This window comes from Sphaerodactylus townsendi, unplaced genomic scaffold, assembly GCF_021028975.2.
Source record: "Sphaerodactylus townsendi isolate TG3544 unplaced genomic scaffold, MPM_Stown_v2.3 scaffold_24, whole genome shotgun sequence".
Taxonomy (NCBI): domain Eukaryota; kingdom Metazoa; phylum Chordata; class Lepidosauria; order Squamata; family Sphaerodactylidae; genus Sphaerodactylus; species Sphaerodactylus townsendi.
In genome coordinates, this window is record NW_025950407.1 from 232367 (window position 1) to 302163 (window position 69797).

At 62.0% G+C, this 69797-nt stretch overlaps 2 protein-coding genes across 3 annotated transcripts; one reads left to right on the top strand and one right to left on the bottom strand.

The window, feature by feature from the left end:
* The first annotated feature begins 24015 nt into the window (after positions 1 to 24015).
* Positions 24016 to 27235, top strand: DPM3 (dolichyl-phosphate mannosyltransferase subunit 3, regulatory). Of its 2 annotated transcripts, none has more exons than XM_048482855.1 (2): positions 24016 to 24090; positions 26448 to 27230. In XM_048482855.1, the coding sequence occupies exon 2, from the start codon at positions 26458 to 26460 to the stop codon at positions 26950 to 26952; it is 495 nt and encodes a 164-aa protein (XP_048338812.1). In that variant the 5' UTR covers positions 24016 to 24090; positions 26448 to 26457; the 3' UTR covers positions 26953 to 27230. The 2 variants fall into 2 exon arrangements, with proteins under 2 accessions (XP_048338812.1, XP_048338813.1); XM_048482856.1 differs by lacking the exon at positions 24016 to 24090 and adding an exon at positions 24150 to 24173 and having other exon boundaries at positions 26448 to 27235.
* Positions 27236 to 36840: 9605 nt separating this feature from the next.
* Positions 36841 to 49664, bottom strand: SLC50A1 (solute carrier family 50 member 1). The gene is made up of 6 exons (XM_048482852.1): positions 49521 to 49664; positions 48371 to 48448; positions 46387 to 46510; positions 40119 to 40280; positions 38328 to 38447; positions 36841 to 37578 (listed from the first exon to the last, which is right to left on the bottom strand). Exons 1-6 carry the CDS (start codon positions 49592 to 49594, stop codon positions 37477 to 37479), a joined length of 660 nt encoding a protein of 219 aa, XP_048338809.1. The 5' UTR covers positions 49595 to 49664; the 3' UTR covers positions 36841 to 37476.
* Positions 49665 to 69797: the final 20133 nt, after the last annotated feature.

Here is a 69797-nt window from a genome sequence, read left to right on the forward strand (position 1 = left end):
CCCCCCCCCCCCACCCCCCCCCCCCCCCACCCCCCCCCCCCCCCACCCCCCCCCCCCCCCACCCCCCCCCCCCCCCACCCCCCCCCCCCCCCACCCCCCCCCCCCCCCACCCCCCCCCCCCCCCACCCCCCCCCCCCCCCACCCCCCCCCCCCCCCACCCCCCCCCCCCCCCACCCCCCCCCCCCCCCACCCCCCCCCCCCCCCACCCCCCCCCCCCCCCACCCCCCCCCCCCCCCACCCCCCCCCCCCCCCACCCCCCCCCCCCCCCACCCCCCCCCCCCCCCACCCCCCCCCCCCCCCACCCCCCCCCCCCCCCACCCCCCCCCCCCCCCACCCCCCCCCCCCCCCACCCCCCCCCCCCCCCACCCCCCCCCCCCCCCACCCCCCCCCCCCCCCACCCCCCCCCCCCCCCACCCCCCCCCCCCCCCACCCCCCCCCCCCCCCACCCCCCCCCCCCCCCACCCCCCCCCCCCCCCACCCCCCCCCCCCCCCACCCCCCCCCCCCCCCACCCCCCCCCCCCCCCACCCCCCCCCCCCCCCACCCCCCCCCCCCCCCACCCCCCCCCCCCCCCACCCCCCCCCCCCCCCACCCCCCCCCCCCCCCACCCCCCCCCCCCCCCACCCCCCCCCCCCCCCACCCCCCCCCCCCCCCACCCCCCCCCCCCCCCACCCCCCCCCCCCCCCACCCCCCCCCCCCCCCACCCCCCCCCCCCCCCACCCCCCCCCCCCCCCACCCCCCCCCCCCCCCACCCCCCCCCCCCCCCACCCCCCCCCCCCCCCACCCCCCCCCCCCCCCACCCCCCCCCCCCCCCACCCCCCCCCCCCCCCACCCCCCCCCCCCCCCACCCCCCCCCCCCCCCACCCCCCCCCCCCCCCACCCCCCCCCCCCCCCACCCCCCCCCCCCCCCACCCCCCCCCCCCCCCACCCCCCCCCCCCCCCACCCCCCCCCCCCCCCACCCCCCCCCCCCCCCACCCCCCCCCCCCCCCACCCCCCCCCCCCCCCACCCCCCCCCCCCCCCACCCCCCCCCCCCCCCACCCCCCCCCCCCCCCACCCCCCCCCCCCCCCACCCCCCCCCCCCCCCACCCCCCCCCCCCCCCACCCCCCCCCCCCCCCACCCCCCCCCCCCCCCACCCCCCCCCCCCCCCACCCCCCCCCCCCCCCACCCCCCCCCCCCCCCACCCCCCCCCCCCCCCACCCCCCCCCCCCCCCACCCCCCCCCCCCCCCACCCCCCCCCCCCCCCACCCCCCCCCCCCCCCACCCCCCCCCCCCCCCACCCCCCCCCCCCCCCACCCCCCCCCCCCCCCACCCCCCCCCCCCCCCACCCCCCCCCCCCCCCACCCCCCCCCCCCCCCACCCCCCCCCCCCCCCACCCCCCCCCCCCCCCACCCCCCCCCCCCCCCACCCCCCCCCCCCCCCACCCCCCCCCCCCCCCACCCCCCCCCCCCCCCACCCCCCCCCCCCCCCACCCCCCCCCCCCCCCACCCCCCCCCCCCCCCACCCCCCCCCCCCCCCACCCCCCCCCCCCCCCACCCCCCCCCCCCCCCACCCCCCCCCCCCCCCACCCCCCCCCCCCCCCACCCCCCCCCCCCCCCACCCCCCCCCCCCCCCACCCCCCCCCCCCCCCACCCCCCCCCCCCCCCACCCCCCCCCCCCCCCACCCCCCCCCCCCCCCACCCCCCCCCCCCCCCACCCCCCCCCCCCCCCACCCCCCCCCCCCCCCACCCCCCCCCCCCCCCACCCCCCCCCCCCCCCACCCCCCCCCCCCCCCACCCCCCCCCCCCCCCACCCCCCCCCCCCCCCACCCCCCCCCCCCCCCACCCCCCCCCCCCCCCACCCCCCCCCCCCCCCACCCCCCCCCCCCCCCACCCCCCCCCCCCCCCACCCCCCCCCCCCCCCACCCCCCCCCCCCCCCACCCCCCCCCCCCCCCACCCCCCCCCCCCCCCACCCCCCCCCCCCCCCACCCCCCCCCCCCCCCACCCCCCCCCCCCCCCACCCCCCCCCCCCCCCACCCCCCCCCCCCCCCACCCCCCCCCCCCCCCACCCCCCCCCCCCCCCACCCCCCCCCCCCCCCACCCCCCCCCCCCCCCACCCCCCCCCCCCCCCACCCCCCCCCCCCCCCACCCCCCCCCCCCCCCACCCCCCCCCCCCCCCACCCCCCCCCCCCCCCACCCCCCCCCCCCCCCACCCCCCCCCCCCCCCACCCCCCCCCCCCCCCACCCCCCCCCCCCCCCACCCCCCCCCCCCCCCACCCCCCCCCCCCCCCACCCCCCCCCCCCCCCACCCCCCCCCCCCCCCACCCCCCCCCCCCCCCACCCCCCCCCCCCCCCACCCCCCCCCCCCCCCACCCCCCCCCCCCCCCACCCCCCCCCCCCCCCACCCCCCCCCCCCCCCACCCCCCCCCCCCCCCACCCCCCCCCCCCCCCACCCCCCCCCCCCCCCACCCCCCCCCCCCCCCACCCCCCCCCCCCCCCACCCCCCCCCCCCCCCACCCCCCCCCCCCCCCACCCCCCCCCCCCCCCACCCCCCCCCCCCCCCACCCCCCCCCCCCCCCACCCCCCCCCCCCCCCACCCCCCCCCCCCCCCACCCCCCCCCCCCCCCACCCCCCCCCCCCCCCACCCCCCCCCCCCCCCACCCCCCCCCCCCCCCACCCCCCCCCCCCCCCACCCCCCCCCCCCCCCACCCCCCCCCCCCCCCACCCCCCCCCCCCCCCACCCCCCCCCCCCCCCACCCCCCCCCCCCCCCACCCCCCCCCCCCCCCACCCCCCCCCCCCCCCACCCCCCCCCCCCCCCACCCCCCCCCCCCCCCACCCCCCCCCCCCCCCACCCCCCCCCCCCCCCACCCCCCCCCCCCCCCACCCCCCCCCCCCCCCACCCCCCCCCCCCCCCACCCCCCCCCCCCCCCACCCCCCCCCCCCCCCACCCCCCCCCCCCCCCACCCCCCCCCCCCCCCACCCCCCCCCCCCCCCACCCCCCCCCCCCCCCACCCCCCCCCCCCCCCACCCCCCCCCCCCCCCACCCCCCCCCCCCCCCACCCCCCCCCCCCCCCACCCCCCCCCCCCCCCACCCCCCCCCCCCCCCACCCCCCCCCCCCCCCACCCCCCCCCCCCCCCACCCCCCCCCCCCCCCACCCCCCCCCCCCCCCACCCCCCCCCCCCCCCACCCCCCCCCCCCCCCACCCCCCCCCCCCCCCACCCCCCCCCCCCCCCACCCCCCCCCCCCCCCACCCCCCCCCCCCCCCACCCCCCCCCCCCCCCACCCCCCCCCCCCCCCACCCCCCCCCCCCCCCACCCCCCCCCCCCCCCACCCCCCCCCCCCCCCACCCCCCCCCCCCCCCACCCCCCCCCCCCCCCACCCCCCCCCCCCCCCACCCCCCCCCCCCCCCACCCCCCCCCCCCCCCACCCCCCCCCCCCCCCACCCCCCCCCCCCCCCACCCCCCCCCCCCCCCACCCCCCCCCCCCCCCACCCCCCCCCCCCCCCACCCCCCCCCCCCCCCACCCCCCCCCCCCCCCACCCCCCCCCCCCCCCACCCCCCCCCCCCCCCACCCCCCCCCCCCCCCACCCCCCCCCCCCCCCACCCCCCCCCCCCCCCACCCCCCCCCCCCCCCACCCCCCCCCCCCCCCACCCCCCCCCCCCCCCACCCCCCCCCCCCCCCACCCCCCCCCCCCCCCACCCCCCCCCCCCCCCACCCCCCCCCCCCCCCACCCCCCCCCCCCCCCACCCCCCCCCCCCCCCACCCCCCCCCCCCCCCACCCCCCCCCCCCCCCACCCCCCCCCCCCCCCACCCCCCCCCCCCCCCACCCCCCCCCCCCCCCACCCCCCCCCCCCCCCACCCCCCCCCCCCCCCACCCCCCCCCCCCCCCACCCCCCCCCCCCCCCACCCCCCCCCCCCCCCACCCCCCCCCCCCCCCACCCCCCCCCCCCCCCACCCCCCCCCCCCCCCACCCCCCCCCCCCCCCACCCCCCCCCCCCCCCACCCCCCCCCCCCCCCACCCCCCCCCCCCCCCACCCCCCCCCCCCCCCACCCCCCCCCCCCCCCACCCCCCCCCCCCCCCACCCCCCCCCCCCCCCACCCCCCCCCCCCCCCACCCCCCCCCCCCCCCACCCCCCCCCCCCCCCACCCCCCCCCCCCCCCACCCCCCCCCCCCCCCACCCCCCCCCCCCCCCACCCCCCCCCCCCCCCACCCCCCCCCCCCCCCACCCCCCCCCCCCCCCACCCCCCCCCCCCCCCACCCCCCCCCCCCCCCACCCCCCCCCCCCCCCACCCCCCCCCCCCCCCACCCCCCCCCCCCCCCACCCCCCCCCCCCCCCACCCCCCCCCCCCCCCACCCCCCCCCCCCCCCACCCCCCCCCCCCCCCACCCCCCCCCCCCCCCACCCCCCCCCCCCCCCACCCCCCCCCCCCCCCACCCCCCCCCCCCCCCACCCCCCCCCCCCCCCACCCCCCCCCCCCCCCACCCCCCCCCCCCCCCACCCCCCCCCCCCCCCACCCCCCCCCCCCCCCACCCCCCCCCCCCCCCACCCCCCCCCCCCCCCACCCCCCCCCCCCCCCACCCCCCCCCCCCCCCACCCCCCCCCCCCCCCACCCCCCCCCCCCCCCACCCCCCCCCCCCCCCACCCCCCCCCCCCCCCACCCCCCCCCCCCCCCACCCCCCCCCCCCCCCACCCCCCCCCCCCCCCACCCCCCCCCCCCCCCACCCCCCCCCCCCCCCACCCCCCCCCCCCCCCACCCCCCCCCCCCCCCACCCCCCCCCCCCCCCACCCCCCCCCCCCCCCACCCCCCCCCCCCCCCACCCCCCCCCCCCCCCACCCCCCCCCCCCCCCACCCCCCCCCCCCCCCACCCCCCCCCCCCCCCACCCCCCCCCCCCCCCACCCCCCCCCCCCCCCACCCCCCCCCCCCCCCACCCCCCCCCCCCCCCACCCCCCCCCCCCCCCACCCCCCCCCCCCCCCACCCCCCCCCCCCCCCACCCCCCCCCCCCCCCACCCCCCCCCCCCCCCACCCCCCCCCCCCCCCACCCCCCCCCCCCCCCACCCCCCCCCCCCCCCACCCCCCCCCCCCCCCACCCCCCCCCCCCCCCACCCCCCCCCCCCCCCACCCCCCCCCCCCCCCACCCCCCCCCCCCCCCACCCCCCCCCCCCCCCACCCCCCCCCCCCCCCACCCCCCCCCCCCCCCACCCCCCCCCCCCCCCACCCCCCCCCCCCCCCACCCCCCCCCCCCCCCACCCCCCCCCCCCCCCACCCCCCCCCCCCCCCACCCCCCCCCCCCCCCACCCCCCCCCCCCCCCACCCCCCCCCCCCCCCACCCCCCCCCCCCCCCACCCCCCCCCCCCCCCACCCCCCCCCCCCCCCACCCCCCCCCCCCCCCACCCCCCCCCCCCCCCACCCCCCCCCCCCCCCACCCCCCCCCCCCCCCACCCCCCCCCCCCCCCACCCCCCCCCCCCCCCACCCCCCCCCCCCCCCACCCCCCCCCCCCCCCACCCCCCCCCCCCCCCACCCCCCCCCCCCCCCACCCCCCCCCCCCCCCACCCCCCCCCCCCCCCACCCCCCCCCCCCCCCACCCCCCCCCCCCCCCACCCCCCCCCCCCCCCACCCCCCCCCCCCCCCACCCCCCCCCCCCCCCACCCCCCCCCCCCCCCACCCCCCCCCCCCCCCACCCCCCCCCCCCCCCACCCCCCCCCCCCCCCACCCCCCCCCCCCCCCACCCCCCCCCCCCCCCACCCCCCCCCCCCCCCACCCCCCCCCCCCCCCACCCCCCCCCCCCCCCACCCCCCCCCCCCCCCACCCCCCCCCCCCCCCACCCCCCCCCCCCCCCACCCCCCCCCCCCCCCACCCCCCCCCCCCCCCACCCCCCCCCCCCCCCACCCCCCCCCCCCCCCACCCCCCCCCCCCCCCACCCCCCCCCCCCCCCACCCCCCCCCCCCCCCACCCCCCCCCCCCCCCACCCCCCCCCCCCCCCACCCCCCCCCCCCCCCACCCCCCCCCCCCCCCACCCCCCCCCCCCCCCACCCCCCCCCCCCCCCACCCCCCCCCCCCCCCACCCCCCCCCCCCCCCACCCCCCCCCCCCCCCACCCCCCCCCCCCCCCACCCCCCCCCCCCCCCACCCCCCCCCCCCCCCACCCCCCCCCCCCCCCACCCCCCCCCCCCCCCACCCCCCCCCCCCCCCACCCCCCCCCCCCCCCACCCCCCCCCCCCCCCACCCCCCCCCCCCCCCACCCCCCCCCCCCCCCACCCCCCCCCCCCCCCACCCCCCCCCCCCCCCACCCCCCCCCCCCCCCACCCCCCCCCCCCCCCACCCCCCCCCCCCCCCACCCCCCCCCCCCCCCACCCCCCCCCCCCCCCACCCCCCCCCCCCCCCACCCCCCCCCCCCCCCACCCCCCCCCCCCCCCACCCCCCCCCCCCCCCACCCCCCCCCCCCCCCACCCCCCCCCCCCCCCACCCCCCCCCCCCCCCACCCCCCCCCCCCCCCACCCCCCCCCCCCCCCACCCCCCCCCCCCCCCACCCCCCCCCCCCCCCACCCCCCCCCCCCCCCACCCCCCCCCCCCCCCACCCCCCCCCCCCCCCACCCCCCCCCCCCCCCACCCCCCCCCCCCCCCACCCCCCCCCCCCCCCACCCCCCCCCCCCCCCACCCCCCCCCCCCCCCACCCCCCCCCCCCCCCACCCCCCCCCCCCCCCACCCCCCCCCCCCCCCACCCCCCCCCCCCCCCACCCCCCCCCCCCCCCACCCCCCCCCCCCCCCACCCCCCCCCCCCCCCACCCCCCCCCCCCCCCACCCCCCCCCCCCCCCACCCCCCCCCCCCCCCACCCCCCCCCCCCCCCACCCCCCCCCCCCCCCACCCCCCCCCCCCCCCACCCCCCCCCCCCCCCACCCCCCCCCCCCCCCACCCCCCCCCCCCCCCACCCCCCCCCCCCCCCACCCCCCCCCCCCCCCACCCCCCCCCCCCCCCACCCCCCCCCCCCCCCACCCCCCCCCCCCCCCACCCCCCCCCCCCCCCACCCCCCCCCCCCCCCACCCCCCCCCCCCCCCACCCCCCCCCCCCCCCACCCCCCCCCCCCCCCACCCCCCCCCCCCCCCACCCCCCCCCCCCCCCACCCCCCCCCCCCCCCACCCCCCCCCCCCCCCACCCCCCCCCCCCCCCACCCCCCCCCCCCCCCACCCCCCCCCCCCCCCACCCCCCCCCCCCCCCACCCCCCCCCCCCCCCACCCCCCCCCCCCCCCACCCCCCCCCCCCCCCACCCCCCCCCCCCCCCACCCCCCCCCCCCCCCACCCCCCCCCCCCCCCACCCCCCCCCCCCCCCACCCCCCCCCCCCCCCACCCCCCCCCCCCCCCACCCCCCCCCCCCCCCACCCCCCCCCCCCCCCACCCCCCCCCCCCCCCACCCCCCCCCCCCCCCACCCCCCCCCCCCCCCACCCCCCCCCCCCCCCACCCCCCCCCCCCCCCACCCCCCCCCCCCCCCACCCCCCCCCCCCCCCACCCCCCCCCCCCCCCACCCCCCCCCCCCCCCACCCCCCCCCCCCCCCACCCCCCCCCCCCCCCACCCCCCCCCCCCCCCACCCCCCCCCCCCCCCACCCCCCCCCCCCCCCACCCCCCCCCCCCCCCACCCCCCCCCCCCCCCACCCCCCCCCCCCCCCACCCCCCCCCCCCCCCACCCCCCCCCCCCCCCACCCCCCCCCCCCCCCACCCCCCCCCCCCCCCACCCCCCCCCCCCCCCACCCCCCCCCCCCCCCACCCCCCCCCCCCCCCACCCCCCCCCCCCCCCACCCCCCCCCCCCCCCACCCCCCCCCCCCCCCACCCCCCCCCCCCCCCACCCCCCCCCCCCCCCACCCCCCCCCCCCCCCACCCCCCCCCCCCCCCACCCCCCCCCCCCCCCACCCCCCCCCCCCCCCACCCCCCCCCCCCCCCACCCCCCCCCCCCCCCACCCCCCCCCCCCCCCACCCCCCCCCCCCCCCACCCCCCCCCCCCCCCACCCCCCCCCCCCCCCACCCCCCCCCCCCCCCACCCCCCCCCCCCCCCACCCCCCCCCCCCCCCACCCCCCCCCCCCCCCACCCCCCCCCCCCCCCACCCCCCCCCCCCCCCACCCCCCCCCCCCCCCACCCCCCCCCCCCCCCACCCCCCCCCCCCCCCACCCCCCCCCCCCCCCACCCCCCCCCCCCCCCACCCCCCCCCCCCCCCACCCCCCCCCCCCCCCACCCCCCCCCCCCCCCACCCCCCCCCCCCCCCACCCCCCCCCCCCCCCACCCCCCCCCCCCCCCACCCCCCCCCCCCCCCACCCCCCCCCCCCCCCACCCCCCCCCCCCCCCACCCCCCCCCCCCCCCACCCCCCCCCCCCCCCACCCCCCCCCCCCCCCACCCCCCCCCCCCCCCACCCCCCCCCCCCCCCACCCCCCCCCCCCCCCACCCCCCCCCCCCCCCACCCCCCCCCCCCCCCACCCCCCCCCCCCCCCACCCCCCCCCCCCCCCACCCCCCCCCCCCCCCACCCCCCCCCCCCCCCACCCCCCCCCCCCCCCACCCCCCCCCCCCCCCACCCCCCCCCCCCCCCACCCCCCCCCCCCCCCACCCCCCCCCCCCCCCACCCCCCCCCCCCCCCACCCCCCCCCCCCCCCACCCCCCCCCCCCCCCACCCCCCCCCCCCCCCACCCCCCCCCCCCCCCACCCCCCCCCCCCCCCACCCCCCCCCCCCCCCACCCCCCCCCCCCCCCACCCCCCCCCCCCCCCACCCCCCCCCCCCCCCACCCCCCCCCCCCCCCACCCCCCCCCCCCCCCACCCCCCCCCCCCCCCACCCCCCCCCCCCCCCACCCCCCCCCCCCCCCACCCCCCCCCCCCCCCACCCCCCCCCCCCCCCACCCCCCCCCCCCCCCACCCCCCCCCCCCCCCACCCCCCCCCCCCCCCACCCCCCCCCCCCCCCACCCCCCCCCCCCCCCACCCCCCCCCCCCCCCACCCCCCCCCCCCCCCACCCCCCCCCCCCCCCACCCCCCCCCCCCCCCACCCCCCCCCCCCCCCACCCCCCCCCCCCCCCACCCCCCCCCCCCCCCACCCCCCCCCCCCCCCACCCCCCCCCCCCCCCACCCCCCCCCCCCCCCACCCCCCCCCCCCCCCACCCCCCCCCCCCCCCACCCCCCCCCCCCCCCACCCCCCCCCCCCCCCACCCCCCCCCCCCCCCACCCCCCCCCCCCCCCACCCCCCCCCCCCCCCACCCCCCCCCCCCCCCACCCCCCCCCCCCCCCACCCCCCCCCCCCCCCACCCCCCCCCCCCCCCACCCCCCCCCCCCCCCACCCCCCCCCCCCCCCACCCCCCCCCCCCCCCACCCCCCCCCCCCCCCACCCCCCCCCCCCCCCACCCCCCCCCCCCCCCACCCCCCCCCCCCCCCACCCCCCCCCCCCCCCACCCCCCCCCCCCCCCACCCCCCCCCCCCCCCACCCCCCCCCCCCCCCACCCCCCCCCCCCCCCACCCCCCCCCCCCCCCACCCCCCCCCCCCCCCACCCCCCCCCCCCCCCACCCCCCCCCCCCCCCACCCCCCCCCCCCCCCACCCCCCCCCCCCCCCACCCCCCCCCCCCCCCACCCCCCCCCCCCCCCACCCCCCCCCCCCCCCACCCCCCCCCCCCCCCACCCCCCCCCCCCCCCACCCCCCCCCCCCCCCACCCCCCCCCCCCCCCACCCCCCCCCCCCCCCACCCCCCCCCCCCCCCACCCCCCCCCCCCCCCACCCCCCCCCCCCCCCACCCCCCCCCCCCCCCACCCCCCCCCCCCCCCACCCCCCCCCCCCCCCACCCCCCCCCCCCCCCACCCCCCCCCCCCCCCACCCCCCCCCCCCCCCACCCCCCCCCCCCCCCACCCCCCCCCCCCCCCACCCCCCCCCCCCCCCACCCCCCCCCCCCCCCACCCCCCCCCCCCCCCACCCCCCCCCCCCCCCACCCCCCCCCCCCCCCACCCCCCCCCCCCCCCACCCCCCCCCCCCCCCACCCCCCCCCCCCCCCACCCCCCCCCCCCCCCACCCCCCCCCCCCCCCACCCCCCCCCCCCCCCACCCCCCCCCCCCCCCACCCCCCCCCCCCCCCACCCCCCCCCCCCCCCACCCCCCCCCCCCCCCACCCCCCCCCCCCCCCACCCCCCCCCCCCCCCACCCCCCCCCCCCCCCACCCCCCCCCCCCCCCACCCCCCCCCCCCCCCACCCCCCCCCCCCCCCACCCCCCCCCCCCCCCACCCCCCCCCCCCCCCACCCCCCCCCCCCCCCACCCCCCCCCCCCCCCACCCCCCCCCCCCCCCACCCCCCCCCCCCCCCACCCCCCCCCCCCCCCACCCCCCCCCCCCCCCACCCCCCCCCCCCCCCACCCCCCCCCCCCCCCACCCCCCCCCCCCCCCACCCCCCCCCCCCCCCACCCCCCCCCCCCCCCACCCCCCCCCCCCCCCACCCCCCCCCCCCCCCACCCCCCCCCCCCCCCACCCCCCCCCCCCCCCACCCCCCCCCCCCCCCACCCCCCCCCCCCCCCACCCCCCCCCCCCCCCACCCCCCCCCCCCCCCACCCCCCCCCCCCCCCACCCCCCCCCCCCCCCACCCCCCCCCCCCCCCACCCCCCCCCCCCCCCACCCCCCCCCCCCCCCACCCCCCCCCCCCCCCACCCCCCCCCCCCCCCACCCCCCCCCCCCCCCACCCCCCCCCCCCCCCACCCCCCCCCCCCCCCACCCCCCCCCCCCCCCACCCCCCCCCCCCCCCACCCCCCCCCCCCCCCACCCCCCCCCCCCCCCACCCCCCCCCCCCCCCACCCCCCCCCCCCCCCACCCCCCCCCCCCCCCACCCCCCCCCCCCCCCACCCCCCCCCCCCCCCACCCCCCCCCCCCCCCACCCCCCCCCCCCCCCACCCCCCCCCCCCCCCACCCCCCCCCCCCCCCACCCCCCCCCCCCCCCACCCCCCCCCCCCCCCACCCCCCCCCCCCCCCACCCCCCCCCCCCCCCACCCCCCCCCCCCCCCACCCCCCCCCCCCCCCACCCCCCCCCCCCCCCACCCCCCCCCCCCCCCACCCCCCCCCCCCCCCACCCCCCCCCCCCCCCACCCCCCCCCCCCCCCACCCCCCCCCCCCCCCACCCCCCCCCCCCCCCACCCCCCCCCCCCCCCACCCCCCCCCCCCCCCACCCCCCCCCCCCCCCACCCCCCCCCCCCCCCACCCCCCCCCCCCCCCACCCCCCCCCCCCCCCACCCCCCCCCCCCCCCACCCCCCCCCCCCCCCACCCCCCCCCCCCCCCACCCCCCCCCCCCCCCACCCCCCCCCCCCCCCACCCCCCCCCCCCCCCACCCCCCCCCCCCCCCACCCCCCCCCCCCCCCACCCCCCCCCCCCCCCACCCCCCCCCCCCCCCACCCCCCCCCCCCCCCACCCCCCCCCCCCCCCACCCCCCCCCCCCCCCACCCCCCCCCCCCCCCACCCCCCCCCCCCCCCACCCCCCCCCCCCCCCACCCCCCCCCCCCCCCACCCCCCCCCCCCCCCACCCCCCCCCCCCCCCACCCCCCCCCCCCCCCACCCCCCCCCCCCCCCACCCCCCCCCCCCCCCACCCCCCCCCCCCCCCACCCCCCCCCCCCCCCACCCCCCCCCCCCCCCACCCCCCCCCCCCCCCACCCCCCCCCCCCCCCACCCCCCCCCCCCCCCACCCCCCCCCCCCCCCACCCCCCCCCCCCCCCACCCCCCCCCCCCCCCACCCCCCCCCCCCCCCACCCCCCCCCCCCCCCACCCCCCCCCCCCCCCACCCCCCCCCCCCCCCACCCCCCCCCCCCCCCACCCCCCCCCCCCCCCACCCCCCCCCCCCCCCACCCCCCCCCCCCCCCACCCCCCCCCCCCCCCACCCCCCCCCCCCCCCACCCCCCCCCCCCCCCACCCCCCCCCCCCCCCACCCCCCCCCCCCCCCACCCCCCCCCCCCCCCACCCCCCCCCCCCCCCACCCCCCCCCCCCCCCACCCCCCCCCCCCCCCACCCCCCCCCCCCCCCACCCCCCCCCCCCCCCACCCCCCCCCCCCCCCACCCCCCCCCCCCCCCACCCCCCCCCCCCCCCACCCCCCCCCCCCCCCACCCCCCCCCCCCCCCACCCCCCCCCCCCCCCACCCCCCCCCCCCCCCACCCCCCCCCCCCCCCACCCCCCCCCCCCCCCACCCCCCCCCCCCCCCACCCCCCCCCCCCCCCACCCCCCCCCCCCCCCACCCCCCCCCCCCCCCACCCCCCCCCCCCCCCACCCCCCCCCCCCCCCACCCCCCCCCCCCCCCACCCCCCCCCCCCCCCACCCCCCCCCCCCCCCACCCCCCCCCCCCCCCACCCCCCCCCCCCCCCACCCCCCCCCCCCCCCACCCCCCCCCCCCCCCACCCCCCCCCCCCCCCACCCCCCCCCCCCCCCACCCCCCCCCCCCCCCACCCCCCCCCCCCCCCACCCCCCCCCCCCCCCACCCCCCCCCCCCCCCACCCCCCCCCCCCCCCACCCCCCCCCCCCCCCACCCCCCCCCCCCCCCACCCCCCCCCCCCCCCACCCCCCCCCCCCCCCACCCCCCCCCCCCCCCACCCCCCCCCCCCCCCACCCCCCCCCCCCCCCACCCCCCCCCCCCCCCACCCCCCCCCCCCCCCACCCCCCCCCCCCCCCACCCCCCCCCCCCCCCACCCCCCCCCCCCCCCACCCCCCCCCCCCCCCACCCCCCCCCCCCCCCACCCCCCCCCCCCCCCACCCCCCCCCCCCCCCACCCCCCCCCCCCCCCACCCCCCCCCCCCCCCACCCCCCCCCCCCCCCACCCCCCCCCCCCCCCACCCCCCCCCCCCCCCACCCCCCCCCCCCCCCACCCCCCCCCCCCCCCACCCCCCCCCCCCCCCACCCCCCCCCCCCCCCACCCCCCCCCCCCCCCACCCCCCCCCCCCCCCACCCCCCCCCCCCCCCACCCCCCCCCCCCCCCACCCCCCCCCCCCCCCACCCCCCCCCCCCCCCACCCCCCCCCCCCCCCACCCCCCCCCCCCCCCACCCCCCCCCCCCCCCACCCCCCCCCCCCCCCACCCCCCCCCCCCCCCACCCCCCCCCCCCCCCACCCCCCCCCCCCCCCACCCCCCCCCCCCCCCACCCCCCCCCCCCCCCACCCCCCCCCCCCCCCACCCCCCCCCCCCCCCACCCCCCCCCCCCCCCACCCCCCCCCCCCCCCACCCCCCCCCCCCCCCACCCCCCCCCCCCCCCACCCCCCCCCCCCCCCACCCCCCCCCCCCCCCACCCCCCCCCCCCCCCACCCCCCCCCCCCCCCACCCCCCCCCCCCCCCACCCCCCCCCCCCCCCACCCCCCCCCCCCCCCACCCCCCCCCCCCCCCACCCCCCCCCCCCCCCACCCCCCCCCCCCCCCACCCCCCCCCCCCCCCACCCCCCCCCCCCCCCACCCCCCCCCCCCCCCACCCCCCCCCCCCCCCACCCCCCCCCCCCCCCACCCCCCCCCCCCCCCACCCCCCCCCCCCCCCACCCCCCCCCCCCCCCACCCCCCCCCCCCCCCACCCCCCCCCCCCCCCACCCCCCCCCCCCCCCACCCCCCCCCCCCCCCACCCCCCCCCCCCCCCACCCCCCCCCCCCCCCACCCCCCCCCCCCCCCACCCCCCCCCCCCCCCACCCCCCCCCCCCCCCACCCCCCCCCCCCCCCACCCCCCCCCCCCCCCACCCCCCCCCCCCCCCACCCCCCCCCCCCCCCACCCCCCCCCCCCCCCACCCCCCCCCCCCCCCACCCCCCCCCCCCCCCACCCCCCCCCCCCCCCACCCCCCCCCCCCCCCACCCCCCCCCCCCCCCACCCCCCCCCCCCCCCACCCCCCCCCCCCCCCACCCCCCCCCCCCCCCACCCCCCCCCCCCCCCACCCCCCCCCCCCCCCACCCCCCCCCCCCCCCACCCCCCCCCCCCCCCACCCCCCCCCCCCCCCACCCCCCCCCCCCCCCACCCCCCCCCCCCCCCACCCCCCCCCCCCCCCACCCCCCCCCCCCCCCACCCCCCCCCCCCCCCACCCCCCCCCCCCCCCACCCCCCCCCCCCCCCACCCCCCCCCCCCCCCACCCCCCCCCCCCCCCACCCCCCCCCCCCCCCACCCCCCCCCCCCCCCACCCCCCCCCCCCCCCACCCCCCCCCCCCCCCACCCCCCCCCCCCCCCACCCCCCCCCCCCCCCACCCCCCCCCCCCCCCACCCCCCCCCCCCCCCACCCCCCCCCCCCCCCACCCCCCCCCCCCCCCACCCCCCCCCCCCCCCACCCCCCCCCCCCCCCACCCCCCCCCCCCCCCACCCCCCCCCCCCCCCACCCCCCCCCCCCCCCACCCCCCCCCCCCCCCACCCCCCCCCCCCCCCACCCCCCCCCCCCCCCACCCCCCCCCCCCCCCACCCCCCCCCCCCCCCACCCCCCCCCCCCCCCACCCCCCCCCCCCCCCACCCCCCCCCCCCCCCACCCCCCCCCCCCCCCACCCCCCCCCCCCCCCACCCCCCCCCCCCCCCACCCCCCCCCCCCCCCACCCCCCCCCCCCCCCACCCCCCCCCCCCCCCACCCCCCCCCCCCCCCACCCCCCCCCCCCCCCACCCCCCCCCCCCCCCACCCCCCCCCCCCCCCACCCCCCCCCCCCCCCACCCCCCCCCCCCCCCACCCCCCCCCCCCCCCACCCCCCCCCCCCCCCACCCCCCCCCCCCCCCACCCCCCCCCCCCCCCACCCCCCCCCCCCCCCACCCCCCCCCCCCCCCACCCCCCCCCCCCCCCACCCCCCCCCCCCCCCACCCCCCCCCCCCCCCACCCCCCCCCCCCCCCACCCCCCCCCCCCCCCACCCCCCCCCCCCCCCACCCCCCCCCCCCCCCACCCCCCCCCCCCCCCACCCCCCCCCCCCCCCACCCCCCCCCCCCCCCACCCCCCCCCCCCCCCACCCCCCCCCCCCCCCACCCCCCCCCCCCCCCACCCCCCCCCCCCCCCACCCCCCCCCCCCCCCACCCCCCCCCCCCCCCACCCCCCCCCCCCCCCACCCCCCCCCCCCCCCACCCCCCCCCCCCCCCACCCCCCCCCCCCCCCACCCCCCCCCCCCCCCACCCCCCCCCCCCCCCACCCCCCCCCCCCCCCACCCCCCCCCCCCCCCACCCCCCCCCCCCCCCACCCCCCCCCCCCCCCACCCCCCCCCCCCCCCACCCCCCCCCCCCCCCACCCCCCCCCCCCCCCACCCCCCCCCCCCCCCACCCCCCCCCCCCCCCACCCCCCCCCCCCCCCACCCCCCCCCCCCCCCACCCCCCCCCCCCCCCACCCCCCCCCCCCCCCACCCCCCCCCCCCCCCACCCCCCCCCCCCCCCACCCCCCCCCCCCCCCACCCCCCCCCCCCCCCACCCCCCCCCCCCCCCACCCCCCCCCCCCCCCACCCCCCCCCCCCCCCACCCCCCCCCCCCCCCACCCCCCCCCCCCCCCACCCCCCCCCCCCCCCACCCCCCCCCCCCCCCACCCCCCCCCCCCCCCACCCCCCCCCCCCCCCACCCCCCCCCCCCCCCACCCCCCCCCCCCCCCACCCCCCCCCCCCCCCACCCCCCCCCCCCCCCACCCCCCCCCCCCCCCACCCCCCCCCCCCCCCACCCCCCCCCCCCCCCACCCCCCCCCCCCCCCACCCCCCCCCCCCCCCACCCCCCCCCCCCCCCACCCCCCCCCCCCCCCACCCCCCCCCCCCCCCACCCCCCCCCCCCCCCACCCCCCCCCCCCCCCACCCCCCCCCCCCCCCACCCCCCCCCCCCCCCACCCCCCCCCCCCCCCACCCCCCCCCCCCCCCACCCCCCCCCCCCCCCACCCCCCCCCCCCCCCACCCCCCCCCCCCCCCACCCCCCCCCCCCCCCACCCCCCCCCCCCCCCACCCCCCCCCCCCCCCACCCCCCCCCCCCCCCACCCCCCCCCCCCCCCACCCCCCCCCCCCCCCACCCCCCCCCCCCCCCACCCCCCCCCCCCCCCACCCCCCCCCCCCCCCACCCCCCCCCCCCCCCACCCCCCCCCCCCCCCACCCCCCCCCCCCCCCACCCCCCCCCCCCCCCACCCCCCCCCCCCCCCACCCCCCCCCCCCCCCACCCCCCCCCCCCCCCACCCCCCCCCCCCCCCACCCCCCCCCCCCCCCACCCCCCCCCCCCCCCACCCCCCCCCCCCCCCACCCCCCCCCCCCCCCACCCCCCCCCCCCCCCACCCCCCCCCCCCCCCACCCCCCCCCCCCCCCACCCCCCCCCCCCCCCACCCCCCCCCCCCCCCACCCCCCCCCCCCCCCACCCCCCCCCCCCCCCACCCCCCCCCCCCCCCACCCCCCCCCCCCCCCACCCCCCCCCCCCCCCACCCCCCCCCCCCCCCACCCCCCCCCCCCCCCACCCCCCCCCCCCCCCACCCCCCCCCCCCCCCACCCCCCCCCCCCCCCACCCCCCCCCCCCCCCACCCCCCCCCCCCCCCACCCCCCCCCCCCCCCACCCCCCCCCCCCCCCACCCCCCCCCCCCCCCACCCCCCCCCCCCCCCACCCCCCCCCCCCCCCACCCCCCCCCCCCCCCACCCCCCCCCCCCCCCACCCCCCCCCCCCCCCACCCCCCCCCCCCCCCACCCCCCCCCCCCCCCACCCCCCCCCCCCCCCACCCCCCCCCCCCCCCACCCCCCCCCCCCCCCACCCCCCCCCCCCCCCACCCCCCCCCCCCCCCACCCCCCCCCCCCCCCACCCCCCCCCCCCCCCACCCCCCCCCCCCCCCACCCCCCCCCCCCCCCACCCCCCCCCCCCCCCACCCCCCCCCCCCCCCACCCCCCCCCCCCCCCACCCCCCCCCCCCCCCACCCCCCCCCCCCCCCACCCCCCCCCCCCCCCACCCCCCCCCCCCCCCACCCCCCCCCCCCCCCACCCCCCCCCCCCCCCACCCCCCCCCCCCCCCACCCCCCCCCCCCCCCACCCCCCCCCCCCCCCACCCCCCCCCCCCCCCACCCCCCCCCCCCCCCACCCCCCCCCCCCCCCACCCCCCCCCCCCCCCACCCCCCCCCCCCCCCACCCCCCCCCCCCCCCACCCCCCCCCCCCCCCACCCCCCCCCCCCCCCACCCCCCCCCCCCCCCACCCCCCCCCCCCCCCACCCCCCCCCCCCCCCACCCCCCCCCCCCCCCACCCCCCCCCCCCCCCACCCCCCCCCCCCCCCACCCCCCCCCCCCCCCACCCCCCCCCCCCCCCACCCCCCCCCCCCCCCACCCCCCCCCCCCCCCACCCCCCCCCCCCCCCACCCCCCCCCCCCCCCACCCCCCCCCCCCCCCACCCCCCCCCCCCCCCACCCCCCCCCCCCCCCACCCCCCCCCCCCCCCACCCCCCCCCCCCCCCACCCCCCCCCCCCCCCACCCCCCCCCCCCCCCACCCCCCCCCCCCCCCACCCCCCCCCCCCCCCACCCCCCCCCCCCCCCACCCCCCCCCCCCCCCACCCCCCCCCCCCCCCACCCCCCCCCCCCCCCACCCCCCCCCCCCCCCACCCCCCCCCCCCCCCACCCCCCCCCCCCCCCACCCCCCCCCCCCCCCACCCCCCCCCCCCCCCACCCCCCCCCCCCCCCACCCCCCCCCCCCCCCACCCCCCCCCCCCCCCACCCCCCCCCCCCCCCACCCCCCCCCCCCCCCACCCCCCCCCCCCCCCACCCCCCCCCCCCCCCACCCCCCCCCCCCCCCACCCCCCCCCCCCCCCACCCCCCCCCCCCCCCACCCCCCCCCCCCCCCACCCCCCCCCCCCCCCACCCCCCCCCCCCCCCACCCCCCCCCCCCCCCACCCCCCCCCCCCCCCACCCCCCCCCCCCCCCACCCCCCCCCCCCCCCACCCCCCCCCCCCCCCACCCCCCCCCCCCCCCACCCCCCCCCCCCCCCACCCCCCCCCCCCCCCACCCCCCCCCCCCCCCACCCCCCCCCCCCCCCACCCCCCCCCCCCCCCACCCCCCCCCCCCCCCACCCCCCCCCCCCCCCACCCCCCCCCCCCCCCACCCCCCCCCCCCCCCACCCCCCCCCCCCCCCACCCCCCCCCCCCCCCACCCCCCCCCCCCCCCACCCCCCCCCCCCCCCACCCCCCCCCCCCCCCACCCCCCCCCCCCCCCACCCCCCCCCCCCCCCACCCCCCCCCCCCCCCACCCCCCCCCCCCCCCACCCCCCCCCCCCCCCACCCCCCCCCCCCCCCACCCCCCCCCCCCCCCACCCCCCCCCCCCCCCACCCCCCCCCCCCCCCACCCCCCCCCCCCCCCACCCCCCCCCCCCCCCACCCCCCCCCCCCCCCACCCCCCCCCCCCCCCACCCCCCCCCCCCCCCACCCCCCCCCCCCCCCACCCCCCCCCCCCCCCACCCCCCCCCCCCCCCACCCCCCCCCCCCCCCACCCCCCCCCCCCCCCACCCCCCCCCCCCCCCACCCCCCCCCCCCCCCACCCCCCCCCCCCCCCACCCCCCCCCCCCCCCACCCCCCCCCCCCCCCACCCCCCCCCCCCCCCACCCCCCCCCCCCCCCACCCCCCCCCCCCCCCACCCCCCCCCCCCCCCACCCCCCCCCCCCCCCACCCCCCCCCCCCCCCACCCCCCCCCCCCCCCACCCCCCCCCCCCCCCACCCCCCCCCCCCCCCACCCCCCCCCCCCCCCACCCCCCCCCCCCCCCACCCCCCCCCCCCCCCACCCCCCCCCCCCCCCACCCCCCCCCCCCCCCACCCCCCCCCCCCCCCACCCCCCCCCCCCCCCACCCCCCCCCCCCCCCACCCCCCCCCCCCCCCACCCCCCCCCCCCCCCACCCCCCCCCCCCCCCACCCCCCCCCCCCCCCACCCCCCCCCCCCCCCACCCCCCCCCCCCCCCACCCCCCCCCCCCCCCACCCCCCCCCCCCCCCACCCCCCCCCCCCCCCACCCCCCCCCCCCCCCACCCCCCCCCCCCCCCACCCCCCCCCCCCCCCACCCCCCCCCCCCCCCACCCCCCCCCCCCCCCACCCCCCCCCCCCCCCACCCCCCCCCCCCCCCACCCCCCCCCCCCCCCACCCCCCCCCCCCCCCACCCCCCCCCCCCCCCACCCCCCCCCCCCCCCACCCCCCCCCCCCCCCACCCCCCCCCCCCCCCACCCCCCCCCCCCCCCACCCCCCCCCCCCCCCACCCCCCCCCCCCCCCACCCCCCCCCCCCCCCACCCCCCCCCCCCCCCACCCCCCCCCCCCCCCACCCCCCCCCCCCCCCACCCCCCCCCCCCCCCACCCCCCCCCCCCCCCACCCCCCCCCCCCCCCACCCCCCCCCCCCCCCACCCCCCCCCCCCCCCACCCCCCCCCCCCCCCACCCCCCCCCCCCCCCACCCCCCCCCCCCCCCACCCCCCCCCCCCCCCACCCCCCCCCCCCCCCACCCCCCCCCCCCCCCACCCCCCCCCCCCCCCACCCCCCCCCCCCCCCACCCCCCCCCCCCCCCACCCCCCCCCCCCCCCACCCCCCCCCCCCCCCACCCCCCCCCCCCCCCACCCCCCCCCCCCCCCACCCCCCCCCCCCCCCACCCCCCCCCCCCCCCACCCCCCCCCCCCCCCACCCCCCCCCCCCCCCACCCCCCCCCCCCCCCACCCCCCCCCCCCCCCACCCCCCCCCCCCCCCACCCCCCCCCCCCCCCACCCCCCCCCCCCCCCACCCCCCCCCCCCCCCACCCCCCCCCCCCCCCACCCCCCCCCCCCCCCACCCCCCCCCCCCCCCACCCCCCCCCCCCCCCACCCCCCCCCCCCCCCACCCCCCCCCCCCCCCACCCCCCCCCCCCCCCACCCCCCCCCCCCCCCACCCCCCCCCCCCCCCACCCCCCCCCCCCCCCACCCCCCCCCCCCCCCACCCCCCCCCCCCCCCACCCCCCCCCCCCCCCACCCCCCCCCCCCCCCACCCCCCCCCCCCCCCACCCCCCCCCCCCCCCACCCCCCCCCCCCCCCACCCCCCCCCCCCCCCACCCCCCCCCCCCCCCACCCCCCCCCCCCCCCACCCCCCCCCCCCCCCACCCCCCCCCCCCCCCACCCCCCCCCCCCCCCACCCCCCCCCCCCCCCACCCCCCCCCCCCCCCACCCCCCCCCCCCCCCACCCCCCCCCCCCCCCACCCCCCCCCCCCCCCACCCCCCCCCCCCCCCACCCCCCCCCCCCCCCACCCCCCCCCCCCCCCACCCCCCCCCCCCCCCACCCCCCCCCCCCCCCACCCCCCCCCCCCCCCACCCCCCCCCCCCCCCACCCCCCCCCCCCCCCACCCCCCCCCCCCCCCACCCCCCCCCCCCCCCACCCCCCCCCCCCCCCACCCCCCCCCCCCCCCACCCCCCCCCCCCCCCACCCCCCCCCCCCCCCACCCCCCCCCCCCCCCACCCCCCCCCCCCCCCACCCCCCCCCCCCCCCACCCCCCCCCCCCCCCACCCCCCCCCCCCCCCACCCCCCCCCCCCCCCACCCCCCCCCCCCCCCACCCCCCCCCCCCCCCACCCCCCCCCCCCCCCACCCCCCCCCCCCCCCACCCCCCCCCCCCCCCACCCCCCCCCCCCCCCACCCCCCCCCCCCCCCACCCCCCCCCCCCCCCACCCCCCCCCCCCCCCACCCCCCCCCCCCCCCACCCCCCCCCCCCCCCACCCCCCCCCCCCCCCACCCCCCCCCCCCCCCACCCCCCCCCCCCCCCACCCCCCCCCCCCCCCACCCCCCCCCCCCCCCACCCCCCCCCCCCCCCACCCCCCCCCCCCCCCACCCCCCCCCCCCCCCACCCCCCCCCCCCCCCACCCCCCCCCCCCCCCACCCCCCCCCCCCCCCACCCCCCCCCCCCCCCACCCCCCCCCCCCCCCACCCCCCCCCCCCCCCACCCCCCCCCCCCCCCACCCCCCCCCCCCCCCACCCCCCCCCCCCCCCACCCCCCCCCCCCCCCACCCCCCCCCCCCCCCACCCCCCCCCCCCCCCACCCCCCCCCCCCCCCACCCCCCCCCCCCCCCACCCCCCCCCCCCCCCACCCCCCCCCCCCCCCACCCCCCCCCCCCCCCACCCCCCCCCCCCCCCACCCCCCCCCCCCCCCACCCCCCCCCCCCCCCACCCCCCCCCCCCCCCACCCCCCCCCCCCCCCACCCCCCCCCCCCCCCACCCCCCCCCCCCCCCACCCCCCCCCCCCCCCACCCCCCCCCCCCCCCACCCCCCCCCCCCCCCACCCCCCCCCCCCCCCACCCCCCCCCCCCCCCACCCCCCCCCCCCCCCACCCCCCCCCCCCCCCACCCCCCCCCCCCCCCACCCCCCCCCCCCCCCACCCCCCCCCCCCCCCACCCCCCCCCCCCCCCACCCCCCCCCCCCCCCACCCCCCCCCCCCCCCACCCCCCCCCCCCCCCACCCCCCCCCCCCCCCACCCCCCCCCCCCCCCACCCCCCCCCCCCCCCACCCCCCCCCCCCCCCACCCCCCCCCCCCCCCACCCCTCCTCCCACCCCATCCCCCCCCCCCCCCCCCCCCCCCCCACCCCACCCCCCCCCCCCCCCACACCCCCCCCCTCACCACCCCCCCCCCCCCCCACCCCCCCCCCCCCCCACCCCCCCCCCCCCCCAAGCGGGAGGCTGCCGCACTGCCTTGCGCCCCAGAAGGCAGTGCGGCAGCCTTCCAAAAATCGGGGATATTTCGAACAGTCCGCTGGGATGCGGGATAAATTATTTATATGGACTGTCCCGCCAAAAGCGGGACATCTGGTCAGCCTAATTTATACCCCACCTTTCTCCCCTGTAAGGAGACTCAAGGTGGCTTACAAGCTCCTTTCCCTTCCTCTCCCCACAACAGACGCCTTGTGAGGCAGGTGGGGCTGAGAGAGTTCTGAGAGAACTGTGACTAGTCCAGCGTCACCCAACAGGAATGTAGGAGTGCAGAAACACATCTGGTTCACCAGATAAGCCTCTGCCACTCAGGTGGAGGAATGGGGAATCAAACCCGGTTCTCCAGATCAGAATCCACCAGCTCTTAACCACGCTGGAACACTGGTCAGGGATGCTTTTGGCAAATTCTGCATCGAGGAGGGGGGTGGACTAGAGGACCTGTAAGGCCCCTTGCCCCTCTTACCGTTCTATGAATAAGTGAGCCGATTCATTCACTAAAGGGCGAGACTCCACAGACGTGGGGCAGACAAAGTCCTGGCCAAACTATCTGAAGGGACTGTACATTTCCACAGGGAACTGGCGTTAGAAAGCAACCAGCTTTCGACCGCCCTGGCTGAGGTGTCAAAGCAGCAACCCTATTTCCGCTTCTCAGCCTCCCACAATTCCTATTCTGGCACCCCCTCGCCAGATTCCCGCTGCTCCCTGTGAAATGTTGGCTCAGACGGACGCGAAGGGAAGCAGATGTTTCCTGCCAAGGCTGTGTTATTGTTCCGAAGGACCGCAAACAGAAAATCTCCTCTGCCGTCCATTAGTGGAATCAAAGCCTGTTTGGGGGCAGGAGTGGGAATCCCGCAAACTGCAACATACCCCTTCTTGGCAGTTATCTCCCTAACAAGTGTCTGTCACCCACACGATGCCCAGTGGGGCACAAACTTTGAACTGCAAGGCGCCCACTGCCCGCTGTTGTGTCTCAGGGAGGTGACTGTATCTCCCTGGCTGGCAGAAAGCCCGTGCCCTATCTCACCAGCTGGCTGGCAGAGCAGTGAGAACCCCTCGGCGGTAGGTTCCCATCACCAGTTGTGTTTTCCAGTTTGCAGCCAAGCTTTACAAAGGAAGGCGGAGACCAGTCCATGGGAAACAGAGGGCAGAAACCAGTGCCAGTAGTTTGCAGTTCAGCTAAGACCCAGGCGATTTCTCCGGGCTCCCAGTCCAGACTAGCATTTCCTGCATCAGGGCAGGCCGAGGCCTATAAACTCAGGTTGCCAACTCCAGGTGGGAAAATTCCTGGAGAGTTTGGGGAGGAGCCTTGGGAGGGTCAGGATTGGGGTGAGAACAAACCTCAGTGGGTTACTAGAAGAAGAAGAAGAAGAAGAAGAAGAAGAAGAAGAAGAAGAAGAAGAAGAAGAAGAAGAAGAAGAAGAAGAAGAAAAGAGTGGATTTATAACCCCCTTTCTCTCCTATAAGAGACTCAAAGGGGCTTACAATCTCCTTTCACTTCCCCCCTCACAACAAATACCCTGTGAGGTGGGTGGGGCTGAGGGAGCTCCGAAGAACTGTGACTAGCCCAAGGTCACCCAGCTGGCATGTGTTGGAGTGCACAGGCTAATCTGAAGTCCCCAGATAAGCCTCCACAGCTCAAGTGGCAGAGGGCGGAATCAAACCTGGTCCCTCCAGATTAGAGTGCACCTGCTCTTAGCCACTACGCAACTGCTGCTCCCTAGACAACAGACATCGGTTCCCTTGGAGAAAATAGGGAGCTCCATTGTTGGGCACCATAATCTGATCCTGGTTTCACATGCTTAAAAAAAGAAAAGAAAGGGCTTTACAAACACCCTGGATAGTTGCACACCCGGAACATGGCACCCGCTTTCTCTCACTCCAGATGTGCAGCCGGGCCTCATGACAGTGGCGGTGTGCGAAAACTGAGCAGACGTCCAATGGCACGTTGAAAATTAACATTTCTTCCAACACCAGCTGAGTCAGAGTTCCCTTTGTCAGCTGCAGGTGAAAACTAGCATCTAAATGAAGTTCGCCCTGACTCACAAAAGCTAATGCGGGAAGAAATATTATCAGCCTTAATAGAGCCACTCTTGAATTATCATTGAATTATAGAAATTATAGGAAGAGACCCCAAGGGCCATCCAGTCCAACCCCCCTGCCATGCAGGAACACACAATCAAAGTGCTTATTAGACTGGTGTGGAATGCAACTCTGGACATTCTCAGAGGCACTCTTGGTGGTGGTGGTTGTTTGGAAACTTTGCACTCGCTGGAGCACAGAAACTCACTCACTGACACCAGCAAGCTGGCCAAAGTACAAAGGAGGGCAGCATCACTGCACTGAAGGCAAAGAAAGAAAAATGCCTGGGAGTGCGGGGGGGGGGGAACTTCAACTCCCAAGATGCAGCGCGGGAGCAACGAGGCGGTGATTGGGAGGCGGGGTGCTGACGTCATCGCGCGCGACTCCGAAGCAGGAAAGACCCGGAGCAGCTGCGTGGCCCAGGAAGGAAGTTGCAGGTGGGAAGCCGAGTAGGGAGGGATGCGGGTGCAGGTCTGGGAGGTTGATGCCCAGTGGGGAAAGCTGGCAAAAAATGGCACGGGTGGGAAAATGCATGGGTTTTTTGGCAATTGCATGAAAAAAGATGCAGAGGGCCAGGCGGCATTAGGAAGTGGGTGGGCAGATTGCAACAAACACACACACACACACACACAAAATTGTACTTTTCACAGTTGTATTGCAAACGGACGCCTGTTCTTTTTGGCATGGAAGCTTATCCAAGGAAAGCTTCACTGGATGAACTTCTGCCTGATAGGCATAGAATCGTAGAGTTGGAAGAGTCCCCAGGAACTGCATTGCAGGGGCTGGGACTTGATGGTCCAGCTCTATGACTCAGTGCCTATCAGGCACTAACTATTGAAGCCACAAAAGGCCTCTGATGCCTCTTAACTAACAGATGGTGATTTCTGGATCCAGAGGAAGAGTTGGGTGGGGGGATCGGGGCCATTGGACGGCCCTCACTTCTTGGAAGAGGCGCAGAAGGCAGGGGAGGATTTGCCAGGGGCTGTTTTCTGCCATTCCTGAGAGACTATTGAAAGTCAAGGACCCGTCTAAAGTGGTTCATCTGATTCAGGGAGAGAAGACAAAGAAGAGTTTGGATTCATACCCCTCCTTTCTCTCCTGTAAGGAGATCCAAGGTGGCTTATAAGCTCCTTTCCCTTCCTCTTCCCACACCTTTGGCAAGAGGACAAGGTGGGGTCACTGAGAGAGCTCAGAGAGAACTGTGACTGGCCCAAGGTCACCCAGCAGGAATGCAGGAGTGCGGAAACACATCTGGTTCACCAGATAAACCTGCAAAGTAATGGGCATGGAGCAATGGCACACACGTGAGCTCAGGGCTATGCCTTTGAGTACGCCCCCCAGTCAGCTGTAAGCTATAAAGCCACAATTGTGTTAGAGTTTATGCCATAAACTCAGTTGAGCTCTCCCTCATTTGCTATATTTATTTGCAAAATAGAAATGTTTGCACCCCAGGTGTTTGTATAAATACCCCGAGCAGTTCTTGTCATGGAAGAAAACCCACAGCAATGAAAAATTACAATACTCAACCAAATCCAGGACACGATCACAGTTTAAATCATTAATCCAGCAAAGGAAGAAACATCTTAAGCCAGACAGTGCCCTAAAAACTGGAAGAGGCAATGCCAGATGTGCTTGGCCCTTGGTAATATGCAAGCGAGGCTACTGTAACACTCTGTACATGGGGCTGCCTTTGGAGACTGTTTGGTGACATCACTGGGCACAAAAATACAGCATCCAGAGTGTTGACAGCATTCTGGCACAACGTAGGTCGACTGCAATGGCCCATTTGTTGTTTCTAGGCCCAATTCTTAGTGCTGGTTTTGACCTGGAGACAACTGGATCATTTCTTACTGGATTCTAAGATTGTCCTAGGGGGTCTTGCAAATAGGAGCCCCCCACTCAGAAGCGTGGCTGGTGGAGACCCACAGGGTGGCCTTTGAAGAAATCTGTGTGAGGAGTTCAAAAAACTTTGGCTCTGTTATTAATCATGGTGGATTCTTGAATTTCCCTCTGTAAGCCACCTGGAGTGTCTTGTACCTGGCAAAGAAGACCCAAATAATAAACTAAGGGACTGTGTATTGAGATGCCACTATTTATGTATTGAGAGCCTGCGTGGTGTAGCAGTTAAGAGCAGGTGCACTGTAATCTGGAGAACCAGGTTTGATTCCCCACTCTGCCACTTGAGTTGTGGAAGTTTATCTGGTGAACCAGATTAGCTTGGGCACTCCACACATGCCAGCTGGGTGACCTTGGGCTAGTCACAGTTCTTCGGAGCTCTCTCAGCCCCACCCACCTCATAAAGTGTTTGTTGTGGGGGGAGAAGGGAAAGGTGTTTGTAAGCCCCTTTAAGTGTCCTTACAGGAGAGAAAGGGGAGATATAAATACAAACTCTTCTTCTAAGGGACTGCATATTGGAATTCCACTATTTATCACAACAGATAGAAGAAGAAGAAGAGTTTAGATTTATATCCCCCCTTTCTCTCCTGCAGGAGACTCAAAGGGGCTTACAATCTCCTTGCCCTTCCCCCCTCACAACAAACACCCTGTGAGGTAGGTGGGGCTGAGAGAGCTCCGAGAAGCTGTGACTAGCCCAAGGTCACCCAGCTGGCGTGTGTGGGAGTGTACAGGCTAATCTGAATTCCCCAGATAAGCCTCCACAGCTCAGGCGGCAGAGCAGAGAATCAAACCTGTTCCCTCCAGATTAGATACACGAGCTCTTAACCTGCTACGCCACAAGGTACCGCTTAGTGCCAATCCATAGTGTCCCCGAGCTGTGATTTATCTCTTTCCACAGATTTGCCACCATGACGAAGTTACTGCAGTGGCTCTGGACGCTGGCTATCCTAGGCACCGTGTGGGCTGCCCTCACCCTGAATCTTGTGGGACCCAATCTGCTGCCGCCTCCATTGTACCAAGTGCTGTGGCCGCTGCCGACCTATCTGCTGGTGATGTTCGGCTGCTACTCTTTAGGCGTCGTCGGGTATCGCGTGGCAACTTTCAACGACTGTGAGGAGGCAGCACAGGAGCTGCTGCAGGCAGCAAGTCCGAGGGAGGCCGAGGTGACCTTTGCTGCCGACAAAGGAATGGAAGAGTTTACTGATACCCGGGTTGCTACCGAGGACTGTTGCCCTGAAACGGGGCGGGGGTGGGGGGGCACCTTCTGTGGACTGAGGACTGAAATATCAGTGAATACAGTTGAACTCTGTGATTGGCTGAAGAGTATTCATGTGTTAACAACAATGCTTAGCTTTTCTACTGCATTTTCCGTGTTCCATGTTTGCCCCGGTCTTTTAAAGTAGGGCTGTGCTATTGTTTCTGTATAACAGATTTGGTAACGTTGCTTGGTTGTTGGGACAGTGTTTTCCCTGGGTGGGGCATGGATGAACTGGAAATTAGAGTTATTTTGGGAGATTATTTGGCTGACTTCATTTTATTTACATTTCATCAGTGTCTGGAAGAAGTGGGATATTTTGCCCTGCCCCATATTACTCCCTCCCCCTGTGCTTTTAGAGTCATAGAGCTGGAAGAGACCCCCAAGGGTCATCCAGTCCAACCCCGTGCCATGCAGGAACACACAATCAAAGCACTCCTGACATACGTTCATCCAGCCTCTTTTTAAAAACCTCTAAAGAAGGAGACTCCACTACACTCCGAGGTAGTGCATTCCACTGTCTAATGGCCCTGACAGTCAGGAAGTTCTTCCTAAGCCTCAGCCACTCGAGTGGAGGAGTGAGGAATCAAACCCGGTTCTCCAGATCAGAATCCACCTGCTCTTAACCACTACACCGCGCTGGCTCTCAATTTATTGCGGAGGCACTTTGCCATTGCCTTCCGCTGCAGAGCCTTCCTTGGACATGGCTTAGCTTCCAATGAGATCGGGCTCTTTCAGGCTGCCTCCCAACATCACCTTGTAAATAACATCCCATTAAATGTTCATTAAAGGGGCAGGACCTTGTGGTGTAGAAGGAGATTCCACCACTCTCAGAGTTAGTGCATTCCACTGTCGAACAGCCCTGACAGGAAGTTCTTCCTGATGTTTAGGTGGAATCTCTTTTCCTTCACCTTGAACCCATGACTCCTGGTCCTAGACTTTGGAGCAGCTGAAAACAAGCTTGCTCCCTCACCAACATGACATCCCTTCAGATATCTAAACATGGCTATCATGTCCCCCTTTAACCTTTGCTTCTCCAGACTAAACATCCCCAGCTTCCTAAGCCTCTCCTCGTGGGGCATGGATTCCAGACCTTTGACCATTTTGGTTGCCCTCCTCTGGACCCATTCCAGCTTGTCAATATCCTTCTTGAATTGCGGTGCCCAGAACTGAACACAGTGCTCCAGGTGAGGTCTAACCAATGCAGAATAGAGAGGTACTATTACGTTCCTCGATCTTGACGCTATACTCCTATTGAATCCCAGAATCGCATTGGCTTTCTTGGCCACTGCATCACACTGTGTTTTCAAGCCATAGTTATTAGCAGAATTCATATTTTGTTCAAAATGTCCCAGGTTGAATCTCTGGAATCAAGAAGAGAAGAAGAAGAGTTTGGATTTATATCCCCCCTTTCTCCCCTGCAGGAGGCTCAAAGGGGCTGACAATCTCCTTGCCCTTCCCCCCTCACAACAAACACCCTGTGAGGTGGGTGGGGCTGAGAGAGCTCCAAGAAGCTGTGACTAGCCCAAGGTCACCCAGCTGGCGTGAGTGGGAGTGTACAGGCTAATCTGAATTCCTCAGATAAGCCTCCACAACTCAAGCAGCAGAGCTGGGAATCAAACCCGGTTCCTCCAGATCAGAGTGCACCTGCTCTTAGCCACTGCTCTTAGCCACTACGCCACTGCTGCTCTGAGGTTGCAAACCTCGGCAAGATCTCAGAGAACCGCTGTGGCTTCTAACAAATGTTACTGGGCGGGATGGACCACAGTCCTTGCCGGTGCCGTTTCCGAGCTACTCAATTCCACACCCGTATACCCATTTCTCAGATCTGTACAATCGGCAGCAGCCTCCACGCAGCTTGGGATTCCACAGACTGCAGTTTCACACCCATCCCTGCTTTCTTTTCACAACTGCTGCTCTTTTACCATTCAGGGAGTGGGGAGGCGTTAAATAATGTCAGTTTTCTAGAGGAATATTTGCAAGAGGTTTAGCCGTACTAATTTGTTGGCACACACGCCCACAAAACCAGGAGTCTTGTATCATCAAACCAAAGAAGTTTTAATTGCGGTCAATGCTTCCTAGAGTGTTGTGTAAGATACCAGCGGGAAGATGTCATTCACAAAACTCTTTGTTTGGCTGAAGCATCTTCCCTTGGCCAGAGGGAGATGGGGGCTTTAAGTCAGGTAAACCGAGAAAGGTGCCCGTTGCCAGCTATCTGACTGGCTATTGGCTGTCGGGATGCTCCACCTTGGGGGCGGGGAAGGGGAGTGACCGGGTAGGCAAGAAGATTGCTCAGTAGGCACACACCCACTGGAATTCTGGGTACTGGGCAACCAATGGTTATGTCCCAGACCCGTCCAGGGCCTTTAAAAGGTGTGAGAAAATCCGTTGAAAAAATATATTTTCGGAGAAATTTGATCCCAGTTTGTCACAGAAAGTTAAATATATGAAACGATAGTTACAATTAACTGCAATTTTGAAAATCATACCTGCCGTTTTTCAATTAAGTGCCTATTTTGCATAAATGAGAACCTTTAGGTTAGAAAATGTTGCTAAAATTTCAGATTAGATTATATAGAATTAGTCATATTGTATTTTGCTGCTTTTCACATATACCATAATGTTACGTTACACTAGATGGATGGTGAAGTCAACCAGATAACAGGACGACAATCTACGTTTTTGAATATTCCTGTTAAAAGGAATACCGTATATACTCGTGTATAAGTCGACCCGCATATAAGTTGAGGCACCTAATTTTACCACAAAAAACTGGGAAAACTTATTGACTCGCGTATAAGTCAAGGGTGGGAAATGCAGCATCAATTGAGGCATCAGTAGGTTAAATGTTTGTGAATATTTATTTCAAAGAAAAACAGTAAACTAGCTCTGGGAGTGGAAAAGAGGGTCAACAAGAACAATAGGGTCTCAACAATAACTTTAAAAGTACAAAAACCTTAGCTCAACCAGCAACCAAGCTAAAACACAAGAGTTAAAATCCTTCAAAACTGGATTCCTCATCATCATCTGTATGTTCAAATGTAACCCAACTTAGATTTTAAGAGGGATATTATCAGAAATGAAAAATCTACTATTAGCTTCCATTGTAAACAATGGGGGATGGGGCATCCCCTTTGGGGGTCAATAACTTTGGATCCCCTGACCCAAACTTCACCAAACCTGGCTGGTATCATAAAGAGACTCTCCTGATGAGACCAGCCAGGTTTGGTGAAGTTTGGTTCAGAGGTTCCAAAGTTATGGACCCTCAAAAGGGTAGCCCCATCTACCAATAGCTCCCATTGAAAACAATGGGGAATGGGGGCACCTCCTCCATAACTTTGGACCCCCTGAACCAAACTTTACCTAACTTGGCTGGTATCATTAGGAGAGTCTTCTGAGGGTACCCTGAAATTTTGGTGCCTCTAGCATAAAAACTGCGCCCCCTGCTGGCCAGCAAAGTAAAAACACAATTTTTAATGACCCGCATATAAGTCGAGGGGAGCTTTTTCAGCATTAAAAATGTGCTGAAAAATTCGACTTATACATGAGTATATACGGTAATTATGCAACAAGGTTCTTGTGTAACCACGATGTTATATATGTGTATATTTTCATTTGTTTGAAACAAACTTGTTTTAAAATTCACAAAAACAAAAGGTGTCAGAAAAGAAGCTCGTGAGGACAGAGCGGGTCAGGCTTAGGAGGGTGTAGAGTTGGGGATCCCTGCATTAGAGTGTCCCTAACAAAATCTCTGGCTAGGCTTTTTTCCCCTGCAAACTGGATCGGAAGACAATAGTTGCTGCTGCCTGTGTTGACTTTCTCAGAGGGGCTGTCCCTTTTTACAGTCCAAGCCGGGTGCCCAAATGTCAGACTGCAGCAAGACGCGTGTCTTAGTTTGCAGCAGCCAAGTTTTTCAGCCGCAACAGACGCTGATCGAACCTGGTACCAAAGAGATCCTTTGCCATTGAACCAACTGAGCAATGGTAACAAAATGAAAGGATGCTTTTATTTGCCTTTCAAAATGTATATCTGCCAGCTTCAGGTCGGCTAAGAATTCTTCAATACTGATGAGCCGGCGGGGCAAAATCCTGGCTTTTGGGCACCAAACCGGCTGCAGAGTCCTCCGCGAGTCCAAAGCTTGCCGTTTGCATTCCGTCTGCCCGTTGGCCTACCTCAAAAAGGTATTCTCTGGTGGGTGCTCATTCGCAGAACTCAAAACTGCAGTCCTTGAAGGCTTTTGATGGCTTGGAAAAGTATGCCCAGGGGGTTGGTTTCTGCCCCACCTGGGACGTGCTCCACCTCTCTTCTCCCAGTCGGCTGTGCCAGGTTTCTTCCTTTGCACGTCTAGATTTTTTAAATTAACACCTGTGCTGTTGGAGTGGCAAGTCGAGAGAGCGGGATAATTAGCAGGAACAAGCTAATGAGCCGTTTCTGGGGTGACGGCGGTTTCGAGGAGATTTGGGGTGGGGCTGCCGATTCCCTGGAGGGCTGAGCATCCGTCAGGAGAGAGCCGACCAAACTCTGCTTGAAAACCCAGCTTTCTTAAGGCTGAACGTGTGTGTCTGTATGGGGGAGGATGGATGCGCTTTGCACATGTTCAGATAAACATCAGCGTTATTGTTATTACACGGGCTGAGCCCTCCGTGGTATGGTGGTGAAGAGCAGGTGGATTCTAATCTGGAGAACCGGGTTTGTTTCCCCACTCCTCCGCCTGAGTGGCAGAGGCTTATCTGGTGAACCAGATGTGTTTCCACACTCCTACATCCCTGCTGGCTGACCTTGGGCTAGTCACAGTTCTCTCAGAACTCTCAGCCCCACCTACCTCACAAGGTGTCTGTTGTGGGGAGAGGAAGGGAAAGGAGATTGTAAGTTGAGTCTCCTTACAGGAGAGAAAGGTGGGATATAAATCCAAGCTCTTCTTCTCCTTCAATGCTCTCCCTGACTCATGGCCCAAGATGGGAAATCCAAATGGTGGCTCTCTTACGAATCAATATTCAATGTGGCAAGACAGTGTTGTATAGTGGTTAGAGCACTTGGCTGAGTTATAACTGGGGCAGACCTAGGTTCAGAGTGTAAATCAGCCATAATGCTCATTGGAAGACCTTGAACCAGATGCTGTCTCGCAGCCTAACCTGCCTTGCGGGTTGTTGGGGGGATACAGTGGAAGAGGGGAGAAGCATGCATTATTAGGGTTGCCCCTTGGCCACCAGTGGGGGATGGAGTGGGTGGGTCAGGTTGCTAGGTCCAGGTTGGGCAACACCTCCAGATTTGGGACTGGAGCCTGGGGAGGACCCGGACCCCAGTGGGGGACAATCCCATAGAGCCCACCCTTCAAAGCACCCATTTTTTTCCAAGGAAACTGATCTCTGTAGTCTGGACATAAGATGTAATTCCAGGGAATCTCCAGGCTGGCATCCCTTCCATGCATAGGGGGATTGCATCTGGTAATTGAGATGAATTCCTAAACAAGATACGTGCAAACAGCCTGCTATATGTTATCACTGCTATGCTGGGGCATTCCTGATCTTTGCTTTATGGCTTCACATGCTGTGCAGATAACTAGACTTTCCCCCGACACTTTAGTCTCATGGGAAACGGTTGTTTCTGCTGTCTTGTGGAGTAGGATGCCAGGTGGCTTTCTCTCTGTTGCTGACCTTGGGGCGCCTCGGCTCCAAACGAACTCTTTCTCACATTCCTTGGGAAACTGGGAAGGGGGGGGGGAATCGACGTTGTAATAAAACGGGTAGCAAAAGCCAGGTTCCCCAGAACTGCCTTTGCCAAGCTGGGCGCTTCGATGCCGATCAATAAACGCTACTGATCAACAACCCAGAGTCCGTTGATTGCTTCAAGGTTTGAAACCTGACGCATACAGCCCCCAGCAAATGTCAATGGAGAGAAATTTGTCTCACAATACTAGAACCAGGGGGCATCCATTGAAAATGCTGGGGGGAAGAATTGGGACTAATAAAAGGAAACACTTCTTCACGCAACGTGTGATGGGTGTTTGGAATATGCTTCCACAGGAGGTGGTGATGGCCACTCACCTGGATAGCTTTAAAAAGGGGCTTGGACAGATTTATGGAGGAGAAGTCGATCTATGGCTCCCAATCTTGATCCTCCTTGATCTGAGATTGCAAATGCCTGAGCAGACCAGGTGCTTTCGGGGAGCAGCTTGGCAGCAGCAGAAGGCCATTGCTTTCACCTCCTGCACGTGAGCTCCCAAAGGCACCTGGTGGGCCACTGCGAGTAGCAGAGAGCTGGACTAGATGGACTCTGGTCTGATCCAGCAGGCTAGTTCTTATGTTCTTATAAAACATGCAGTCAAAATATGCCTACCAGCTGTGTAATCTTCTGCAGCATCCGCCCTCATTCCCCCCAAAATGAAACGTTGCTCCAAATAAAACACAGGATCATGGAATTGCGGGGGTTCAATTGAGACGGCCCCCCCATGCAGGAAAATCACGGCAAGGCTATGACATTTCATTCGTTTCAAGATCCCACCTTTTGGCAGGGAAGACGGAAATTATTCCCCTTCAGCATACCAAACATGGCATTTTCCAACGACTGGCGGAAGGTCGAACGGAAGGACTACGCACCATTAATCGTGGGGTTTATGGCCACGTGTTGGAACAGCTTTTTTAAAAACCCTGATCAAATGCCAAATGTTGCAGAGAGTCTAAAGAACAGGTAGATCTCATTTTTTGAGGAAAATTGTTTCAGGCTGCGTCTGAGCCGTTGACGGCCCACTTAAAAACATCAGCTGTGTGAACTCAAAACAATTGCTTTTGCAGCAATGACGCAGGGCGGAGGAACCGAACGAACCGAATTGTCGCTCGCTTGCAACAATATTGTTATCGCAGTCATCTGCTGCGCACAAAGAGGCCGCGAACCTCTGATGATCACGAAGTCAAATGTGCGCTCAGAACAGAGGTGGGATCCAGCAGGTTCTCACCAGTTCCCGAGAGGGGGTTACTAATTGGGTCCGCTTTTCCGTCTCCACGCCCTCGCCTCCCCAAGAGGCATACTGCCTTTGAACGTGAAGGTCCCATATAGCAATTGCGACTAATAATGTAACTCCCTGAACTGGGTTCATCCCTTTCAGGTACTACAGTTCATGGATTCTCAGCCTTTCGTACTTTTTATCTCACCAGTCTCTATCAGAGAACCTGTGTGTTTCACTATTACTGTGTTCAGATTTGTGAGTTGGGGCATTTTCTATAATGTGATGATGATTTAGAAATGACTTGGTGCAAAAAAATTTGGGGGGGTCATGGTGGGGTGGCTGCCCATGGGGGGGCGGGGGAACCAACTCAGGTTTTGCCCAGGGCTCAGGTTTGCCTAGGTACGCCTCTGCCCCTTTTGCTGAGGGGGGGCTGGCAAGGGAACCTGTTACTAACATTTTTGGATCCCACCACTGGCTCAGAAGCCACAGGCTGGACTACTGCAATGCGCTCTGTATCAGCGCTTCCAAAATCAACTCTGAGACTTCAGCGGCAGCAGAACGCTGCGGCCCATTTATTATCAGGAATCAGGTGAATGAATTGTGTTACTCCCACTCTGCGGTCACTCTGAAGGCTGCCCTGTCGGTTACTAAGCTCAATTCAAGGTATTATCCATCACATACAAAGCTCTCCATGGCCTGGTGTAGTGGTTAAGAGCAGGTGGATTCTAATCTGGATAACCAGGTTTGGCTTCCCACTCTTCCCCGAGTGGTGGAGTCTTATCTGGTGAACCAGATGTGTTTCTGCACTCCTGCTGGGTGACCTTGAGCAACTCTCAGTTCTCTCTGAACTCTCTCAGCCCCACCTGCCTCACAAGGTGTCTGTTGTGGGGAAAGGAGCTTGTAAGCCACCTTGGATCTCCTTACAGGAGAGGAAGGTGGGGTATAAATCCAAACTCTTCTTCGTCATAGCTGCGGGAGCTCCTTTCTCTCTCGGCTCTGCCACAAGAAGAAGAAGAAGAGGAGTTTGGATTTATATCCCCCCTTTCTCTCCTGCAGGAGACTCAAAGGGGCTTACAATCTCCTTGCCCTTCCCCCCTCACAACAAACACCCTGTGAGGTGGGTGGGGCTGAGAGAGCTCCGAGAAGCTGTGACTAGCCCCAGGTCACCCAGCTGGCGTGTGTGGGAGTGCACAGGCTAATCTGAATTCCCCAGATAAGCCTCCACAGCTCAGGCGGCAGAGCGGGGAATCAAACCCGGTTCCTCCAGATTAGATACACGAGCTCTTAACCAACAGGTATATTAGTCTCCTGTGAACATGAAACTAGATCGAGGGGTGTAATTGTGCCTCTCTATTCTGCATTTGTCAGGCTTCACCTATAGTCCTGTGTTCGGTTCTGGGCACCGCAATTCAAGAAGGATATTGACAAGCTGGAACGGGTCCAGAGGAAGGCAACCATAATGGTCAAAGGTCTGGAGTCCATGCCCTACAACGACAGACTGGGGATGATAGCCATGTTTACATATTTGAAGGGATGCCATGTTGGTGAGGGAGCAAGCTTGTTTTCTGCTGCTCCACAGACTAGGACCAGGAGTCATGGGTTCAAGGTGAAGGGAAAGCGATTCCACCTAAACATCAGGAAGAACTTCCTGACCGTCAAACCCAGTTCTCCAGATTAGAGTCTACCTTCTCTTAACTACTTCATCACGCTGACTCTCAACAACTGGCTGTTGTGAGTTTTCCAGGCTGCGTTTTTTAAAAACAGCTCTGATGGACTATTTGAAGCGCAAAGGCTCGTTACAGATGTCCGTTTAGACTGCTGAGTGCCGAATTGTTCTATACTCTCTGCCTGTCCTCAGCAAACTGTAACCAGAGCCCGTGTATCTAATCTGGAGGAACTGGATGCTGGACTAGATGGACCCAGGCGGGATCGTCTGATGTTCTGATGCTATATTAGTCTCCTGTGCACATGAAACTAGATCGAGGGGTGTAATTGTGCCTCTGTATTCTGCATTTGTCAGACTTCACCTAGAGTCCTGTGTTCGGTTCTGGGCACCACAATTCAAGAAGGATATTGACAAGCTGGAACGGGTCCAGAGGAGGGCGACCAAAATGGTCAAAGATCTGGAGTCCATGCCCTACAATGACAGACTGGGGATGTTTAGGTTTGGTGAAGAGAAGGTTAAGAGGTGACATAATAGCCATGTTTAGATATTTGAAGGGATGTCATGTCGAAGAGGGAGAGAGCTTGTTTTCTGCTGCTCCAGTGACTAGGACACGGAGTCATGGGTTCAAGGTGAAGGGAAAGCGATTCCACCTAAACATCAGGAAGAACTTCCTGTCAGGGCTGTTGGACAGTGGAATGCACTACCTCGGAGGGTGCCGGAGTCTCCTTATTTGGAGGTCTTTAAAGAGAGGCTGGATGGCCATCTGTCAGGAGTGCTTTGGTTGTGTGTCCCTGCATTGCAGGGGGTTGGACTGGATGGCCCTTGGGGTCTCTTCCAACTCTATGATTCTATGTCTGAATACTGTTAGAAACAAAGCTATCCCTACAAGGTAATTTGTACTTTCTTTCAAGCCTCTAAAGTAGCTCATTTATCCATCGAAACTGCTGGTGAGGCTCAGAACTGAGGCCCTTTCTGCACTGCAACGGTGCGGAGGTGCGTCGGCGTAAATGGCAGCCAGCCAGCTGGGACCTTTGCATGGACGTTCCTGGGAGGGCGGCAGGCGGCAGCGCAGCCTTTGCACATGCTGCGCCGTCCCTGCAAGCTTACCTCGTGTCCTGGCTTCTGGCAGCCGCTTGGGAGGCCAGGGGACACGCCCCCACAGGCTGGAGCGACGGCTCTGGAGTTGCAGGCGAGGGGGGCGTGTCCACTGGCCTCTGCGACGAGCCGGAAGCCAGGAGACGAGGTAAGCTTGCAGAGATGGTGCGGGGGACATGGCGCCTTCCAGCCGCTGTTGGAAGCCGCTGTTTCCGGAAAACCTCGCTCGGGGAGCAAGGTTGGGAGCGAGGGCGGCGTTTTTGCCATCTCCAGGGCGCTGTTTTTGGCCCGTGCGGAAAGGGCCTGATACAAAAAGACACTCAACAAACTTCTTGGAACCAAAAAGCGGTTCTATTTACTCCAAGGCACTTTGTCGAAAAACAAAAAAAAAACCCAAACCACAGTGGTCCCTGGGCAATCATTAGGTCCTTCATTTCAGAGAAACCTCGGCTGTCAGCCTGAGACCTGGAGACTGAGGGAAGAAAAGGGACAGACAGGAGGAAAGGAGGGAAACAGAAAACAGGAGTAAAGTTGCCAGACAGTTCCTGCAGCAACTGGTTTTGCTGCTTTGGTGGTGGAAATGCAGGCCATAAAGGGGAGGCAAGAGACGGCACCGAGGCAAGAGACGGCATTCTCTGAGCCACCGCATCTCTGAGGTGGATGGGAAGGGGATCCAATTTTCCACGGTCCCCTGCATGCCTTCGCAGTTCTCTTATCAGCTACTGCACCGCACCCGGCCCATCAACACAGGTCCTCTCGGGTACAATTTGGGGCCTTGCGTTTTTAGAGCCGCCGCGGGAACCGAGGTAGCGTAATTGATAAGGCACTGAGAGCGAACAGGCGTCTCGTGGGTCCAGGCTGGAAGCGGCGGTGGAATACCCAGAGAGCCGGGAGACCTTCCGAAGAATTCAGGTCTTCCTCCCGTTCCTTGGCTAACTGAGGCGGCACCCGAGAGCAACCCGTGTTCCTCAGGCGTGAAGCAGCTTGTAAGTTCTGTTGGGGTCCGGAGGGAAATGCCAAAAAAGCCAGAACCGAATGACGCTGGTGACGATGCCCGGTACGTTGGGGATCTGGTGGAAGAGAAGAAGAAGAGTTTGCATTTATACCTCTCTTTCTCTCCTGTAAGGAGAATCAAAGGGGCTGAAAATCTCCTTCCCTCCCACAACAAACACCCTGTGAGGTGGGTGGGGCTGAGAGAGCTCAGAAGAACTGTGACTAGCCCAAGGTCACCCAGCAGGCTAAGTGGAAAGGAAGAAGAACAAGAGAGTTTGGATTTATACCCCACTTTGCTCAATCGTAAACAGTCTCAAAATAACTTAGAGACTGCTGTCCCTTCCTCCCCACAACAGACATCTTGTGAGGCAGGTGGGGCTGAGAGAGTTCTGAGAAAACTGTGACTAGCCCAAGGTCACCCAGCTGGCATGTGTTGGAGTGCACAAGCTAATCTGGGTTCCCCAGATAAGCCTCCACAGCTCAAATGGCAGAGCGGGGAATCAAACCCGGTTCTCCAGATTAGCGTGCACCTGCTCTTAACCGCTACACCACACTGGCTCTCTAGAAGGATGAAGGGACGGAGTAGAGTAGGGGGTAGCGCGGGGTGAAGAGCAAATGGGGGAGGGGGCGAGAGAGAATCTATGAGCACAATGTCAGGCACCCTTTCCATCCTGCTCTCTTTGCCTGCGGTGGTTGATCCGCCTCTCTCTAATTAATTAAAATCAATGGCGCAGGGTTGGTCGGAGGTCACGGGCTGGAAGCGGGCCCCGTTCGTCGCTAACCCCGCCACACGCGCACGATTGCACAAAGCGGGCAGGAAACTCACGGCAATGTACAGATCCTGAAGCAGGAGCCCATAGAGTGTCCAGCTGGTCGAGGCCAGGAATGTCGTGACGGTCAGCGGGAAAGAGATGCACTCGGTGGATCGGGTCCTGATGATCTTGGCCTGCAACGGCACACAGAAACGGGGCTAGCAGAATCGGGCCAAAGTCAGAGCAATCAGCACGCTCGGTTTTCCCAGTTCGCACAAACACCCCTTACGCACAATCTGATTAGAAATGAACGTTCCTGTGACGGTGCAGACTGAGAATGCAAGAATTTGGGTTTGGGGGAAACCGGCTGGAAAGAGGTCCGAGGTGTCTTGGGGAAAGCACCGATTACCTTAAGAAGACAAAGAAGAAGAGTTCGGATTTATACCCCACCTTTCTTTCCTGTAAGGAGACTCAAGGTGGCCCGCAAGCTCCTTTCCCTTCCTCTCCCCACAACAGATACCTTGTGAGGCAGGTGGGGCTGAGAGAGTTCCGAAAGAACTGTGACAGGGCCAAGGTCACCCAGCAGGAATGTAGGAGTGTGGAAACACATTTGGTTCACCAGATAAGCCTTTTCCACTCAGATGGAGGAGTGGGGAATCAAACCCGGTTCTCCAGATTAGAATTCATCTGCCCTTAACCACTACGCCACGCTGACTCTCAGTGGGTTGCAAAATACTGCTTCTAAGGAATGCTTGCCCTGATCTGAATAGCCCAGGCTAGCTAGATCCCCTCAGATCTCAGTCCTCGTCAGTCCTTGGATAGAAGACCACCGAGGAAGATCAGGGTCACTACAGAGAGGCAGACCATCCCTGGCCCTGAAAACTCTACGGGGTTGCCATTAAGTTGTCTATGTCTTGAAAAAGGAATGCCTGATCCATTGACAATCTCCATGTCCTGCAAAGGATGCTGGGAGCACATTCTAAGGCACATAGTAGCTAATTAACAACAGGCACCATAGAGTCATGGAATCATAAGAGTTCGAAGAGACCCCCAAGGGCCATCCAGTTCAACCCCCTCTCTTTAAAAACCTCCAAAGAAGGAGACTCCACCACCCTCCGAGGTAGTGCATTCCACTTCCAAACAGCCCTGACTTTCAGGAAGTTCTTTCTAATGTTGAGGTGGAATCTCTTTTCCTGCACCTTGAACCCATGACTGTAATTATTACTGTATTACTGTATTACTGTAATTATTACTGTAATTATTGTTTTATCATGTTGTTCACCGCCCAGAGCCCTTTGGGGGAGGGGCGGTATATAAAACCAATTATAAATAAATAAATGACTCCTGGTCCTAGTCTCTGGAGCAGCTGAAAACAAGCTTGCTCCCTCACTGACATTCCTTCAGATATCTAAACATGGTTATCATGTCACTTCTTAGCCTTCTCTTCACCAAACTAAACATCCCCAGCTCCCTAAGTCTCTCCTCGTAGGGCATGGATTCCAGACCTTTGACCGTTTTGGTTGCCCCCCTCTGGACCCGTTCCAGCTTGTCACTATCCTTCTTGAATTGCGGTGCCCAGAACTGAACACAATATTCCAGGCGAGGTCCAACCAATGCAGAATAGATGTACAATTACATCCCTCGATCCTGACACTATGCTCCTGTTGATACAGCCCAAAATCGCATTGGCTTTCTTGGCTGCCGCATCACACTGCTGACTCATGAACCGGTGAGTCCTCGAATTCTCTCAACTGCGATCTCCAGCGTACACATCCAGTGCTTCTTGGGAGGGGATCCAGCTACCTGTCTGCCCACCCATAAGCTTCCCGTGTTCAAAAAATCCACAGAGCAAAGACGTCACTTACCAGGTCAGCCAACGGGGAGAGGTACATGGTGATGGTGAAGAGGCTGCAAAAGAGACCCAGGCGGGCGAGGCGGGTAGGGACATCTGGGATGAGCAGGTTGAAATAGCAGTAGCCGACCAGAAGCACAGTCAACAGGCCGGCGGTTTTTAATAGTACAGCAGGCTAAGTGGAGGGAGAAGAAGAAGAAGAGTTTTGATTTATACCCCACTTTGCTAAACCGTAAACAGTCTCAAAGGGACTTACAAACTCCTTTCCCTTCCCGCCCTCACAACAAACACCCTGTGAGGTGGGTGGGGCTGAGAGAGTTCTGAGAAAACTGTGCCTAGCCCAAGGTCACCCAGCTGGCATGTGTTGGAGCGCACAAGCTAATCTAGTTCACCAGACAAGCCTCCACAGCTCAAGTGGCAGAGCGGGGGATCAAACCCGGTTCTCCAGATTAGAGCGCACCTGCTCTTAGCCACTACACCACGCTGGTAGGGAGACTGACAGTGGCATCTTTGACTTGCCTGACATTTCGTAGGCAAAGACAGACCTGGATGATACAGGTTCGAATCCCGACTCTTCCCTGGAGTTTGCTAGGTGACATTGAGCAGGTCAGCCCGGCCAACCTTACAGGGCTGTTCTGAGGATGAAATGGGAAGGGACCCCATGCTAAACTTCTCAGAGGAAAGGGAGAGTCAAACACATATGGGATAAATAGCTGCGTTTATCTATCCATCAGCTAGTCAGACATATCGCTGGGGGACATGCCATGAACTCTTGTTTTCATACCGTGTCTCTTTCCAAGTTTCACATGCAAATAAAAAATAAATTAAAAAATAACAAGATTGGGCCCTGCCTGGAGGGTGGAGACAATCCCGACATGCTTTCGGTAGGCACGGCACCTGCCAAGACTGATTCCTCCCTCGTGCACGCACAGACAAACATGTTGCTCTTCAGGACTAGGCTTTGCCTCCCAAAACAGGTGTAAGCTTCAATGTGCAACCAACAGGTGCAAAGGAGAATCCAGTTTTGGGAGCCTCCTCCAAACCGAACTGATTCGTGCTGCACCCCCAAAGGAAATATTTTCTTCCTCCGTGCCCATCCTTAACCTCTGGAATTTATTTTATTGGCTTCATCGACGCCCTTCCTTTCTCCCGAGCTGAGGAACCAGAGTGCCTTACAACATTCTTCTCTTTTATCTTTACAACAACCCTGCGAGGTAGCTTAGGCTGAGAGTCACCCAGCTTAGGCTGAGAGCACCCAGCTCACAGTCACCCAGCAAACCTCTTTTGCAAAGGGGGGGCTCAAACTCGGGTCTCCCAGATCCTGCCCCCCCCCTCCCATCTCAAAAGACTCAGCTTGTTTTCAATGAGGAGTCTGGAAATTTTGGAACATACGGTCCACAGAGTCAAATCTGGGGACTCAAAAAAGAGAATAGAGAGAGCCTAGAAATTTCCACTGGGGGCGTGTGTTAATCCTCCTGTCTTCTATTTTAATTTGTTTATTTTATTTTTCCATTTATATCCCGCCCTCCCCAATAGGACTCAGGGAAGTGGACAATAAAACAGTCATAAAATCAGCTCAAATACATAAAAACCAATAAAAACAAGCTCAGATGGCAACTTCCCTCCCTCTCCGCTGTGCCCACAGAAGGCCAATGAGAGGAGGAGGAGGAGGAGGAGGAGGAGGAGGAGGAGGAGGAGGAGGAGGAGGAGGAGGAGGAGGAGAAGAGTTGGATTTATATCCCCCGTTTCTCTCCTGTAAGGAGACTCAAAGGGGCTGACAATCTCCATTCCTTTCTCCACCCCGCACAACAAACGTCCTGTGAGGTCGGTGGGGCTGAGAGAGCTTCGAAGAACTCTTGACTAGCCCAAGGTCACCCAGCTCCGCATGTGTTGGAGTGAACAAGCTAATCTGGTTCATCAGATAAGCCTCCACAGCTCAAGTGGCAGAGCAGGGAATCAAACCCACTTCTCCAGATTAGAATGAACCTGCTCTTAACCACGACACCACTGCGTATTCACGCCGGCTGGCCAGATGGAAATGCCTGGTGGAAACACTCCATCTTGCAGGCCCCGTGGAAATAACTTAGGTCCTGCAGGGCCCTGATCTCACATGGGAACTTATTCCACCAGGTAGGGCTAGGGCCGTAAAAGCCCTGGCCCTCGTGGTGGCCAGCCAGATATCCTGCAGGCCAGGGACCTCCAACAGATTTCCCTCCAATGAGCGGACGGACCCAGCAGGGCAATATGGGGAGACGCGGCCCCTCAGGTATGCAGGTCCAAGACCACTCACGGCAATCTCTCCTGAGTGCTGCACAAAGCTCCTGTTCCCCTCTCTACTTTGGGATCACACCCCCGAAATCTAGCCCTGCTGTATATTTAGAACAGCTTGTTAATTGTAAGTGCAGATGGGTCATGACCAGAGCAAGGTGCAACTCATTCCCCTCTGTCTATCTTCACGGTCGTTTCCTTAACATCCCACAAAGTGAGCGTTGCTGTCGGTACTGTCCCAACGCTATGGACTCAATCCCTCATATCCTGCTTTACTGTTCGAGGTGTAATGATATTAGAACCGATCTGGGAGCTTTACTACCTCTAGAATGTATGTTTCTCTCAGACAAACTAAAAATGTCTAAGCTATTTGAACAGCCCTCATGTAGAAATTTCTGAAGCAGTTGCTACATTTTTAACCCATGTTCTACATGATATATAACAATGATCCTGTTTTTGTACTTGGAATGTAGGGTACTTCTGGCTTATGCCTAATAAAGGGTTTTGGGTTGGATTGGATTGGACCACTCACGGCCTTAAAGGTTAACACCAACACCTTGAATATGATCCAGTACTCAATCGGCAGCCAGTGGAGTTGGTATAGGACCGGCGTAATCCAGTCCCTACTTGAGGCTCCAGTAAGGAGCCAGGCTGCAGCGTGTTGAGCGAGCTTAAGTTTCCGAAGCACAGACAAGGGCAGGACAGCGTTTTACTTCCAGATAAGCGATCCTGACATTCCCCGCACCAAAAACTGGGATGAAAATACCAAAGATAAACAAATGTAACCGTAATGTGGTTTACTGCCACTTTCCCATGTGTAACCTCTGCCCCAAAACACAGTGACCTCGGGCACGAAGCGAGAGGGCGCGACTGAAACACTGCAGAATTTATCACCCACCAAGCTACGGACAAGGCTGTTGTTGATTCAAGGTACCAACCCTGAGTCAACAGCCTCTGAAACGTGGCCCTGACTTGTGCCAACCGGAGCTGGTTCAAACTGCACAGGATATGCTCTTCCTGGGGCTGGATCCAGCCAAAAGTAGGAGAAAGGGTCAACTGGGCAAAAAACTCCCCGCATGGAGAAAGCTAGCATGGCAGGGAGATAGGGACAGTGAGGCAGTGCTTGGCTACTGGCGGGGCAAATTGTTGCGGGAGAAACATTGGTTTAAAAAACGGAAATGAAGACAGGAAGTGAAAGAGGGTAGCTCTACGAATCACCAGAAACTCTATGGTAAAACCATAGCTTTTCTCCCTCATTCATAATACAGAAACAGAGGGCCGTCTGCCAAATCTGAAGGGTGAGAGGCTCAAAACAGATAAAGGAAGTCTTTCTTCACACAACATATAGTTAAATTATGGAACTCCCTGCCTCAGGATAAAGTAATGGCTGCCATCTTGGAAGGCTTTAAGAGAGGACATGTTCATGGAGAATGGGGCTATCCATAGCCACTAGTCAAAATGGAGACTAGTCATGATGTATACCTATTCTCCGCAGCATCGGAGGAGCATATCAGGTGAACTAGAACGCAAGCAGGATAACACTGCTACATTTGTCGTGTCTGGGCTTTCTAGAAACTCCTGGTTGGCCACTGAGTGAACAGACTGCGGGACTTGGTCTGATCCAGCAGGACTTTTCTTATGTCCTTAAAACCAGAGTTTTCCAGAAATTCCTAGAGCTACCCTTTGTCACTTCCTGCACGGATTTCCAGTCAGGAAAGAAAAGCAACCTTGTATACTTAATTTTTTTCCTGCCACTGCTCAAAGTGGGGGGAGACAATGGGACCTGGGAGTCGGAGACACCATGCTCTCACTGGGCATTTGGAAGCCCTTCAGGAAGAAGAGTCCTGGGTTTGTAAAAAGGGACCCCAGGCGGCCATCTTTCAAAGCCCTAAAAGAACCGGATGGAGGACATGCGGACATAGAGAAAGTCATGCAACATCTTCTGTCTGGAAACCCAACGGCAATTACTACAGCGAAATTTGCAGGGCAGCCTGCAACTGTTTATTGGTTTTGGAAACAAACATGGATCCTCCTGTTCTCAGTTGCTAAATATCAGGTCTATGCAGTGGTGGGATCCAAAATTTTTAGTAACAGTTCCCATGGTGGTGGGATTCAAACTGTGGCGTAGCGCCAATGGGGCTGGGCAGGGCATGACGGGGGCATGGCCGGGCATTCCGGGGGCGGGGCATTGCTGGGCGGGGCTGTGGCAAGGACGCAGCCGGTGCACCGGTCCTTGGGCGGGAAACGAATGCACGCAGGCTGCCACGCACGCCGGTGCACCTCCTGCTAGACTGCTTCAAGTTCTGCGCGCTACTGCTGAGAGGAGGGGCGTAACTAAGGCAAAAATCACCTGGCAAAATCACCAACTAGTAACCTCCTCGGCACACACAAATAATTAGTGACCTACTCTCAGGAACCTGTGAGAACCTGCTGGATCCCACCTCTGGGTCTATGTACGTACTGCCAGATGTATTTTCCTCTGTGTTTGGGGCCTCTAGACCAGGGGTCTGCCACCTGTGGCTCTCCAGATGTTCATGGACTACAATTCCCATCAGCCCCTGCCACCGTGGCCAATTGGAGAGCCGCAGGTTGCAGACCTCTGCTCTGGACAAGAACCAAAAACTTTTGCTTTAAAATAAATGCAGAGAAAAGTGTTTTAGCAGATAACGCGACAGCAGGATTTAGGGAAAGCAAAAGTATCCTTTACGCAAGCAAAAATGAAAACCCATCCAGGCTCATTATATGAGGGCTCATCACCCTTCAGGCCGGATTTCCACACGTTGTCAACATTTGGCCATCTCAATGACAACCGCAGGACTTTTCATTACAACTGTAACATTTAATAGGCTCACTGATGAAAGCAGGCTTCAACACCTAAAAAGCTACCCCCAGTTCACCAGTTGGCAGATTTTTTAAAAACAAAAACTATTATATTACATGAAAGAACTCTTCAAAATTGCAGCAGCAAGTACCCTCTTAGGCTTTCTCCCCTTTTTGGAGGAGGCATTTCCCAGGCACTCAAACAAAAGAGGGAATGCCTCTTCTAGTAGTATCTTAGAGGAGAAATCCCCATTTTCTCTCACACAGGAGGGCATGCCTCTTCTAAGAATATCTTAGAGGAGGCATTCCCCATGTTCTCACACAAAGAGAATGCCTCTTTTAATTGTATCTTAGAGGAAAAATTCCCCATGCTCTCACATCCAGGAGGGGATGCCTCTTCTAAGAATATCTTAGAGGAGGCATTCCCCATGTTCTCACACAAAGAAGAGAATGCCTCTTTTAATAGTATCTTAGAGGAGGAATTCCCCATGTTCTCACACAAAGAAGAGAATGCCTCTTTTAATTGTATCTTAGAGGAAAAATTCCCCATGCTCTCACATCCAGGAGGGGATGCCTCTTCTAAGAATATCTTAGAGGAGGCATTCCCCATGTTCTCACACAAAGAAGAGAATGCCTCTTTTAATAGTATCTTAGAGGAGGAATTCCCCATGTTCTCACACAAAGAAGAGAATGCCTCTTTTAATTGTATCTTAGAGGGAAAATTCCCCATGCTCTCACATACAGGAGGGGATGACTCTTCTAACAGTACCTTAAAGGAGGCATTCCCATTCTCTCTCTCGCAGGAGGGAATGCCTCTTCTAAGAGTATCTTAGAGGAGGCATTCTCCATGTTCTCACACAAAGAAGAGAACGCCTCTTTTAATAGTATCTTAGAGGAAAAATTCCCCATGCTCTCACATCCAGGAGGGGATGCCTCTTCTAAGAATATCTTAGAGGAGGCATTCCCCATGTTCTCACACAAAGAAGAGAATGCCTCTTTTAATAGTATCTTAGAGGAGGCATTCTCCATGTTCTCACACAAAGAAGAGAACGCCTCTTTTAATAGTATCTTAGAGGAAAAATTCCCCATGCTCTCACACACAGGAGGGAATGCCTCTTCTAAGATGATGTCGGCAGCAACGCACGGGTGCAGCATCTAAGAACTACATGAGTTTGGCCACATTCGCCACCAACCTTCTCCGGACTGAAACAGAAGTAGACAAGGATGTATAGAGTCTGAAGTGTCGCGCCGACGGCATTGACGATGATCAGTGTCCAGTCCCCCTTCAGGAAGCCGTAGCTCAGCCAGCTGAGGTTGCTGATTGGGAAAAAAAGGTGAGCAGATGTTAACGCAGACAGGTCGATCCTGTGTTTCAACACAGTAGCCAATTGTATCACTCTGGTGCCTTCCGCACATGCAGAATAATGCACTTTCAACCCACTTTCAATGCACTTTGCAGCTGTGCAGAATAGCAAAATCCACTTGCGAACAATTGTGGAAGTGGACTGAAAGTGCATTGTTTTGCATGCATGGGGGGGGGGGGGGGTTCCCCAAAAATGCCAATGACAGAATCAGGTGCAAAATTCAGGTTTCATTTTTTTAAAGCAAGTTTCTAGTCCCCTCCCCCTTTTTTTAATGTATCCTGCTTTTTGACTTGCCAATGCTAGTTAGCAAAGAAATGCGACATTATGAAAACAATTTTAGGATGCATGACAACTGTCAGCTCTGAAAATTCAGATGAGGGGGCCATCAAAGGACCATAGTTATAACTAGAATGCTAAAAAGTGGAGTCTCCTTCCTTGGAGGTTTTCAAAGAGAGGCTGGGTGGCCATCTGTCAGGGGTGCTTTGATTATGTGTTCCTGCATGGCAGGTGGATTGGGCTTGATAGCCCTTAGAGGTCTCTTCCAACTCTATGATTCTATGAAAGCTGAAATGTCTGAAAGGTTATGCTATCTGGCAAAAGGATCTTTGAGTACTGAAAGCTTATGCCCCCAAAATCTTGTTGGTCTCTGAAGCGCTTCCGGACTCAAATCCAGTTGCTTCCACAAGTGAGGTGGCTGCTCTCAGAAACCAAACGGATGGCGTGTTTCTAGTCCTTATGGATGAGAAGATCTGTTTGCAAACGTAAGCACGATGCTAACCAGATTCTCAGAATCTAGAGGGGAAAACTGAGAGTTTAGGAGCAGAGCCACTGCTCAGTGGAACGACCTCGGCTTTGCATGCCGAAAGTCCCAAGTTCCATTCCCGGCAACTCCAGTAAAAACAGGATCAGATAATAGGTAATGTGAAACACTTCAACCTAAGAACTTGGAGAGCCACATAACAGTCTGACTAGATCAGGGGTCGGCAACCTTTAACACCCAAAGAGCCATTTGGACCCATTTTCCACGGAAAAGAAAACACTTGGAGCCGCAAATACTTTTTTACTGTCTCGGGCTGTGCCTCTCTAGGAACAGGGGCTCTTTCCCATTAACCCTTAGGGCAACTCTCTGAAGGAGGTTGAGAGGACCCAAGCCACACGGAGCTGCAGTGCAAGGACGAAAGAGCCGCATGCGGCTCCGGAGCCTCAGGTTGCAGACCCCTGGACTAGATAATACTGACTGGACAGGACATAAGAACGTAAGAACTAGCCTGCTGGACCAGACCAGAGTCCATCTAGTCCAGCACTCTGCTACCAGGTGTCTTTGGAAGCTCACCAATGTCTGACTCGGGGTAAAGCAGTTTCATGAGTGTTCCTGGTGTCCCTCTTTGCAAAACCGGAATGGAACAGAAATATCAAAGCAAACACACCGGTTCCTTTCAGGGCACACTCCTGAACCTATTTAAGCAGGGGCTGGCCCAAACCTGCTGGGATTTACTTCCGAGTAGACACACCAAGGCTCAGGCCACAAGCCATTTTTGCAGGCTGCAGAGCTGGATTTTCTTTGGTGCAGAATTTGCTCAGCAGAAGCCACGCCACTGGGCCTCCTTACCAGATTTTCCTCCCCCTGAGCCCAAATTAATTAGGATCTTCCCCGAAGCCCAGCACCGGGGCTGACGATGCCGCAGCTCGGAGCTCTCGGCAAACTTCATTCCACAACACAAGAGGCACGCTGACGCACAACAGTTTCCACACAACCCCCTCCCCACCCAGCATATGGAAGTGCCCCAAAGTGAGAGAGAGAGAGAGGCCCTACTTGACGTCTGTGGTGAGGAACGGCAAGAACTGGATGTTCTCCACACTTTGGGTCGCAAATATCTGTCGCAGGTCAGACCTGGAGTGGAGGGAGAGATAGGTCAGGGGAGCACCCTGAGGTCATCCAGACAGAGTTTCCTAGCCCTGCCTCCAAACTGCAAAGCGGGTTCTTTGCAACCGTTTTCTCGTGTCAACATTCAGTCTGTGTATTTATTTATTCCTGCCCCACTTTCTTCCTCGCTGTAACCTTACAACATCTTTTCCCCTTCCTCTGTTTTAACTTTATAACAACAACCTTGTGAGGGAGGTTAGTGCAAAAGACTGAGATGGGCACAAAGTTGCCCAGGGAATGGTTCAAACCTGGGGAAGGGGGTCACCCTGAGGTCATCCAGACATACTTTTCTGACCCTGCCCGGCAGCTCCAAACCGCAAAGCGGGGTTTTTTTGCAACTGTTTCCTTGCGTCAACATTCAGTCTGCGTATTTATTTATTCCGACCCCACCTTCTTCCCCAATGGGAACCCAAAAGCGCCTTACAACAGCCTTTCCCCTTCTTCCGTTTTACTTTTATAACAACAACCCTGTAAGGAAGGTTAGGTGAGAAGTCACTCAGGGAACGGCTCAAACCCCAGGCCGGGATTCTAGCTGCTTCCCCGCACTCCAGCTCTGGCCCACAGCTTCACATCCATGCCCTAGAGCTGCCCTTCTCCTCCAGCCTCCCTCCCCCTGCCCCATTTTTTCTGGTCCTGCCTCTTTGCCCCCATCCCAGATCTGCCCATAGCCGCATCACCCTTGACCTATAGATCAACACCTCTCTGACTCGAGTAGCTGCCCTTCTCCTCCAGTCTCCCTTCCCCTGCCCCACTTTCCCTGGTCCTGCCTCCCTGCCCCCATCCCAGATCTGCCCCATAGCTGCAACACCCTTGACCTATAGATCAACATCTCTTCGACTTGCCCTGTTCCCCCCCCCCGCCCCCAATTCTCACATCCGGGTCCTGCCCCACGCTTGGCACCCACGGGGCTGCTGTGCCCCTTTTACGCAGAGCACCCTCGTCCCGTCCCCATAACAGTGCCATGCTCCAGCGCGCAGTCCTGCCCCCCAGAGCCCCCGTGCCCAACGCCGCCCCCGTGCCAAGCCCCGGAGGTGCTCACAGGCCCGTCCCGAACATGCCCAGGGTGAACGCCAAGCAGGCGGCCGACAGCAGCTGCACCCCCGCCGGCCCCATCGCCGCCGCCGCCGCCGCCCCCTCCTCCTCCCTCCAGCCGGCCCCGCGGGGATCCCCGACTGCGCGCCACGCCGCCTCCCCGCCCGCGCGTAAAGGCGCGTCAAGACGCAGCAGCTGCAGCTCCGCCTTCCCCGGGCCGGGCGGGGAGTGGAGGGCGGGCTGGAATAATAACCCACGTGTGCCGTTTCTCTGTTTGTGTTCTGGCTGGAGTTTAGGGCCCAGCAGGGACAAGAGTTCAACAGAGCATGTGCAGTGGGCCGGCTTGCAATTGTTCCTTAGGTCACCTGCTTATCCTGGGCCACGTCGATCTCCATGGAGCACCTAGGAGAATTTAGAAGTTCATATAATGACAGCGCCCTGTGGCTTGACAGACAGATATCGAATTGCTTGAACAAATTAACAAACCTTTTTTTTTTGGTAAAAAATAAGGAAAATTAACATATAAGGAAAATTAACATATAAGCATATATGTATAATAATAGTATAATGCATAATAATAGTGTAGATAGATAGACAGACAGACAGACAGATAGATAGATAGATAAAATAGTGACGATATAGATGCAGCATATATGTGTAATAATAATAATGATAGATAGATAGATAGATAGATAGATAGATAGATAGATAGATAGATAGATAGATAGATAGATAGATAGAGTTTACAAGCTCCTTCCATTCTTCTCCACACTTTGTGGGGCAGGTGGGGCTGAGAGAGTTCTGAGAGAACTGGGACTGGCCCAAGGTCACCCAGCAGGCTTTATGTGTAGGAGCCGGGAAACAAATCCAGTTCACCAGATAAGCCTCTGCCACTCAGGTGGAGAAGTGGGGAATCAAACCCGGTTCTCCAGATTAGAGTCCACCACTCTTAACCACGACACCACGCCGGTGGGTGCCGTGACACTCATGGGCACCCCGTTGGAGACCCCAGTTGCACAGACCCAGAGAGAGAGTTGAAGAATGGAGGATGAAAATGCTAGCAACTCTCAGTGGCAAAATCTGAACAAGGCCTAAGGCAAAAAATCAGACAAAATAGCAACAGTGGATCAGAAATCAAGGAGAGTCCCAAGTAAACAGGAAAAGTACAGGAATATTTCCTGTATTCACTTTGTATAAAGGCTGTGATTTAAAAACAGTTAACTTTTAAATAAATACATACATACATACATACATAAAAGGTTGCCCAATTAAATGGGGTCAGCTGTTCAGCTAGATTTTAATTGATCGGCTAAACCCATTAATCTGGGGTGGCTGTCCAGGCAAACAGAAGAGAGAAGCAACCCGGCCCAATGAAATGAGTGCTGACAGCAATAATTAACACACGGAGGAAAGAAAATTAGCAACAATTAATGCCTATTTACCCAACAGATGAATCCAAACAAATGTATTTTTTTAAAAACAAAAGGGAAATAGAATGAGATGTGATTTGCGTAGTAACAGCAAAAATAAAGAATAAAAAGGATGGTATCCAGAGGTGGGATCCAGCAGGTTCTCATCAGTTCCCGAGAGTGGGTTACTAATTATTTGTGTGTGCCGAGAGGGGGTTACTAATTGGGTCCGCTTTTCCGTTAGAAATTCCATTAGGTCCAAAAATCATGAAGTCCTGTTGTTTCCTATGTGGCTGGTTAGCGAAGGTAGAAAACAGGATAATTCTCCCTGTTGAGCTGTTTTAAAAACATATTTTAGAAATATGGTAAAGTTCTTTGTTTAAGGAAAGTATCCTTCTTTTGATTTCTAGAAACAAAATTAAGTATTTGAAAGTATTACGTATTGGACAGGCAGTCAATTAGAGGAGAAGTAGTTGTTTCATTTGGCAGTAGACGATAGGACTTGCTATAATGAGTTTAAATTATGGACAGAAAGATACCAGCTGGAAATTAGGAACTTTTTTTTTACAGTAAGAGTTTTTTACAGTAATAGAGAAATTATTAATGCCCCACCCCCGGAATGCCCGGCCACGCCCCTGCCGTGCCCCGCCCAACCCCATTGGCGCTACACCACTGTTTGAATCCCACCACCAAGGGAACCTGTTACTAAATTTTTTTGATCCCACCACTGATGGTATCCCAAAATCATTACCCCTGATCTGATTTGGCTTAGGAGGCACAATGAGTTGCCATCCTATAGGGTCCTGCTACCTCCCCGGCATCTCTAGGGACTACCAGTTAGGTCTTGAACCCTGAATCAATAAACAAACTCTGGATTGCTGATCAGCAGCATTTATTGGAAGGCAACGAAGCACCCAGCTTGTTAAAGCCAGTTCTGGAGAACCTGCCTTTTGCTACCCCCTTTATTCAGAAGTAACACCCCCCCCTTTCCCCCCAAAGAACGTGAAAAAGAGTTATTTCGGAGCCGAGGCGCCCCGAGGTCAGCAATAGATAGAGATAAAGTCACCTGGCCTCCTGTCCCCACCGAGCAACGTAAACATCTCATTTCCCATGAGAGTAGAAGTGTCAGGGGTAAGCCTAGTTATCTACTCAGAGTGTGAATCCATAAAGAAAGCTCAAGGAAAGAGTGTTCCATTCCAGCAATGGCAACCTGTAGCAGGCTGATGACATATCTCTTGTTGCGATTACATTGAGGTAGGAATGCATCTCAATCAATTAGATACAATCACCAGCAATATATTTTGTAACAACTACATTGAGCTAGGAATGCATCTCAATCAACTAGGTGCAATACCCTGCATGTTGTCCCTAGTATGAATGGAAACATATGAACCCTAAGGCCAAGTTCACACATGCAGGAGTATGAGGTAAAAATCGGATAATAGGATTCTGAGGCAGGGAGGGAATGGATTGTTCAACTGCAGGTAGAGGATCGCATTTTGGAATTACTCCCGGCTGGGGGGGGGGGAGGAGGAGGAGGAGTAGTTTGGATTTATACCCCACCTTTCTCTCCTGTAAGGAGACTCCCCACAGCACACACCTTGTGAGGTAGGTGGGGCTGAGAGAGACCTGAGAGAACTGTCACTAGCCCAAGGGCATTCAGCAGGAAACACATCTGGTTCACCAGATAAGCCTCTGCCACTTGTGTGGAGGAGTGGGGAATCAAACCCAGTTCTCCAGATTAGAATCCACCTGCTCTTAACCACTACACCATGCTGGCTCCAGCAAGGAACTCCAGGGTTACTACACAGGGTTACTACAGGGTTACTACACAGAGGAAATGGCAAACCACCTCTGCTCATCTCTAGCCTGCTCTTAACCACTACACCATGCCGGCTAAGAAGGCTCAGCGCAACATGAGAGGAAAAGGCTGGAAAAGGCCCAAAACTAACAGTTCAAAACCAGCATCCTCTTGTCGCCTTGAAGTTCTCTCCTCCTGGGGGCTCCAGACAACTTTGTTCTCCTGCCTCTTCACATCCTCCCGCTACCCAAGGATACCATCTATTAGAGAGCAGTTGCTGTTTTCCTAGTTTATCATTAGCAAACAGACAAACCCTCTCTCAGTTTTGAAGTCTGTGAGGAGAGGCCACTGCAGAGTAAAAATTGCTTCAGACAGCAGGCACAGAAGGGCCTTCAGTAATGTGGATTTACGTTTGAAGAAAAGCTTGGTTTGAGAATCTGGGTGTGAGAAACGTGAAACCCGGGTTCAAGTCACTAAGTTAGTGACTTTCATTCAACCCGGGTTCAGCAAAATAAAATGGGTTGGAAGCATTTTGGGGGGGCGAGTTCTGTGGGAACTTCTCCCCCATAACACCTTTTTTCCACATCCCTGAACCCATTATATTTTTACTGTGTGGAATATCACCCATTATGTGACTGAAGTACAACAACCTCAATTTTGTCATTTTAGCTTCTAGGCAGAGTTCAGGCTTGATTTGACCTAGAACCCGTTTTGTTTTGTTGTTGTTTTGGCAGTCCACGGTATTTATAACATTCTCAACACCACATTTCAGAGGAACCAAATTTCTTCTTTGTCATCTTCCTTCATTGTCCAGTAGATAGGCCTGTTTGTTCTGACCTTCCTTACACAGTTTCACAATAGCAACTTTTTACAACAGATGTTTTTGACAGCCAGTAAATTAACCCAACGAGCAGGTAAAAGGCTAGACTAGGATCTGGAAGCAGTGGCGTACCGCCCATTGGGCAAAGTGGGCAGTTGACCAAGGTGCAGAAATTTTTCATCACGTGGGGGCGCCTAATGTCTAAGCCCCGCCCACTCTGGCTAAGCCCCGCCCACTATGTACGGTGACCCCCACGAGTCACCAGAGGCAGAGCAGGAGGATGGGGAGCTCCGCCTCCAGTTAACTTGGGCTGCTGGGGCTGTCCGGGAAGGGTGAGTGTCGCGGCCGGGCTGCTCCATCTATGAGGGGGCATCAAACTCAGGTTTTGCCCAGGACAGCAGTTTGCCTAGGTTTGCCACTGTCTGGAAGTTGCAGGTTTGAATCCCTACTCTGCCACATAGCTGGCTGGGTGACCTTGGGCTGGCTTTACTCTCTCAGCCTAACGTAGCCCACTGGATAAAATGGAGGTGTGAAAGGCTGAATATAAATTAAGTAAATAAACAAAGTTAAAGGAATCCAGAACCCTTTCTCTTAGCTGTATCCAGAGGAAGAGGGACATCATTTCAACAGGAATTATAATAATAATCCTAAAATCGCTAGATGCAATATAAAACGATGGACTTGATCCACAAGAAGGAAATTTGGAATAGAATATATAAAGCTATTAACTCTGCCTCTGGTCCCATTGACATTACCATTAAATTATATGAAAAATGTAGGAAAGGATCCTTGAGAGGGTATTTTGTATATAATAATGGCCGTTCGGATAAGCAACGTTAAGCATGAGAGATGCCACTGGGCCCCGTCAGCAATTGAGCAGGAAAATAAATTCTTTGAAGATGCAGTTATGTCAAAATGATCTGAAGGTGTCGGAAGGAAAAGGTAGGAAGACAAATTTGCAATTATTTGGTGCAAAATTGGATGGCTTTTGTTAAATAAGGCCCTGACACTCTCAAGAGAAGAATTATGCATTCAATTTCTCCTGATATATGTTATTATTAACTTCTGTCACTTCTAAGCGTCGCACTGTATTCTTTCTGTAAGCACTGCAACCTTTTAATGATACCTTTCGGTTAATAATGGTAATAATAACAAAACAGCAACATTCATAATAATGGGCCAGCTCAGTCCTTCCAAAAGATCTGACGTGACAAGAGTTCCCTTTTGTGTCTGTGTGTGTGGGAACGGGGGAAGGGTTGCCTGAAAAGAAACTCTGTGCATGCTCAAAAGCCAGTAAATACTTTCTAACAGTGAAGTCAAGTCGCAGCCGATTTATAGCAATCCCGTAGGATTTTTAAGGCAAGAGAGAAAGAAGGGTGTTTTGCCACTGCCTAGAGAGCCAGCGTGGAGATTGTAAGCCCCTTTCGAGGAGAGAAAAGGGGGGGGGTATAAATCCAAACTCTTCTTCTTCTGTGTATTGTCAAAGGCTTTCACAGCCGGAATCACTGGGGTGCTGTCTGGTTTCCGGGCTGTATGGCCGTGTTCTAGCAGCATTCTCTCCTAACGTTTCGCCTGCATCTGTGGCTGGCATCCTCTGTGGCTCAGATCCTCTGAAAATGCCAGATGCAGGCAAAACGTCAGGAGAGAATGCTGCTAAAACACGGCCATACAGCCCGGAAACCACACAGCTCCTGCTCCTCCTCCTCCTCCTCCTCCTCCTCCTCCTCCTTCTTCTTCTTCTTCTTCTTCTTCTTCTTCTTCTTCTTCTTCTTCTTCTTCTTATTATTATTATTATTATTATTATTATTATTATTATTATTATTATTATTATTCTAGTGAACCTAGACTACCTTGGTAGCTTCCAATACAAGTTCTAGCCAGAGTAATCCTGCTTAATTGCTGAGATCTGACAAGATGAACGAGCCTATAGTCATCAAGGTCATGGCCTTAGCTGGTGTTATTTGGAAAGATACGGTGGTATTTAAAAAAACAACCACCTCCTTGTGCTTTAGTGCGGTGTCAAACCATAATTTCGTCCATCATCTTCCCAAAGAACCAACCGGGATAAAGGCCTGTCAACACAGTGACAACCAGTCGGAACTTCTGTCTTTCTGGATGACTGCTGTGATGTCACAAGAGCCTAGCCATTCAGATTTTTTGGCACTGCCGTCGAATTACCTGTTCTGATGTGACCAAAGGACTTGGACCGACACCAATTGTTTTTTGAGCCCATCTCCCTGCAAGTTGTGTGAAGTTAACATAAACACCGACCCTACGCGCTCTCACAACTTTTTAAACAGAATAATGGAGTACCTCCCCTTCAAGAAAAGGCTGAAACATTTTTACTGACAGAGATTAATGAAAAGGTGTCAATAAGATCAATCATGACAGCATTTAATTGAATCGCTATATGGTTAATATAATAAGATTTGTGGTTTTTTCCTCTTATTAAAGTGTACAGACTTTAAAGAATTGAAGGAATATGTTGGATTTAGACGAATAAAGAGCAAACCGGATGTATTTTAAGGTTAGCAGGAAGTAATAATTAAGGTTGTAGAAATAATTTGAATTTTTTAAAAATGAAAGTGTTATCCTTCTATAAGTTTCTTAACTTAAGTGAGCTAATTATAACTGTGCTTTACTTAATGTGTGTTGTTCTGTAACTGTTCAGTCTGTAAGGTTTGTTTTTTCTTTTTTGTTTCTTTTTGTTAAGCGTTGTGTAGTGGTTAAGAGCAAGTACACTCTAATCTGGAGAACCGGGTTTGATTCCCCACTCTGCCGCTTGAGTTGTGGAGGCTTATCTGGGGAACTAAATTAGCCTCCAACACAGGCCAGCTGGGTGACCTTGGGCTAGTCACAGTTCTTTGGAGCTCTCTCAGCCCCACCTACCTCACAGGGTGTTTGTTATTGGGGGAAGGAGTTTGTAACCCCTTTGAGTCTCCTTACAGGACAGAAAGGGGGGGATTTAAATCCAACTCTTCTTCTTCTTAGAACTAAATAACTTCTTAAAACTAAAACTTCTTAAAACTAAAACTTCTTAAAACTTAAAACTAAAAAAAAGTGTCTAAAGAGGAATGAGGCAGAAATTAACCAAACGATGCACTGCATGAAGAAAGGGGATCATTTTCCCCCCTCAGAAATTGTGTTGTCAATTCCTGGACTTTTGGGGGATGGAATGTGGCGGGGGGTGGGGGGTGGGATTGAGTTTAGGGAAGGACTTCGGTGTGCCGTAATGCCACGGAGTCCATCTTTCAAAATAGCCCTTTTCTCCAAGGGAGCTAATCTCTGTCACTCGGAGATCCGTTGTAATTCCAGGAGATCAATAAACCTGATCTTCACACCATATAAAATGAATTTGTGGGATTCGCTGCCACAAGATATACGAACGGCTCTCTGCCTTAAAAGGGGATTACGCAAATCCCCAGTGTTTTTCAATAACTATTAGTATTCACGGCTGAACAGAGCTTGTCTGAGGGAGTATACCGTGGTTTCCACAGGGGAACAAACTTACGTGGTTTAGCCGTAGCTGGCTGCCAATAAAACGTTGCGACAAGTGGATTTTCACGTGGCAGGTTTCCACACAGTTTCTTGCCCCGTTCCCCCAATAGTGGACTAGGCCAGCTCAATCATATCGGCTTTCAGAAGCTAAGCGGGCCAGCTATGGTTAATACTTGGATAGGAGACCAGAAGAAGAAGAGTTTGGATTTATACCCCACCTTTCCCTCCTGTAAGGAGACTCAAGGTGGCCTACAAGCTCCTTTCCCTTCCTCTCCCCACAACAGACACCTTGTGAGGTAGGTGGGGCTGAGAGAGTGATGGGATTTGGCAAGTGCCAGTCACACAATCCAGTAATGAAGGAGTTAATTGTTGCATGCTAATTAGTTAGTGAGGTCAGAAGTCAGTGACCAGGTAATTGATACCTGTTGGTTGGGTGGGCTACATGCAGGTCTGCACCTAGGCTTTAGATATATCTTCTTTGTGTTGCACTCTGCACGTGCTCAGCCAGTTCAGTTCAGTCTATAGCGTAGTAGCCATGTAATAGTCTAAGCAGCAAGCTGGCTGTTGGTGCTAGCTAGTAAGAAAGATGTTTATTGTTTTTCTTCCAAGTTTCCCTTCCCTGTAGTAAGTAAACTTTATTTCAGTAAAGCAACTGGTCTCTGCCTCATTATTGCATTAACTATTGCATTATTGCATTAACTGCTAATTAAGTATTTGTCCACAAGACAGAGAGTTCCGAGAGAACTGTGGCCAGCAGGGGTTTGCGCCCTGTGGCTCTCCAGATGTTCATGGACTACAATTCCCATCAGCCCCTGCCAGCATGGCCATGAACATCTGGAGATCCACAGGTTGCAGACCCCTGGACAAGCCCAAGGTCACCCAGCAGGAATGTAGGAGTGCAGAAACACATCCGGTTCACCAGATAAGCCTCCGCCACTCAGGAGGAGGAGTGGGGAATCAAACCCAGTTCTCCAGATTAGAATCCACCTGCTCTTAACCACGACACCACGCTGGCTCCGGCAAGGAAGTCCAGAGTTACTACACAGAGGCAAGCAACGGCAAACCGCCTCTGCTCATCTCTAGCCTTGGAAATCCAACAGGGTCAACATAAGTCAGTTGCATCTTGTCGGTACTTTCCGCCGTCACTTCTAGAGACCCTGCGGATGTTTTCCTATTCTACGGGGGAGAAACTGAGGCAGTGAGGAAGAAGTCACTCACCCAAGCCGAAAGCAGAGAATCGTTTCTAACACACTCACTGTTAAGCGTCACCTTGAATGCCTTTTGATTGACAGCATATCTAGTCACTTCCAGGTTGGCAAAATCCCCAGCCGTTCCAGTCAGGTATCCTGTCCATAAAAGCGTCCATTAGGAGATGCTTCAGTGCAAAGTAATCCGGAACGAATGCCGTTAGAAGGGGGTGAGGGTGGACCACCCCCTCTTTCTGCCAATCACTCCCGCTGTCTGACAGGAAGGGACTGGACGGAAAAATGCATCTCCTTCCTGTTTTTCTTCACCACCAAGTGCTTTTTCTGTACTTTTTTTAAGAGCGGCAGACTCTAATCTGGTGAGCTGGATTTGTTTCTCTGCTCCTCTGCATGAAGCCTGCTGGGTGACCTTGGGCCAGTCACAGTTCTCTCAGAACTCTCTGAGCCCCACCTACCTCACCAGCAGAGGTGGGATCCAGCCGGTTCTCACAGGTTCCCGAGAGTAGGTGACTAATTATTTGTGTGTGCCGAGAGGGGGTTACTAATGGGTGATTTTGCCACGTGATTTTTGCCTTAAATTAAGCCTCCACTCCTCTCCAGCAATGCAAAAGCGGCGCAGAACTAGAAGCGAGGTTCCTAGCAGGAGGAAACGCGCCGAGCGGTGATCGGCGTGGCAGCCTGCGCCTGCGTGCATTTGTTTCCCGCCCAAGGACCGGTGCAGCGGCTGCGTCCTTGCCACAGCCCCGCCCAGGAATGCCCCGCCCCTGGAATGCCCGGCCACACCCCTGTTGTGCCCCGCCCAGCCCCATTGGCACTCTGCCACAGTTTGAATCCCACCACCATGGGAAACTGTTACCAAATTTTTCTGGGGTGCCCCATCCCCCATTGTTTCCAAAGGGAGCTAATAGTAGATGGGGCTACATTTTGAGGGTCCATAACTTTGGACCCCCTGAACCAAACTTCACCAAACCTAAAGATACTCTGAAATGTTGGTACTGCTAACATAAACATTTTCCTCCCTGACCAAAATCCAGTTTTGAAGGATTTTAACTCTTGTGTTTTAGCTTGGTTGCTGGTTGAGCTAAGGTTTTTGTACTTTTAAAGTTATTGTTGAGACCATATTGTTCTTGTTGACCCTCTTTTCCACTTCCAGAGCTAGTTTACTGTTTTTCTTAGAAATAAATATTCAAAAACATTTAACCGACTGATGCCTCAATTAATGTAATTTTATTGGTATCTATTTTTATTTTTGAAATTTGCCAGTAGCTGCTGCATTTCCCACCCTCGACTTATACGCGAGTCAATAAGTTTTCCCAGGTTTTTTGTGGCAAAATTAGGTGCCTCGACTTATATGCGGGTCGACTTATACACGAGTATATATGGGTATCTTGTAGCAACTACATTGAGTTAGGAATGCATCTCAATCAGCTAGATACAACCCCCCTGACACAAACAGGCATTCTATTGGCAGGCAACGCACCGGTCAGCTCTGTCCCAAGACCCCAGTAATGCTGCACCTGGGTTTTAAATCCAAATCGCTGTCTTTCTCAGTTCCGCGACTTGAAGAGCACTGATTGCATTTATGTTGGCTTAAATAGATGAAGTTTCTCTTGATCGCTACTACTAATGTGAGAGTAGCTTAGCGTGTTTAGAGAGAGTGCATTATCGGTCATTATGGCTGGCGGGAACCACAGCTGTGTTTGCCTTGGACACATTCGAGTCTTGCCTAGGCTCTATATCTTATATTTTTAGCCCCACTTGATTGGATGCGGCCGATCTATTTCGCTAACAGCGGACTTCTTCTGTCACAAGGGACATCTTGCATCGGCCGCTGTAGATTCACCCCTCTGGAGTTGATCTCAGGCGAGTCGCCCGTTCATCCAGAGACATCGAGAGCTCTTCCCTCCATCCCCAGACCACGCATCGAGGACCACTTGAGGCAAATCAAAGACTCGCTTGCAGAAATGAGGACTGCGAAACCCACCGCGGTCAGATTAATTTTGATGCCCTGTCGCAAAGAACAGGCCCACAAGAGCTTTGGAGAGAAATGCGCGCCGGTCTTGATGCTGCCGATTTAAATATGCTCTTAAAAATGACTCTCTTTAGAACGTCCGCAATTCTCAATCTGTTCTAAATCACCAACAGTGTCAGACCCCGCGAGCCATTCCCGTATCTCTCGCTTTTTCATCCCTCTCCTTTTCTCAAAACGCTAGTTACGGTTTTATCCTCCACATAACCCCGCAGCCCAAAGTTTCATGAGTTAATTATATACTTGGTGAAAAGGGAGCCTCCCTGGTCAATATTTTTACTGGCAGTTTTATCCCCTGATGTACAGGGTTTTTTTTCCAGAGGGGGGATCCAGCAGGTTCTCACAGGTTCCCAAGAGTAGGTTACTAATTATTTGTGTGTGCCGAGAGGGGGTCACTAATGGGTGATTTTGCCACGTGATTTTTGCCCAGATTAAGCCCCTCCTCTCCAGCGAAGTAGCGCTGAAGTGGAAGCTCCAGTCCTAACAGGAGGTGCACCCGGCGTCGCGTGGCAGCCCTCGCCTAAGGTGGGTGCATTCGTTTCCATGCAAGGACCAGCGCAGTGGCTGCATCCTTGCCACAGCCCCACCCAAGAATGCCTCGCCCCTGGAATGCCCGGCCATGCCCCCGTCGTGCCCCACCCAGCCCCATTGGCACTATGCCACAGTCTGAATCCCACCACCATGGGAACCGGTTACTAAAATTTTTGGATCCCACCACTGTTTTTTTTCCCTTGCAAAAACTGTTACTCCCACCATGGTTTAAAAGGGAGTTAGAGGGAGGGGCGTGTACTCCCCCTATTTACCAAAGATAGCCCCTCTTTTCTGGTGCCTGAGCCAGGAGTATCTTTGTCCCTCTTTTATCATAATGTTTGCCTTCTGGTTTTTAAAGAACGTGAATTGCCCCACAGGTAATTCTTCAAGGTTCCGCAAAATATTTAGATGTGGATGATTATTATTTAAATTTTGTTTAATATCACAAACGCCAGTCTTTCTGCTGGTTGTTGCAGTGGTGCATCTACAGAAAGCGGACCCCAGAGCAAGAACTGATTTTGCACCTGTCCTCGGTGTGAGTGTCCAGCTGGTGAGGGGGTCTAAGTGGCTTCCAGTACTTCCTCTACCCTGACCCGGAAGAGAACCGGAGCCTCTCCACCCCACTCCCACAGCTTCCTCTCACCAGCAGTGCTCCTGCCCAGAAGCGAAAGAGAGAGAGAAAAAGCGAAAGAGAAAGGGAGACAGAAAAAAGAGGGAAGGAGGGAGGGAGGGAGAGGGGGGGAGTAGTAGTAGTAGTAGTTTGGATTTATATCCCAACTTGTTCTCCTGTAAGGAGACTCAAGGTGGCTTACAATCTCTTTTCCCTTCCTCTCCCCACAACAGACACCTTGTGAGGTAGGTGGGGCTAAGATACGGTGACCAGATGTCCTGCTTTTGGCGGGACAGTCCCGCCTTAAAACAATTTGTCCTGCGTCCCGCGGGTTTTTTGAAGTGTCCTGATTTTTGGAAGGCTGCCGCACTGCCTTCTGGGCACACCCCAGCAACGCTGGCGTTAGTGCAGCAGCCCTCCCTGCGATGGCCGCAGGGCCGCACTGCCTTCTGGGGCGCAAAATTCTCGGTTTTCCGCCCTGTGCACAGGAGGCAGGAAGCAGTAAGCATGAAGGCAGTGCTTGCTAGCTGCGGCTCCCCATCTTGCTTGACGGCCACCCACCTACCCATCCGTCTTGGTTTACAAAGGTGACCATCTGGTCACCTTAGGCTAAGAGAGTCCTGAGAGAACTGTGACTGGCCCAAGGTCACCCAGCAGGAATGTAGGAGTGCGGAAACACACCTGGTTCACCCGATAAGCCCCTGCCACTCAGCTGGAGGAGTTGGGAATCAAACCCGGTTCTCCAGATTAGAATCCACCTGCTCTTAACCAGGCTGGCTCTCCCTTGCATCAAGAGGGAAGGAGAGAGACCATTAATTTGCTCTACCATATTTTTTAAAAAGCAGGTTTTCATATTTGTCACATTACAGTTTTCCTTTGAAGAATGGGAAATCATTTCCCACATGGGAAGATATTGGGTTTTTTGAAAAATTCATCAGGGGCTGGAGTGTCCCTACCGCTTGCCTTTCGGGATGGTGATCTAGACACCTGTCATGATCAGCCCTGGTATGATCCTGCCGTGTCTTTTGTCTCTTGCCCCGGAAGCGGGAAACTGCCTTTTTTCACTCCCCCTCCCAGCTGTGTTTCCATTTTCCTGCTTTGCTTCTCAGGCCTTCTCGGGCCTTATCCTGCTTTGCTTCTCAGGCCTTGACAGGACCGTTATGCTGAGCTTTAATAATTTTCCTCGGGGTAAGATTCAGCCCACATGGATCCTTGCACCCTGCAACCCTAACACTTCACACTGCTCGAGGAATTTAGGAAGTTATTAGTTATTTCAGAAAGGTGTTCATTATAAAGATAAAAAAGGACACTTGTGGGGTTAAAAATATGTGCTCTGACTCAACTGGAATGTTCTCGACACTAACAACCGGCCTTGGTGATTGACACTAGTTTGGCTCGAGAGTTGTATAATTTTCTGTTGATTAGGAGGACATTTGTGATTCATTCCTTGGAAAGCCTTTCCCGGAAACGTAGCCGTTCTCCTGTTGCCTCCTCTTCAAGGCTTTTGGAAAAAAGAGAATTGCGTCGAGCCTGCCAAGAGCTCTCGGCTTGGTTTTCAGGTGTTGATCTGAGCAAGATTCAAGACCGCCAGTACCTCAGAGTCCTTTATTCTGACCAGCAGGGACATCCTCTGCCACTGTGGCTGTTTTTTTCATGGCCAAATTGTACCGTTGTTCGCACGGGGAATATCCCAGTGTAGCCTGGCATTCTTCACAGTCCTCGAAGCTGTGCTGGGTCTGCCCCTCCGATGCACCGCCATTTGCCCTTTCCCCTGCGGGTTTCAAAAACCACCAAACTGGAGGCTCTTTAAAAATGCCCCAGTGTGACTCCACTCGCCTCTGTGGGCTTCCACTGCCGTGAAAACACCACGGCAGCTGAACTGGGGCCATATTTCCCGCCTCGCCGCTCTGGCCCGCGCCACCAATCAACAGGTGTTTGACAGAACCAGCGCCCTCCACACACTCACCCTGTTTAAAATCCATGTGCAGAAGAACCGGGGAGTTGCTCAGAATTAAAAAAACTGGGTGGAAAGTACTGCGGCATGAAAGATCCAGGATCTACCATGGGGCATTTTGACCATGCAAGAAGAACGTCCAGTTGTGCCACAAAGACATTATAAATTGTGTCTTGAAGACTGTGTGATCAATGTTTAGAATTATGTGTGTGAAGCCCCCCTGAGCCCGGCCTTGGCTGGGAAGGGCGAGGTATTAAATCTAATAAAATAAATAGACAGACAGACAGACCGACCGACAGACCGACCGACAGACCGACAGATAGATAGATAGATAGATAGATAGATAGATAGATAGATAGATAGATAGATAGATAGATAGATAGATAGATAGATAAGAACAAGCCAGCTGGATCAGACCAGAGTCCATCTAGTCCAGCTCTCTGCTACTCACGAGTGGCCCCCAGGTGCACTTTGGGGTGCGGGCTCACCTGCACGGAGGTGAAAAGCAATGGCCTTCTGCTGCTCGCTGCTCACTGAGCCACCCTGGTCTGCCACCAAGGCCTTTGCAATCCCTCAGATCCAAGGGAGGGATCAAGATTGGTAGCCATACATCGACTTCTCCTCCATAAATCTGTCCAAGCCCCTTTTAAAGCTATCCAGGTTAGTGGCCACCACCACCTCCTGTGGCAGCATATTCCAAACACCAATCACACGTTGCGTGAAGAAGTGTTTCCTTTTATTAGTCCTACATTTTCAATGAATGCCCCCTGGTTCTAGTATTGTGAGAAAGAGAGAAAAATTTCTCTCTGTTAACATTTTCTACCCCATGCATAATTTTATAGACTTCAATCCTATCCCCCCTCAGACGTCTCCTCTCCAAACTAAAGAGTCCCAAACGCTGCAGCCTCTCCTCATAAGGAAGGTGCTCCAGTCCCTCAATCATCCTCGTTGCCCTAAAGATAGATAGATAGATAGATAGATAGATAGATAGATAGATAGATAGAGAGAGAGAGAGAGAGAGAGAGAGAGATGATAGATAGATAGATAGATAGATAGATAGATAGATAGATAGATAGATAGATAGATAGATAGATAGATAGATAGATAGATAGATAGATAGATAGATAGATAGATAGATAGATAGATAGATAGTATATTCGGCTGCATGGAGTGGAAACCCATCTGAAGAAATAGCTAAAGGATTTGAAAAAAGGGATCTGTGACTTTCATAAGCTCATACCTGGCCAGAAAATATGTAAGTTTTTAAGGCTGCATCGGGTTCTTGCTCTTTTCTCCTAACCCCGCCCTCCCCAACCAAAAAACGCACAGAAATGGAAAACTCTATTGAAGAACATCGGCTGAAGTTGGCCAAGATGGCCAAGCTAACTTCATTGCTCAAATAGCTTAAGTAAGTTTATGAACTGAGTACTGTGAAAAAATGGGGAAAAAATAAATTGATGACCAATGTTTTTGAAGGTAATAGAGAAAAGTTAGACTCTCATGGTGTTTTACCTAGGAGGTTATTGCCCAAGGGCTAAAAAATTGTCCTCAGGGTTAATATTCGATGCAGAAGAAATGGGAAGTTCTGATGGAATAAATTCTTTGTAACTTGGTGAATTTTGTTCTTTGTGTGTAGCTTTTGGTGTTGGAAAGATTTTGAAGTACTGATAAAAAATGCAATCCCTAAAAAACCTGAACTTTGCTCAGGTTGTTGTTGAAGTTGAGTACACACACACACACACACACACACACACACACAGGCTTTTATTGGCATAAAAACGTAATTAATTGTCATAAGTAAAATGAGACATAGTTGATTAACATTAAAAAGTAATACAAAACAAAAGTATAAAAACACATAATATATGTTTTACGATACCTAAAATTAACACTTATCCCTAACAATGCAAAGGTTTATAGCTCCCTGTAGGAAACCAGCTACCCTTTCACACAGATCCGCAGAAGGGCTATTTAATAAAAAGGACGTCTTAGCTGCAATAGACGAGTCGACTCTCAGTGCAAGAACAGGGGTTAAAAACTTGGCCTGAATCCCAGCATAGAATGAGCGGAATGAAAGGTGTTGTACTGTTTCAATAGTTCCTGAATCACAAGGGCAGATTCTTTCTGCGTCTTCAACGCTAAGAGTTCATTCACAAATTCAGGACAATGGACAATGGAACCCCCCCCCCCCCCCCAAGACTGAATAGGGACCTAGAATTCTTACCTCACTACCTTACTAAACTACTTACTTTATCTTATTAAACATTTCTCCTTCATTGGAATCAAATTGATTGCATCTTGCATAGTACCTTTGCATTCTTTGCAACACCCCTCCCAACTTCAGACTGGGATATAAGGGGTCCGAATCATAGAATAGAATCATGGAGTTGGAAGATACCCCAAAGGCCATCAAGGCCATCAAGTCCAACCCCTTGTGTAGGCGCAGAAGGCATAAGAAGGATATACTCTGTTAAAAAGCAAAGGCTTTCTTCTTGCCCCCCCCCCCCATTACTTTCTTTCTGTAAGGGGGTGTTGGCAACCATAATGCAGCTGACCAAAGTAAAGATGCAGGCTTGAAAATCTATTCTTTTCCTGTTATTAGGCAAGCTTGATAGCCCAACAGAAGGCCCCTTGTTCAGAGTCATACAGAATGTGCAAATTCAACTGTTTTAAGGTCTCACTGTTCCCGACTAGATACCTTGAATTTGCCCTTCTTCTAGGAGACAGAAGAAAGAAACATGAAAATGTTTAGGTTCTTTGTCTAGGAAGAAGGGCAACAAAAGGCAATACAGATAAGAAAGAAACAGGCCCTAGTTCATCTTGCGTCAAAGAATCAGGTGCCGACATCTTCCAATAAGGGTCTTAGACAGCCCCAAATGTTTTTGGGGAAGGGAAAATCTCCACCTTTCTGTATGATTGATTGATGATGTGGGCATTTTGGGGGTGTATTCTTTTCTGCCATTTTGATGTAACCTGCTATAATGCTATAAAAGTAAGAACACACTGCCATTTTGGCTAGGCTCCTCTGATACTATTTTGCCCCAGTTGGCTGAATAAAATTCAAATTGATTTTATTCTGTATCGGCTTGAGCTTTCTTGAGCTTCTTTTACTTTATTGATTAACCCGTGTTAACACTTGCAATGCAGGAACACACCATCAGAGCACTCCTAACAGATGGCCATCCAGCCTCTCTTTAAAGACCTCCAAAGGAGACTCCACCACACTTCAAGGTAGTAGTGCATTCCACTGTCGAACAGCCCTACACTGTCAGGAAGTTTTTTCCTGATGTTTAGGTGAAATCCCTTTTCCTTCACCTTGAACCCATGACTCCTGGTCCTAGTCTCTGGAGCAGCAGAAAACAAGCTTGCTCCCTCACCAACATGGCATCCCTTCAGATATCTAAACATGGCTGACATGTCACCCTTTAACCTTCTTGTCACCAAACTAAACATCCCCAGCTCCCTAAGTCTCTCCTCGTAGGGCAGGAATTCCAGACCTTTGACCATTTTGACTGCCGTCCTCTGGACCCGTTCCGGCAGGTTTGATTCCACACTTCTCCACATGAGCAACACACTCTCATCTGGTGAACTGGATTTGTTTCCCCCTCTCTTCCACATGAAGCCTGCTGGATGACCTTGGTTCCAGTGACAGTTCTCTGTGAACTCTTTCAGGCCCACCTTCTTCTGTTTTTGGGGAGAGAAAGGGAAGGAGTTTGTAGGGAGCTTTGAGACTCCTTTCAGGAGAGAAAGGTGGGGTTTAAATCCAAACTCTCCTCTTCTTCTGGTCATAGTTCTCTCCAAACTCTCAGCCCCACCTCCTTGACAAGGTGTTTGTTGTGGGGAGGGGAAGGGAAGGAGTTTGTAAGATGCTTTGAGCCTCCTCATGGCTGAGGAAAGTGGGGTATAATAACCAACTCTTTTTCATTTATCATAAAGAAGCAACAGCCCTCAGTTTGCAAGGCCTGAACGATGCTGTTATCTAGGTTTTGAAGGACAAGGACGTTGCTTCATAAGGTTATCATAAGTTGGAAGCGACGTGAGGGCACTTCACACACACAATGAAGACAAGATCCATTCAGAAGAGGAAAGGATTCCATCAAAGTGGAGTGAAGCACCCCTTTGGCTGGAAATGAATGGGCAAAACAAGAGGAATAGCAGACAAAAAACCTCTGAAGAGCCGAGATGACTTTCCTTGTGAACCGGCCGCTCCCAAATCCTTTATTCAAGACAGGCTTTGCAGATCCGCATTTGCATAAGAATTGCAACTCAAATCGCTTCAAGCTGGAGCTTGCCTTTGAATCTGCACTAAAGAACGATATCTTGGAGTTGCGTTGCTGAATGTTTGGGGAGATAAATCTGGCCCCTAGTTTCATGCCAGTCTGTGCCCGTGTCATCCTGAATTGGACAGGGGTTGGATTAGATGGCCAATATATGCTCCCTTCCAGCTCTGTGATGCTGTGTATTGTCGAAGACTTTCATGGCCGGAAACACTATGCAGTGGTGGCGAACCTTTGGCACTCCAGATGTTATGGACTACAATTCCCATCAGCCTCTGCCAGCATGGCCAATTGGAAGCGACTTGAGGGCACTTCACACACACAATGAAGACAAGATCCATTCAAAAGAGGAAAGGATTGGCCATGCTGGCAGGGGCTGATGGGAATTGTAGTCTGTAACATCTGGAGTGCCAAAGGTTTGCCACCACGGCACTAGGGTGTTGTGGGTTTTCCGGGTTGTATGGCTGTGTTCTAGAAGTATTTTCCCTGACTTTTTGCCTGCCACAAATGCTGGCGAAAGGTCAGGAGAAAATGCTACTGGGACACGGCCATACAACCCAGAAAACCCACAACACTCTCTGTGATTCTGTATCATATACACCTTGGCTTTCCAAGATCCATGGTGCAATACTCAAGGGAACAGGTCTATCAACAGGTGCTGGGATACAGAATCTGGGATATCAGGTTCTTATAATGCTAATATTCTGTCCCTAAGCTTTTCTCCTGTGTTCCAATCAAGCGGATCCCATTCAGCATTTTGCTTTGCAATTATATCCTTCTGACTTCATTCTTTTCAACACCTGTCCCACTTCTGACCGTGATACAGGGACTCAGAGATCTCCCTTCAACTTGGATCTAACCAAGGGAGTTTTCCATTCACAAATGTTTCTACTCTGGAAATATTCTTGGACTTTTTTAGCCAGCTGGATGACCTTGGGCTAGTCACAGTTTTTCGGAGCTCTCTCGGGGGGAAGGAAAAGGAGATTGTAAGCCCCTTTGAGTCTCTTTACAGGAGAGAAAGGGGGTATAAATCTAACTCCTCCTGCTCCTGCTCCTGCTCCTGCTCCTGCTCCTGCTCCTGCTCTTCTTCTTCTTCTTCTTCTTCTTCTTCTTCTTCTTCTTCTTCTTCTTCTTCTTCTTCTTCTTCTTCTTCTTCTTCTTCTTCTTCTTCTTCTTCTTCTTCTTCTTCTTCTTCTTCTTGACTCGATTGCGCCCTTCTACTGAAGACCACCCAAAACTATGTTTATGGAGCCAGATAGGTTTATCAATGTCTGGGAGTCTTGATAGTCTTAAAATTGAACCTTCATACTCTGAAGCAGTATATCTGTGAATACACAATGATGCGGAGAACTCTCTCCATCATGGCATGAGTTTTCCTCATTTAGTCAGTAAGACAGTTTGGTGTTAAAAACATAAGAGAGATCTGGCAGGATTACACCATCCTACTTCTTGTACTTCTAGTCCAAGAACGTGTCTCAACAAACAGGGCACAGCATAACATATTTACTTTATTGTGGAGAACAGGATGAAATAGATGTGTGGATCTACTCTAGATGGGTAGCTGTGTTAGTCCATAGCAGCAAAATGAAACAAGATTAACTTGTTGACGTTCTTCAACAAAGGAACTTCAAAGGGAGAATCCAGTGTGAAATTGCTGAATTAGACTTCATTAGCAAGTTCAGGACTAGTTATTCCCTTCACCCTGCCTCAGATCTCCACAGGGACCTGGGATTCTTCACTCACTACAGGCACAGGTATCTTGCACAAGATATCTTACAGATGTCAATTGGTTCACCTGTACCGCAATAACTGTCTCTTGCATTTGCTTATCTGGCAGCAGTTTGTATATTCATCCTACTCTGCTTAGTATCTGATAACAGCTGGGAATTCTCACACCCACACTGAGTGAAACGATTACTCTTTGGATTGGATCTTGTTTTGAACTAGGCTATTTCCGTTGCATCTGTAAGTTGGTCCGATATATCTGATGGACTTCAGAACACACACCGTGGTGGCGAACCTTTGGCACTCCAGGGGCTGATGGGAATTGTAGTCCATAACATCTGGAGTGCCAAAGGTTCGCCACCACTGCCTAGGACATTATTTTTTTCTTCAAAGTCCTACTGTAAGATTTGGGCAGATTTGGGGTT

What these genes read in the sequence shown, in the direction of transcription:
- DPM3 (XM_048482855.1), top strand. Translation starts at nt 26,458, where the DNA reads ATGACGAAGTTACTGCAGTGGCTCTGGACGCTGGCTATCCTAGGCACC.
- SLC50A1 (XM_048482852.1), bottom strand. Translation starts at nt 49,594, where the DNA reads ATGGGGCCGGCGGGGGTGCAGCTGCTGTCGGCCGCCTGCTTGGCGTTC. An exon ending in TCTCCCCGTTGGCTGACCTG is followed by an intron (nt 38,448 to 40,118) that starts GTAAGTGACGTC and finishes GTGCCGTTGCAG; the next exon opens with GCCAAGATCATCAGGACCCG. An exon ending in TTCAGGATCTGTACATTGCC is followed by an intron (nt 37,579 to 38,327) that starts GTGAGTTTCCTG and finishes CTCTTCCACCAG; the next exon opens with ATCCCCAACGTACCGGGCAT.